At 46.2% G+C, this 72,089-nt stretch overlaps 1 protein-coding gene across 1 annotated transcript; it reads right to left on the reverse strand.

Moving 5' to 3' along the window:
- Positions 1-6,201: 6,201 nt before the first annotated feature.
- LOC137504606 (uncharacterized) lies at positions 6,202-40,391 on the reverse strand. The gene is made up of 3 exons (XM_068233190.1): positions 40,263-40,391; positions 35,930-36,054; positions 6,202-9,117 (listed from the first exon to the last, which is right to left on the reverse strand). The coding sequence occupies exons 1-3, from the start codon at positions 40,389-40,391 to the stop codon at positions 8,550-8,552; spliced, it is 822 nt and encodes a 273-aa protein (XP_068089291.1). The 3' UTR covers positions 6,202-8,549.
- Between the last annotated feature and the right edge of the window lie 31,698 nt (positions 40,392-72,089).

The raw sequence follows: 72,089 nt of genomic DNA on the forward strand, positions 1-72,089 counted from the left end.
ATACAGATATCCACCTGGGTTACTACCTTTTTTTTACAACTAAGGTTAATAGTATTTGAGCACTATCCCTTATCAATATAAACACGCATAAATACCAAATCATGCCTATTTAACAGTAATAACAATGTGATATTACAAAATTGGTATAGACTTCAGAATAATTATTATATTCTTTTAACAAGGTACTTCCAATACACACCATGTGGATTTCATATATGTCAGCTTCTTCACATATATTTAATATTTTACAAATACCATTTGTAGGATTATTATTATTATTATTTTTTATTTATATAGCGCCAACATATTCCGCAGCGCTTTACAAAGCACAATAAGACGACAAGGGGAACATAGATACAGCTAACAAATATACAGCAGAGTTCCAAGCAGCACAAATATTGTTACAAAGACAGTAAACATTAGGAGGATGACCCTGCCCTTGCGAGCTTACAATCTAATGGATAAAGATATCTTGCCACACACGTTGTTCTGATTATCGCTTTGTATCTCTGTCAATTTCAGTTTTTTGCTGTGGTTATTTATTGCCTGATGAAGCGGGATTTTGCCCGCGAAACGCGTTGCAACTTGTGCTAGAAGTATGTGAAAAAATTGCTTTTTTACCATAATCAACAGTACTTGTGCCTGTTTTGGGGTTGGCTGGTCCACCACCGCATCCCGAATGTTTTAAACATTTTAGAGTGTTTTTTATCCTACTGGCGCCTCTGTACAGCTCTACAAAGCGTAGCCTTGTTCCCCTGTACCTCCTCTTCCATCCTGTGTGCTGGGTTACCGTTGCCAGTCTCATTGGTAGGACTGCTTTTCAGAAATATCTAATTTCTATTATATTTATCAATGCATGGCGACAAAATGCATTGCTTTAAAGGGGTTCTTTTGCGAATGAGAAAAAAAATGGTGGTCTATGCATAGACTATTAAACATCCCTCTAAGATAGTGTGAAAAGTTTTTCAAATAAATGAATGGTTTCCCCAAAGCAACATATAATCCTCAGTGTTTGTAAACAGTGACGGATGACGGCCTGGGAGGCTAATCCAATTGTTAGGGGTGTTTTTTTTTACTTACATTTCACAAACATAACTGCTGCCTACCTCGTTTTCAGTGGTGTGTTTGTAGTCAGGTGACCAGCAGATGCGGCACTTGGAGCGCATCGTGGGAGGCGCCGAGGGACATGCCTAAGAAGACGTTGGACAGGTAAGGTAACTATCCGGATGTCTCCCGGACCAGATTTGAGCAAATCTCATTATAACCGCTGTAACGGTGATTTATGACAGAAGTGGATTACACCACTGAAAACGAGGTAGGCAGCAGTTATGTTTGTGAAATGTAAGTAAAAAAAAAAAACCTAACAAATGGATTAGCCTCCCTAACCGTCATCCGTCACTGTTTACAAACACTGAGGCAGGGAACACACTTGTCTGTTTTCAAGCGTGTTTTCTGCACAGAAAGACTGAGAACTCATGTTAATCAATGGGCTAGTACACACTTAATATGTTGTTCGCGCGCAGAAAAAAAACTGACATTCTGCATGCTGATTCTACACATTTTGTCAGTTTTCTCTATCAACTACATCAGCTGCTGTGGAAAAAACGCGCGCGTTTTCCTACATAAAAACACATTTGTTGTGCAGAAAAAGTATGCAGGAAAACGCGCGCAGAAAACTGAAAGACAAGTGCGTTCCCTGCCTGAGGATTATATGTTGCTTTGAGGAAACCATTCATTTATTTGAAAAACTTTTCACACTATCTTGGAGAAATGTAATAGCAAGCTGTAGGTGCTGCAGTATAGGTAGCTAGGTGCAGGTGGTGCCCTCAGTGATAGGTAGCCAGGTACAGGTGATGTCCTCAGTAATAGGTAGCAAGCTTTAGGTGTTGCAGTATAGATAGCCAAGTACATGTGGAGCCCCAGCATAGGTAGTGAGCAATAGGTGTTGCAGTATACTGTATGTATCCAGGTACATGTGGTGCCCCAGTATAGGTAGCCAGGAATAGGTGTAGCCAGTATAGTTAGAAATAGGTGGTCAGGAATAAATGTAGCAGCCTAGCAGGAGACAGGTGGTCAGGAATAGGGGAAGAAAGGAACTGGTAGTCAGGAAAAGGGGTAGTCAGGAACAGGTAGTCAGGAATAAAAGTAGCAAGGAACAGGTAGTCAGGTATAGGTAGTCAGGAAAAGGTAGTCAGGAATAGGGGTAGTCAGGAAAAGGTAGTCAGGAATAGGGGTAGCAAGGAACTGGTAGTCAGAAATAGGGGTAGCAAGGAACAGGTAGTCAAGAACAGGGGTAGCAAGGAACAGGTAGTCAAGAACAGGGGTAGCAAGGAACATGTAGTCAGGAGCAGGGGTAGCAAGGAACATGTAGTCAGGAGCAGGGGTAGCAAGGAACAGGTAGTCAGGAATAGGGGTAGTTAGGAACAGGAACTAGTCAAGAATAGGGGTAGCAAGGAACAGGTAGTCAGGAATGGGATAGTCAGGAACAGGTAGTCAGGAATGGGGTAGTCAGGAACAGGTAGTTAGGAATAGGGGTAGCAAGGAACAGGTAGTCAGGAACAGGTAGTCACTCAGGAACAGGTAGTCAGGAATGGGGTAGCAGGGAACAGGTAGGTAGGAACAGATAGTCAGTCAGGAACAGGTAGTCAGGAAGAGGGTAGCCAGGAATAGGTAGTCAGTCAGGCACAGGTAGTCAGGAATGGGGTGGCCAGGAACAGGTAGTCAGGAGGAATAGGTAGTCAGGAATAGGGTAGTCAGGAATAGGTGTAGTCAGTCAGGAATGGGGTAGTCAGGAATGGGGTAGCCTATTTCTCCCCCACCCGCCCCATTTACCTATACTGCCACCTGGTCCCCTCCGATCAGATCCCCCTCCTCCCCGGCGGCTCAGCTGTTACACGGCATACCAGTGTTGACATCGTGCAAGTAAGTAGCCAGCAGTGAGGAAATGTCCAATCACAGCGCTGCTCGTATACAGGAAGTAAATGTCACTTCCTGTATACGAGCAGCGCCGTGATTGGACATTTCCTCGCTGCTGGCTACTTACTTGCATGATGTCACCGCTGGTATGCGGTGTGACAGCTGAGCCGCCGGGCAGGAGGGGGATCTGATCAGGCAGCACATTTGAATAGCAGAGGGAAGGGGTTGTGGAGAGCAGACGCCAGAGTGAGGGCCCCCCGCAGTGCGAGGCCCCAAGTGATGGAGTGCCTTGCCTGTATGCTGGCGGTGCCTTTGCGCTATGACACAGTTCACATCTGAGCGGTTCATTTCCGATCCGCTCAGAGAAGCACTGCATGGGACTTTTTTGAGGCAATTCTGCCTCAATGGAAGGTATAGGAAAGACGCAAATGCTCACAAAATCACTTTGTGCAGCGATTGCATTCGCGATTATAAGAATAAATGCATTGTACTTATTCTTTTCCAGGTCAAAGAGTTCCCTTCCTGACTGACGTCTGGAAGTGAGAAACCGAAATCGCTCGTCAAAACCGCTTAGAAAAGCGTAAAAAAAAAGCGTGCAGGTAATCGTCAGGAAAAAAAACTCCACAAAACCCGCCCAAAGCGGGCGGGCCATGCGAACGGAACGCAATGTGAATAAGACCTTAAGGTTCCCTTTAAACTGCAGTACAGTAAAGCATCCACAAAATGTCACTGTGTATGTAAAGTACTGCAATGATCTCTATGGTATTTATTTTTTTAAGTATTTATATAGCACTGACGTATTACACAGCACTGTACAGAGTATATTGTCTTGTCACTAACTGTCCCTTTAGATGGGATCACAATTTAGTCCCTACCATAGTCATGTGTCTATGTACATATCGTGTAGTGCATGTATCATAGTCTAGGGCCAATTTAGGGGGAAGCCAATTAACATATCTGCATGTTTTTGGGATGTGGGAGGAAACCAGAGTACCCGGAGAAAACCCACGTAGACGCAGGGAGAACATACAAACTCCTTGCAGATGTTGACCTGGCTGGGATTCGAACCCAGAAATCCCTTGCCACAAGGCAACCACTACGCCACCATGCTGGTATTGTAGTTTAATCTATTCTCTCTGTGTTCCTCTCTATTCTAAGTAAGCTGCATCACCTGATGGTGGTGTATGATTTATCACTGCATCTTTTTCTTCAGTAAAGAGTTCTAACTTGTTATACTGGGTGCCTATCTGCGTGTACAAACCATTCTGCTCCATCAGGTTGGCAACAAAGTTTTAAAGGGAACCTGAACTGAGTAAAATTATTTAAAATAAACACATGGGGCTTGATTCACAAAAGAGTGCTAACTGTTAGCACGGCCGTTTTCGCGCGAATTTTTGCATTGCGCGTGATTGCGAATTTTCGCGCGAATCGATATCGTTTTCGCGCGCAAACGCGAATTTTCGCGCAAAACGATATCGATTTCGCGTGAATTTTCGCATTGCGCGCGATCGCGAATTTTCGCGCAAAACGATATTGATTTCGCACGAAAATTCGCGTTTGCTCGCGAAAACAATATCGATTTGCGCGAAAATTCGCGCGAAAACGGCCGTGCTAACAGTTAGCACTCTTTTGTGAATCAAGCCCATGATGTAGCTGCAAATGAATATTACATACTTACCGCACTGTCAGTTTCCCTCAGAAGCTCAGCATTTTCTTCTTACAGTGATCCCTTCCAGTTCTGACAAGATTTTGTCAGAACTGAAATATACCAGTTGCTGTCAGTTACAACTGAATGTGCAAGGTAATGTCCATGTTTCCCTATGGCTCAAGTGGATGATATTACAGTGTAACAGTGTGCTGACCAGGAAGCTGTTATGAGGTAATGGCCATTTTCAAAATGGAGGACGGAGAATTCCACTGATCACAGTGGACAAATGGGATGCAGGAGAGGAGAAAGAGATTGATGAGTAGACTACACAGGAGGTAAGTATGACCTGTGTATGTTTATTTTGACTTATTATTTTCAGTTCAGGTTCTCTTTAAAGGTCCACAAAGGTGCTGGGGCCTAACTAGAAATCACTGCGCCTGATGCAAAACTTTGGATGCCCCCCCGCTCTTTCTGCACAGGTAAACTGAGAACGCAAAGTGCCGCGCAGCAGTTCGCATGATAAATGCTGCGGTAGCAATTATCACGCTTTAGTGTATCAAGCCCATGGTGTGCAGAAAACTGACAAACGCGCACAGAAAACTGACAGACGAGTGTGCTCCCAGTACTAGCTTCTTATTACACCCACTCTGTCCATCTCTGATGGAGTAGAACTGGCTCTGTAGACTGCTCCAGTATCACTACAGTACTCAGCACTTGGGGAAGGGTAGAGAGGATGGGGTCTGAGCGCTATACACAAGAGCCAGCTGCACACTGAATAGAGACTGTCTACAAATCTTTGTCTACAAAACTTTGTATGATTCCTTATCAGTGGCTGAGCAGATGCAGAACAATTGTGCAGAGAGCAGAAAGGTTTTTTTTTTCTCTCTGTGCCCTTAGTTTTCAGTCTCTCAAGACAGGGAAAAGAACCTTCTATCCCCATGGGGCCCCTGCGGCTTCTGCTTCCCTCCTCCCCCTGCAGCTGAATCCCTTGCAGGGTCTATTGTTACTCCCCTGCAAAGATGCCATTAACCCTCCCGGCGGTCTATCAAAAACCGCCAGGGGGCAGCGCAGCACTGTAAATTTATTATTTAAAAAAAAAAAAAATCATGTAGCTAGCCTAGCGACATCCCCCCACCCCCTCTGATTGCCTCCGGCGATCTGCGCAACCAGGAAATCCCGTTCAGAACGGGATTTCCTGGAGGGCTTCCCCATCGCTATTGACGACGATCGTGATGACGTCATCAACGTAGTGACGTCATCGGGAGTCCTGATCCACCCCTCGGCGCTGCCTGGCGCCGATTGGCCAGGCTGCGCAAGGAGTCTGGGGGGGGTAGCGGCGAATCGGCGGCGATTGGGCAGTACCCGCAGCTAGCAAAGTGCTAGCTGCGTGTACCAAAAAACAAATTATGCAAATCGGACCACCAGAGCCTGAGAAATCCTCCTGCGCGGCATAGCCCGAGCTCAGCTCGGGCTTACCGCCCAGGAGGTTAATAGGTGAACCCTGTGCAGCAGGACTCTTGGCGGCTCCTAGCCAGTCATGGAGAGCAGGAAGAAGTTTTGTTGGACACATCAAGAAGGTTACATTTAGAACAGAATAAAAAAAAAAGATAGTAACTTTGCAGGAAAAAAATCCTATATTTATTTTGCATGCTGTCATACTGTGACATACTTTGAAATAAATGCAATTTTGAATACCAATCTTGTACAAACAGACAGACCCATAACAGAAAACAATTTGCAAGGCATAAATCATCTGTATTGTAGTAGTACATTTTTTTGTGATTTTGTGTTATATTTGTATAGATTGCAGAAGCTAGCCATAGAGTGATCAGTGCCACAAGAAGATGGACCACTGTTTAGCAATGGGGGAATTCCACTTTTGTTACGAGAATTGTTATGAACTGATATCAGCGCTAGAGAAGTCTTTTTGTAATTAAATTTTTTTTTTTTTTTTAATATGATCTTTCCATTTCAGTTTTGCAGTCTGCTACGGAGAATAGGAGCATCTTAAAAAGTTGTGGTCAAAAATGGACTCAATTGTTATTTATCCAACACATAAGCTATTAAAGAGAATTTGGCGGCCAAATCTCACTTTACAATGGGAGTGCTGGTTATGATGAGGGGATAGAGGAATTGGTACGATTACATTTCAAGCTGTGTTGAAGTTATATGAAGGTATTTTCTGTCCCTGGGATCCCGATGCTGCAGCTATGCTCTGTGCTCCTCTTGCAGAGCACAGAGAGGAGGGCAAGGGGCAAGAGGGGAGGTAGGGAGAGGCAGTGAATAGGCACAGAGATTCAAAGAAGGGGCTGCATGGCGGCTATCATGTAGCTAGCTCTAGGCTAGCGTCATGATTTTTTTTAAAAAAATAATAAATTTACAGTGCTGCGCTGCCCCCCTGCCAGTTTTTAATAGACCGCCAGGAGGGTTAATGGCATCTTTGCAGGGGCGTAACAATAGACCCTGCAAGGGATTCAGCTGCAGGGGGAGGGGGGGAAGCAGTGACATTATGGAAAGGAACAGAGGGATGGCAAGGGAGCAGATAGACTATAGTGTAAAAAAAAATACTTTGTCCATTTGCCTCAGGTACACCTTAACCTTCTGGGCGTTACGGACGAGCTCAGCTCGTCCAGTAACGCCGCAGTGCACCGCTCATGCCCTGGTGGGCCAATTTGCACAATTTTTTTTTTTAAACACGCAGCTAGCACCTTGCTAGGTGTGTGTTTGTTGCGATCACCAATGCTGCAGACCCCTTGCGCAGCCTGGCCAATCACCGCCAGGCTGCGCTATGGGGTGGATCGGGACTCCCCCTGACGTCACGACATTGATGAAGTCATCGCGATCGTCACCAGGGCAACAGGGGAAGCCCATACAAGAAAATCCCGTTCAGAACAGGTATTTGGGTATTTGCGCCGGCGGCGATCGGAGGGGTGGGTGGGAAAACGAAGGGAGGGGTAAGCATGTAGCTAGCGATAGGCTAGCTACGTGTTAAAAAAGAATTAGCTTCAAAAAACCCTCCTGTGGCCGTGCGCCGAAAAAAAATCAGAACGCCAGGGAGGTTACGTTCCCCCACCAGTGGCAGTGAACCCAAATTAACCCTCATAATGTCTCATGATCATTACTTCATCCAGGAGGCAGAATCACTTTAACACTGCTGCTGGTGAATCCATACGTTGCATGACGTTTTGATTGGCTTACCCCAACTACTCCTTTTTGGGAACGAGTTTATTTATTTATTTATTGCATTTATAAAGCGCCAACATATTACGCAGCGCTGGACATTAGTTTAGGTTACAGACAATATTTAGGGGTGACAATTGTTAAATAGACACTGAAGCGAAAAAAAAAATATGCTATATTGAATTGGTTGTGTACTATGAATAATTTCTAGAAGTTTAGCAGCAAAGAAAATATTCTCATATTTTTATTTTCAGATATATAGTGTTTTTTCTAACATTGCATCATTCTATAATATGTGCAGATTACACAACACTCAGCATTCAAAATGATTCTTTCAGAGCAGTCTGTGAACTAATGACCTCTCCTCTGGCAGAGAAAAAGTAAATAGTTCAATAACACTTGAGATAATAAAAGTCAGATAACAGCCCTCTCCAAGACTTTGAAAGTCGCAGAGCTTGATTGCTTTTTTGCATAGAGATAACAACTGGAGTTTCTTAACTCTTCCTGTACTGGAAACAATTAGACTGATGTATCTGATCTTAATGTTTTATTTCTTAGCTGTACTACACATACAAATCATAATATCATAATTTTTTTTTCCGCTTCAGTGTCTCTTTAAATTGTCTCTTTTTCTTTCCTCAACAAGGTGGGAGCGTGATATTATAATGCCATCCTGGTAACTAATATAATGTGTCCTCCTCAGTTATGGGTTCTAATGGGGCGTTACATGATAAACCCTGACTTCCCTAGCACTGACAAATTGTATAACATATTTATTTATTTATTTTGTTATCGGACACTAGTACTAAAGGCATTGTCCTGTAAAAAGACCTTCTTGAAAACAGCGAATGCAATTATTATCTGTGCAACGGTATAAAGTCATCCTATTATTGAGCGCCCCCCAAGCCTGCCAGATTTCAGTAGGGCTTCTGTCTATATCTTCACTATACACATCCCTGAAAACAAAAGCCTTATTGCCTTCGGCTATCCCGTTAAATACATCAAGCTCATTGATAATATTATATGGACGCCGCTCGTTGACACATCTGGTTAAACATGGAGAATAAAGGGAGTAGAACACAACACATCCAGCTCGTGAGCCTCTGTTCAGCAGATTCTGAACCGGAGATGGGGCTCTATTCACACTCTCCAACAGGCGATATTCAGCGTGGTTCCTTGGTGTTTCATTACTGTACGATGCCGCCACAATCCTACGTCCTTCATAAATCCCGTAATTACGCACGGTGTTACGCAAATCATTTAGCTGTCTCTGGTTCAGAGTTAAAGCTTCACGGATGGTATTTTCATTTAGCTGTCTGCATTCAGTGGCTGCCAACTTCACCACAAAGGCATATTGAAAGGTGAAATGCCCGCTGTAAATATAATGACATAAAACATGTAAATTCAGCATGCAAGCTTTGAATTAAACAAGCAACATCAATTTACTAAGAATATTTTTGCTCAGAAAACAGTGGCAGCTCCAGCTTAAAGTTTTTTAGGAGGGCACAAAGGGAGCACATTGGCTTACTGGTGGGGAACATTTGGGTGATCAAAATCAATGTTTGTATGGCGAGCATTAGATATTTTTTGCCTCAGATGATAAAATGAAGGCTAACTAGTTTAGCAATGATAGGAGCCAAAGGAAGGTGCTTACAAGAAGAAGAAAAGATACCTACAGATGTACTTGGCTAGTTTGCTGGCATGCTTTAATCCTTACTTGCTAGCAAGCTGCTCCTGTGTGGACAGATCACAGACAAATCATTCCAGCCCCCAGCCTGTGTCTCACCGCTCTATAAGCAAGGGGAGGTGGAAGAGGCAAGAGGGATAGAAACATGGAGAGCTCTTTTTTATAGACCCTATCCTGTTCACTGTATGCTGCTTGGGCCTGGAAACAGTTAACTGTATGTTACTGAGCAGGGGAAGGGGGGTGTTGGCACTCAAAGGAGCACAGTGATTCCCGTTGGGGAGGGGGGTGCCCCAGCATGCTTCGGTGTAGCACCACCCATGGTGGAAAATAAGCAGGCCGTCTCTAGTGTGGTTGGTGAATGGTTAATTTCTCTCTCTCCCTATTAAAGGAATACTATCAAAGTTTACTTTTTTTTCCTCTAAATACCTTAAACAGGTAGAAGGGAGGACTGATGACTTCTAGTCATAGTAAAAGGGGGAAAAAAATCCTTCCTCTTATCTGATCTCTGGAGAGATAGGGTGTCGGGGGAGGTGACAGGCTGCAGGCGGGCAGCTGTAACACTCTTTCATTCACTCACTGTCCTGCTTGTATAAACAAAGCATCATGCTATGCTGAGAGGAGTGTGTTGTGGGCAGGCGGATTTCATTCAATGATCCACCCAGCCACACCACAGTACCGGCGTCAGCCAGTGGAGGGCCAAAATTAAATTTTGCAAATGCAAAATTTTGCATAAAAATTTGCAGTTTTTCATCGTAATTGTAATGTGCAATTTACGGGAGAATGCGTAATAAATTACGTATGAACCGTAATTATGTATCAAAACTTTACGTAACTTCGTAATTATGCAAAATTACGGTTCATTACGAAATTAGTCATTTAGTAGGTTTTGACATGTATTATGTTGATGTATGCATACAAATTTCCGCACATAAATTATTTTTGTGTAGACGTGCATGCGCAGTTTAATGCGTATGTTTATAAGCATGAATAGACGCATGAATATATTTAGTATGCGCATTGACAAGTTTAACGCGGATATTCACACATAAGTAATGCGTAATTACGTTACGCAATTACGTTTACACGCGAAGTACCGTAGCCGTAATTACGCAATAGCTGTAAAGCGGAAAATACTAAGTGAAGTTTTATTGCAAAGTTTTTCGATGCGAAACGAAGTTTTTGGCCATTACAACCACCACTGCTGTCAGCATAGCATGGTGCTTTGTTTATACAAGCAGGACAATGAGTGAATGAAAGAGCATTCCAGCTGCCCACCCACAGCCCATCACCTCACCGGACAGCTGCCCTGCTCCTCTTTAGAGATGGCCCAAGCGGGTCGCACGTGAACTTATTCGCGCGAACAATGCAAGTTCGCGTTTGCAGTGAAACGCGTACATTAAGCGCGGTCGACTTGCCCTCTATACTAAATCATCGGGCTAAACCTTGACTCTCTACATCACAGTCAGCAGACACATGGCAGCCAATCAGGCTGCACTTCCTCCTGGAGCCCCCCCTTCTTTATATAAGGCAGCAGCGTCGGCCATGTTCTCACTCTGTGTGCTGCTGTATTAGTGAGAGAAGGGAGAGAGGTTGCTGCAGACATAGGTAAAGCTTAGTTAGGTCGCCTTGTTAGCTTGATCCTTGCTGATATTTGTTGCTAAAAACACCACCAAAACAGCTCTTTTGAGAGCTAATGATCTTGTGATGTGTTTTTTTTGTGTGTGTGTGTGGGCCACTGACAGTGCATATACAGCCCTGTGTGTCGCATCTGGCCCTTGCTAATTGCTGTACTGTGCCAGGCCCAGCACATTCAGTGCATACCTTTTCACTGCACCTGAGTGACTGCACATTGTATCATACCACCAGCAGTCACTGCATACCTTTTTAGTGCACCCGTGAGACTGCACCTAGTATCAAACCAACTAGCAGTCACTGCATACCTTTCACTGCACCTGTGTGACTGCACATTGTATTATAGCAGCATTCAGAGCATACATTTCACTGCACCTGTGTGACTGCACATTGTATTATACCAGCAGTCAGAGCATATCTTTCACTGCACCTGTGTGACTGCACGTTGTATTATAGCAGCAGTCACTGCATACCTTTCACTGCACCTGTGTGACTGCACATTGTATTACACCTGGCAGTCAGTGCATACCTTTCACTTGAATGGATGGCAGACTTACCCTACGTAACAGATTCTCATTATAGGATTTCAAGTGTATTCATCTCATCATTATACAGCAGTCAGTGCATACCTTTCACTGCACCTGTGTGACTGCACATTGTATTATACCAGCAGTCAGTGCATACCTTTTCAGTGCACCTGTGTGACTGCACATTATATCATAGCACCAGCAGTCAGTGCATACCTTTCACTGCACCTGTGTGACTGCATATTTTCCTTTCACTTGAATGGATGGCAGACTTGCGCTCCATAACAGATTCTCTTTGAAGGAACTGCACAGAGAGCAGAAAAAGTAATTTAAAAAAATAGATGTAAGCTGTAACAAAAGAGATGTCCCGAACAATTTGCACTCTTATAAACTTATTTGCGCAAACAATGCAGGTTCGTGTTCGCATCGGATTGTAAACTTTATGCTGGTTCGACCCACCCCTATACTACATCATTGAGCTACACTTTGACCCTCTACATCACAGTCAGCAGACACATGGCAGCCAGTCAGGCTGCATTCACTCCTGGACCCACCCTTATATAAGGCAGCAGCGTTGGCCATGTTCTCTCACTCTGTGTGCTGCTGTATTAGTGAGAGAAGGGAGAGAGGTTGCTGCAGACATAGGGAAAGCTTAGTTAGGCTCTTGTTAGCTTGCTCCTTGCTGATATTTGTTGCTGAAAAGCACCACCAAAACAGCAGTTTTGAGAGCTAATGTTCTTGTGATGTGTTGTTGTTTTTGTGTGTGTGTGTGTGTGTGTGTGTGTGTGTGTGTGTGTGCCCCACTGACACTGCATATACAGCCCTGTCTGTCACAGCTGGTTCTTGCTAATTGCTATACTGTGCAGGCCCAGCACATTCAGTGCCTAGTGTGACGCTGCACATTGTATTATAATACCAGTCACTTCATACATTTCACTGCACCTGTGTGACCGCATGCTGTTTTATATAGCAGTCACTGCATACATTTCACTGCATCTGTGTGACCGCACGCTGTTTTATATACCAGCAGTCAGTGCATCCATTTTCACTGCACCTGTGTGACTGCATATTGTTATACCAGCAGTCAGTGCATACCTTTCACTGCATCTGTGTGACTGCACACTGTATTAGTCCAGTCAGTGCATACCTTTCACTGCATCTGTGAATACACATTGTATTATACCTGGCAGTCAGTGCATACCTTTTACTTGAATGGTGTAATGATCGGTGTCAGCACACAGAGAGAATCTGATTATTGGTGATCTGCAGTATTACCAATAATACAGATATATACCTGATTATTGATGATCTGCAGAATCACCAATAAAACAAGTATAACTAACCTCTGGACACCTGATAAAGTGTAAGTGTTTGGTGCAACAGTATATGAGCCAGTGATTCCCTGACTGCTGGGAATCAGACTCTACTGCAGTCAAAGGACTCCTATGAGATAGAGTCCCTGACTGGATTGCAGAGAGGTCCCTTTGAGGGACAGGGAGTCCCTGCAGATACTGGACACCCCACCAGGGGGGGGGGGGTGTCCCCGGTAGTACTGAGGGACTGAACACCCAAGGAGTGAGTGACTGACAGCTAGAGAGGTCGGCCAGGCCGGGTCGGCAACACACGAGCAGATAAGGTACAGAGACAGAAGGCTGATTTAGTAACCAGGGACAGGCAGGGTTGGCAACAGGTAATCAGATATGCGTAGGTATCGAATCAGAGAGCAGAAGGAGGGTCAAGAGGAGAGCAATAGGTCATAACAGATATAAAGCAGAGGCCTAGTCTAGAGTGTGAGGTCTGTGGTCTCAACACCCAGGAACTGGTCTAAAGAATAACACAGCAATGACACAGTATCCCTAATCTTGGGTGTGAGGTCCGTGGTCTCAACACCCTGGAACTAGTCTAAAGTATAACACAGTAATGACACAGTAATAACACAGTAATCTGGCTAAGTGTGGATTCCCAGGTCCACCTGATTCAACCACACTGTTGGATCTGACTATGGTCTGAGTGCTAACACATAAGCATTCGCAACGGCAGACAACCAGCAACTGACAGGGAAGTATATATAGCAGAGCGCTCCTCTGCGCCGCCCAGTCCCATACAGCCAATCACCTGCTGCGCTGGGATCAGCTGATCGTCCAGATCAGCTGATCCCTCTCCTATTGGCATAAAGGGCTTGCCTGTTAGCGCGCGCACGCGTAGCTCTCCATCTGTGTGCACTACTAGGCTTAGACAAACCAGGCGCATGCTGCTGCGGAGAAACCACCGGTCTGAACGCGGCACCAGCCGCCTCGCTGTCAGACCACACGGCGGTGTCTCCGCAATCCATTACAGTGCCCCCCCCCCCCCCCCCGAGGAGTGGACTCCGGACACTTCCCACCAGGCTTCCCAGGATGTTAGTCATGAAACTCCTTCTTTATTTCTTCCGCATGCATGCAAGAATCTGGCACCCAAGATCTTTCCTCTATGCCATATCCTTTCCAGTGGACCAGATACTGCACTGAGTTCTGCACTAAGCGAGAATCCAGGATCTTTTCAATATCATACTCCGGTTGGTAATCCACCAACACGGGGGGGGGGGGGGGGGAGGGAGAGGAATCCACGTGTACTGCTGGCTTTAAAAGAGACACATGGAATGATCTCACACCTCTCATACTGGCTAGGAGATCAATCGCGTAAGTGACATTATTGATTTTCTTGGACACTGGAAATGGTCCTATAAATCTAGGGCCCAGTTTGGGTGACAGTTGTTTCAAGACCAAATGTCGAGTGGATACCCACACCAAATCTCCTGGAGAGAACTTCCACTCTATGGACCGTCTTTTATCTGCCTGTCTTTTCTGGGTTTGGAAAGCTTTCCCCAGATTCCTCTTAACCATTCCCCAAATCTCCTTTAGAGCCCTCTGCCAATCTTCCAGGGCTGGGAATGGTGTAGATGCAACCGGCAAAGGAGCAAACTTAGGTGATCTTCCTGACACTACCTGAAATGGGGAAAACCCAGAAGAGGAGCTTTTCAGGTTGTTGTGCGCAAATTCCGCAAACGGCAAAAATTTTACCCAATCGGATTGCGCATCTGCAACATAGCACCTGAGGAACTGTTCCAGGGATTGGTTAACTCTCTCGGTCTGGCCGTTGGTCTGTGGGTGGTAGCCTGATGAAAATGCGAGATCCATGTCTAACTGATGGCAGAAGGCTTTCCAAAACTTTGAAACAAATTGGACTCCCCGATCTGACACTACATTCTCCGGAATGCCATGTAGCCGGAAAATGTGCTGGTTGAAGAGATCAGCCAATTCCTGGGCCGAGGGGAGTCCTTTCAAAGGGACAAAATGAGCCATCTTACTGAATCTGTCCACTACCACCCAAATAACCGTCTTGCCCTCAGACCGAGGGAGCTCAAAATCCATGGAGACATGGGTCCATGGTTCACTCGGAACTGGCAAGGGCTGTAAGGTGCCAACAGGGGCCTGACAAGAGGGTTTACTCCTTGCACACACTGCACACTCTCTTACAAACTCCTTACAATCTGTTGCTAATATAGGCCACCACGCACATCTGGCCAGTAAATCCTGAGTTCTGGTGGCCCCGGGATGACCAGCATTCTTGTGGGAATGAAACAATTGCAAGAGTTGTAAACGGAAAGGCAGTGGTACAAACATGACCCCATCAGGCTTCCCCTCTGGAACATCCTGTTGGTAAGGACTCAGAGTGACTGTCCAATCCCTCCAGGTCTCCGTGGCTGCCAGAACTACCTTCTGAGGTAGGATGGTCTCAGGGGCTGAGGGCTGTACTGTCTCAGGTTCAAAACACCTGGATAAGGCATCAGCTTTGATGTTTTTACTACCAGGGGTATACGTAATTACAAATCTGAATCTTGCAAAGAACAGGGACCACCGGGCCTGGCGGGGACTAAGTCTCTTAGTACCCTCTATGTACTCCAGATTCTTATGATCTGTATAAACTGTGATAGTGTGTTCTGCACCTTCTAGCCAGTGTCGCCATTCCTCAAAGGCTAACTTGATGGCTAAAAGCTCCCGGTTGCCTGTGTCGTAGTTTTTCTCTGCGGGTGAAAATCTACGGGAAAAGTAGGCACATGGGTGGAGTTTGCCCTGCAAGCCTGACCTCTGAGACAATACAGCTCCCACCCCCACCTCTGAAGCATCAACCTCCACAATAAAGGGAAAGGTGACATCAACATGTCTCAATATAGGTGCGGAACAGAACAGTTTTTTTAGTGTGGAAAAAGCCGCATGAGCCTCTGTTGACCAGTGATGAGTATCAGCCCCTTTTTTGGTGAGACTGGTGGGGGGCGAGATGATGGTAGAGTACCCCTTTATGAACCTTCTGTAGTAGTTGGCAAAGCCCAGAAATCTCTGGAGCGCCTTCAGTCCAACAGGCTGAGGCCACTCCAGGACAGCGGAAACCTTCCCTGGATCCATTGAGAGGCCAGAGGTGAAGATAATGTACCCCAAGAAGGCAACCAAGGTTACTTCGAAGAGGCATTTCTCTAGTTTTGCATAAAGCAGATTCTGTCTTAACTTTTCTAGCACAAACTTAACATGTCTGCGGTGTTCAGAAAGATTGGACGAAAAGATCAGTATATCGTCCAGATAGACTAGGACGAACTTCCCCAACACCTCCCTGAATACCTCGTTAATTAACTCCTGGAAGACGGCCGGCGCGTTACACAACCCGAAGGGCATCACTAGGTACTCGTAATGCCCGTCGGGCGTGTTAAAGGCTGTCTTCCATTCGTCACCATCTCTGATACGCACCAGATTGTATGCACCTCTCAGATCTAGCTTTGAGAAAATCTTGGCGTTGGTCACCTGAGTGAACAATTAAAGGTAAAGGGTAGCGATTTTTCACCGTGATCTTATTTAGGCCTCTATAATCAATGCAAGGACGAAGGCCTCCATATTTTTTCTTTACAAAAAAGAATCCTGCCCCTGCTGGTGAACGGGAGGGGCGGATGAACCCTTTAGCCAAGTTTTCTCTGATGTATTCCTCCATAGCTAGTTTCTCAGGCCCAGACAGATTATAGAGGTGACCCCTGGGAGGCATACAACCAGATCTCAAATCAATGGGACAATCGAAGGTACGGTGGGGGGGAAGTTTATCTGCCGACTTGGGACAGAAGACGTCAGCAACTTCTGCGTATTGATTTGGCACACCTTCTACCTGAATGCTGGTATTACCCACGGTTACTTTCGCTAAACAATGTTGATAACAATGGTTCGACCAGCTCGTTAGCTGACCTGAGACCCAGTCTATCTGAGGAGAGTGAAGTTGTAACCAGGGCATGCCAAGAATGACGGTGGAGGTTGCCATATGCAAGACCAGAAATTGCAGATTCTCCTCATGCAGTACCCCAACACTGAACTTTACATTCGGAGTACGGGACAGAGGATGTCTACTCTGCAGAGGAGAGTCATCTACAGCAGTGACCAAAATCGGTTGGTCCAATGGGAGTATAGGAATTCCCAATTTTTTTTGCAAACTCGTAATCTATAAAGTTAGCTGCTGAACCAGAGTCAACAAAACTTCAGTGGTAACAGTCTGACCCTTCCATGTGACAGAACAAGGAAGGAGTAAACGATTGTTGTCTAGAAGTAAAGACTGCGCACCTAGGGCATTACCTCTGACTACACCTAGGCGGCAGCATTTCCCGACTTCTTGGGGCAATTCTGCACTCTATGGCCCTCCTCTGCACAGTATAAACAGAGCTGTTCTGTTTTCCTGCGATTCCTCTCCATCCGTGTCAACTTGGACTGACCAATTTGCATTGGCTCTGGCGGAGGTGAGACGGGTGGAGGAGAGGCGTAAGAGACATATCTGACCACGCTCTTACCACGGGTTTGCTTCTGATACCATAAACGGCGATCAACCCGTACTGCTAAAGAAATTGCCTCATCGATAGCTTTTGGTTCAGGGTGTCCCAACATCAACTCTGAAACTGCGTCTGACAACCCTGATAAAAAACAATCTAACTGTCACGCTTGGAGGTGTATTCTCCACGGTCAGCTCGTGATGCATAAGCTGACGTGAAGGAGGTACACACACCAGCACAAGGAATCAGGATATCCCCAGTTTAGTGGAGGGGAGGACTGACTCCAACAGGAGATTGTGGCGCACAGAGCCGGTGCAGATCTGACAGCCACAAACAATGCTTTCGCTATAACGTCTCAGCGCAAAGTAGCGCTGAGCGCACAAACCAGAACTGAGGAGATCAGGACAGGTAAACAGAATGAACGCTTGCTAAACTAGCCACTACTTAGTGACAGCAAGCGTCCACAATAACACAGACTGGAATGAGGTAGCCAATGCGTTAGCAGCAATGGCGTGCCTCACAAAGACAGGACAGGATAGTCAGAAAATAGCAGGATCAAGATAGATGAACGTAACACAGATAAATATACAATAAGTATGATTTCCTAGCGTATTACAATTACAGCTATCAATGAAACTATTTGTAACGTCTGACTAACATATGTATATATCGGCAATGAACCGATATATGACATAAGCAGGAACTCTGACTAAGACTAGAGTAATACAGGGAACAGGACTCAGAAGGATTCGCTATCTCTTCGCAGAGATGAACGCAATCCACAAACAGGACCAGGAACAGGATAACTAGCTCAGCGTGCTGGAACGCTGACTAACGGAATACAGGATATAAACAGTTCGTGTACGTATATATCAGCGACACTGATGTATCAACGTAACACGAATACAAGGAAAATAATAAACGTGCAAGTATGCGTATATATTGGCGATGAACCAATATATGACACAAGACAAGCAAAGTAACAACTTCTAGAAACAAGAGCAGAACTAGGAGGACTCGCTGACCCCTTCGCAGGAGTCAGCGCAGTCCACACGGACTAGGAACGAGGTGGGGCACGGGCAGAGTAACAGACAGGATCTGAGACTATGGTAGCCCATGAGACATTGCAGGAAGCAGTTCTTTATACTGAGGTCATCCAATGGGAGCAGACCTGCAGATTCCCACACAAGTGAATGGTAATTAATCACAGGCTGATAGCAGGAAAAGGCAGACAATGATATGCAGCCTGCAGGAAAGGGACTGCCCCTCCACTGCAGCAGACAATGTTTGTTTACACAAGAGCATGTTAAACTGTCATTAATTTCAGAGTGACTGCAGATGGGATCAGCAACTAGTTTAAGTGCAAACCAAACTATGCAAGAAAATGCATGTAATGACATCAGAACTGCTTGGGTTACAATACCACTGCAGCCAGCAGTAAACGCTGCAGACAAGATCATAACACTAACAGTGCGAAAGGCCCCCACCTAGCTGACACAGACCACTTCCTGAATTCAGCTGCATAGACTTCCACTGGATCCCTGCCCTGACGTAAGGTCTTTAGCTTCCGCTCAGCAGTATAGGCAATGTCCGGATCGTCATAAATTATGGCCATGGACTTAAAAAATTCCTCTACTGATGTCAGCGCCTCATGCCCTGTCTTTAGGCTATAGGCCCAAGTTTGAGCATCTCCTGACACCAGGGTCTTAATAAATGTAATTCTCTGTGCCTCAGTTCCTGACAAGTTAGGTCTTAGTTCAAAATACGACATTATACGATTCTTAAAATTCTGAAAGTCAGATCTATGACCAGAAAATCTTTCGGGTACAGACATACGTAAGTCTGTAACTGGAGGAGATTGCACTGAATTTACAGCCGTCTGAAGGACCTGTAAGGACCCAGATAAAGCAGAGATCTGGGCCTGCTGACCGTCCAGCACTCTGATGAAATTTTCCACCGAGGTGGTGAGTGAATCAAGACGGCTGTTAAGTGCGTCCATTTTGTTTTTCATAGAAATACATATATCCAGGCACATCGCCTCTAGTTAGGACATTAAATAAATTATTAGGGAACGGGAGGTACTGAAGGGGGTGTGGCTAGAAAACAGCAAAAATCTATTAACCCTTCGCACACTCACAAGCAAATGTTCAAACAAATGCATTCACAGATTCACTCATCCAGGCACAACTGTTATCCCTACAGCTAAATTAAAAGCCAGGGTTTTAGTTCACAGAAGAATGCATTCTTATGCTTAGTCACCTATACTGCGCAGAAGTACCCAGGTAAACATAGGTGTCCTAACTCTGGCCCTGTAACATGCATAGTGCAGACATGCAAACACATTCATTGCATCAAACCTATCAATGGATTAGGAGCACACACCCTAACTTCCTCTCCTGGGAAAGACGGTGCATCTTACCAATCGCACAAGGGAGCTAACGTTATGTGTCCATGTGCACCATGCGCATACACCAGCATAAGCTGTGTGCATGCTGACAAACACATACAGGGGAAGGAGGGAGTGCACTGAATTAGACCCTAGCCACAGGGGTCAGTAGTAAAAATAGAAATACATATATCCAGGCACATCGCCTCTAGTTAGGACATTAAATAAATTATTAGGGAAAGGGAGGTGCTGAAGGGGGTGTGGCTAGAAAACAGCAAAAATCTATTAACCCTTCGCACACTCACATGCAAATGTTCAAACAAATGCATTCAAAGATTCACTCATCCAGGCACAACTGTTATCCCTACAGCTAAATTAAAAGCCAGGGTTTTAGTTCACAGAAGAATGCATTCTTATGCTTAGTCACCTATACTGCGCAGAAGTACCCAGGTAAACATAGGTGTCCTAACTCTGGCCCTGTCAGCTGTCAGACCGCGCGGTACCGTGATGTTGAAAGGCAAGTGGTGTCACACAGCATTGGATTAAGGGTCCATCTGACCACAGATGCCTGGTCTGCAAAGCACAGTCAGGTACATTACTTATACAGCACATTGGGTCCTTCCTTGGATGTGTGGTGGTAGCCGATTCTCAGGCTCCCACTCCGGACTGGAATCGAACCCTGATTCCCCGGCCGTTACCTGTGGTCACCATGGTACTGAGAAAGTAAAATGGAAACTTTATCATACGGTTGAATGAATGGCAGACTTGCCCTCCATAACAGATTCTCGTTAAAGGAACTGAACACACAGCAGAAAAAGTATTTAAAAAAAAATAGATGTAAGCTTTAACAATGGTAGATAAAGAACCATCGAAAGTTTATAAGGCAGTCAGACATTATCTGACATCACTGAGGAAGAGCAATCACGACATGGTGCGCACCAGTCCAGCATGGCCGTCACTACACAAACAGCTGTTTTTGGTGCGTTACACAGTGAGTTTGGTCTGTCAGTGTGAAGCAGTACACTTATTACACAACCTGATTGATGTCTACACACGCAAGATGTTTTCAAGCACTTTATGCCTCCAATTTAGGAATGCAATGTGATTTCTGCCCTTTAGGGATTATAACCCTGCCGTGCGTCAAATCCGTAATTTTCCCCAGGACTTTTAGCATGTATCCCACTCTGCCATGCCCCCCTCCAGGTGTTAGACCCATTGAAACATCTTTTAAAATCACTTTTGTGGCCAGAAACAGTGTTTGTAGTTTTGAAAGTTCACTTGCCCATTGAAGTCTATTGCGGTTCGGAACGTTCACCGGTTCGCAAACTTTTTCGCAAGTTCGCGTTCGCAATTCGCAAACTAAAATCTGCGGGTTCACGACATCTCTATTTAACAATGGTAGAGAAAGAACCATCAACAGTCTGAGCAGTGATGAACCCCTGTACTACTGGGTGTGCAGGCTTGACCTGTGGCCAGAGCTGTCACAATTTGCCATCCAACTTCTGTCTTGCCCTGCCTCAAGCATCCTGTCAGAAAGGACCCTCAGTGCAGCTGGAGTTATTGTCAGTGAGAAGAGAAGTCGCCTAGGTCAAAAAAGTGTTCATTATCTCACCTTTATCAAAATGAATGAGGCATGGATCCCGGAGGGCTACTGCCTGCCCAAAGACTAAGTCAGTCCCCACATAGCATCTCTGCCTGCCGGCCACTGCTGCCTGTCCCAAAACTAAGTCTGTCCCCTCACAGCATCTCTGCCTGCAGGCCACTTGACTGCCTTCTCCGCCACCACCAACAGGGTACAGGACGCCAGGTGGATTTCTGAATTTTTAACAAAGAGAATATTTTTTCTGGTGCGTGTACATGCCTGCCTAATTTTTCTGGCTGCACTGCGGCTGCAACAACAAAACAAAAGGCATATACATGTGTCAATTCCCCTTCGTGATTGTTACCTTGCTGCGGTGAAGGGGCTTGCATATCACAATGAAGCAATGACCTACAGTATATGAGTGTGTAGCGGGCACACCCAAGAAAATAAGATTGTTGCTTCACTGTGGACAGACCAAATTCGATCAGCTGGACAGTCACTGTTGTTCTGTCATTGAGCTACCTCAGCCCGACCATATGGGCTGGAAAGCCGCCATCACCTGCACTATCGCCAACGTGCGCACCAGCACAGCCATCTGTTTGCAGTGCATTACACAGTGAGTTTGGTCTGTCAGTGTGAAGCAGTACACTAATTACACTACCTGATCCATGTCTACAAACGCGAGATGTTTTCAAGCACTTTAGGCCTCCAATTTAGGTATGCAATGTGATTTCTGCCTTTTAGGTATTATAACCCTGCTGTGCGTCAAATCCGGAATTTTCCCCGGGACTTTTTGCGAACCGAAAATTGGAGTTGTGACACATCTCTACCCCTCTTTTACAGAGCCCCAGATATTATGTACCATGTTGCCTGGTATAGAGGCTGGTATAGCTCAGGGTGCGGAGCCCCATGCGGTCCGTTCTCTGAATTCTGACTATACTAGCCTGCATGGTTAAAAAAATGGGTTAAAGAGACTTGGGAGGGGAACCCCGCACTGTCTGTTTTCTTAAACTTTATATTATATGCAACTCCAAACTTGCTAGCTATTAAAGTGAACCACAGCAAAATGTCATTTTACCAAGTTTAAACATCATTTTTTTCTCTGAATATTTAAAATCAATTTTTCTCAAAAACTAAATTTTTATTTTTTTTTTTTTAGAAATGTTGAGACATGTTGTTAAATTGTGGAAAAATAAATTTCCCACTATTCTCTGTAACATATGTAGCAATTTTGTGCATTGCACGTATGGTGGCTTTGCAATTAACCAGAACTCTGTTGGATTCAGAATTTGATAATTTTGACCATCCCTACTTTAAAGCAGTGATGAGTAGAAATTACGCATATGCATAATTACACATCGAAATTGGCAATTATGCATCGTAATTGAAATGCAAAATTTTGGGAAAAGCATAATTTATTTCATATATAATTGTAAGCATACATAATTATGCATGAATTGACGCGTAATTTACATGTAATTTTGTACCAACAGCTCTTTTGAGAGCTAATCTTGTTCTTGTGATCTATTTTTTTTTTTTTTGTGTGGCCCACTTACATATACAGCCCTGTCAGTCAGTCGCAGCTGGCCTGTGGCCTTTTGGTGGTAATTCATACTGTGCCACTGCCAGGCCCAGCACATTCAGTGACTACCTGTGTGCGTGACAGGTGCACATTGTAAATAATACCCATTACTGCATATTACCTACCTACCTATTGTTCACAGTGCACCCACCTACCTGCGTGAGTTGAGCGCACGCGGAGTCATTGTGCCTGTCCGCTACCTGTCTGTGTGTGACAGGTGCACATTGCAATACCCAGTACTGCATATACCTACCTACCTGTTGTTCACAGTGCACCCACCTACCTATGTGAGCGCACACAATGTCACTGTGCCTGTCCGCTACCTGTCTGGTGCACATTGTAATACCCATCACTGCATATACCTACCTGTTGTGTTCAGTGCACCCACCTCATCACTGCATATACCTACCTGTTGTGTTCAGTGCACCCACCTACTTTCGTGAGTGCACGCAGTGTGATATACCACTCCGTGCATACCTGTTAACTGCACCTGTGTGACTGCACATTGTATTAGTCAAGTCAGTGCATACCTTTGGGAGTGTGGTGTGATGACAGCTTCTGATGGGGTTGTAGAGAGCAGAACTCCTGACTGGTGAGTTTTCCTGCACGCAATCATTGATCACAGACAGGGTCAGGACATATCAGCTCCACTAGTTCACTCTCCCCTCTCCTAAAACTGTAACACTGTTTATTGATTATACTCTGTAAATGTATGGCTTTTTTTATAGAGAATTTTATGACAGCTGCAGTCTCTGCGCTCCAGTTTAACCCCCTCCTGCCTCATTTTAGGGTGAGTTCCTGCACTTAACCACCTGAGGACTGTGTACTTAATCCCCCCCCCCCCTTTCTCCTAGTGACCAGGCCATTTTTATTAAAATAGGCCACTGCAGCTTTAAGGCCTAGCTGAAGGGCCGTACAACTCAGCACACAAGTGATTCCCCCCCTTTTCTGCCCACCAACAGAGCTTTCTGTTAGTGGGGTCTGATCGCTCCCTGAATGTTTTTTTTTTCATAAATATATATTTTTTTATACATTTTCTTAATTTCCATTGTATTTTTTTAATCCACCCTCCCTCCCTCCACCAACTACTCAATGTGATCGGCTATCATAGGCTTCAGCCTATGACAGCGGATTACTTCCCTACCTACAGAGGGGGCAGCTGTGTCACACGGCTATCCCCATTGCAGCACTGCCTTAGAATGCAGTTTCGCCATCTAACAGTCCCTAGTGGCAATCGCCGATGGGAGACTGATGGCGGAGCTCCGTCATTCAAGCAGGGATGCGCGCGCCTAATTGGCGTGGAGTGGTCCTGGGGCTGCCATGCTGCTCACGCCAATCGGCGTGGAACAGTTGTGAAGAAGTTAAATTAACCCCCTAAGTGCAAAATTGTCACTATAGCAGTAGGAGAACAGAGGCGCCAGCAGGATAAAAGTGGATAAAAACTTTAAAATTTGCTGGGAGGAAGTGGTGGACTTACCTCCATAAAGCAGACACGAAAGACTGTCTGAATAGTAGTCACATTTATTAATTAGTACCCCAAAACAGTGCAACGCGTTTCGCAGGCCCAGCCCGCTTCATCAGGCAATAAAAATGGGGACAAGACTGTAGACAAGAGACAGTACATTATGCTATAGTAAATTCTGCAAATTTGCATATTAATATATTGCATATCATAAAGCATACCATATGAAATAAATAGCTTCGTGGAGATGGCATAAAAGAGTTGGGTGTGCAAGTAGACAATAGGGGGTAGAGGCTATGGTGCTCGTGATAGTAATGGGCTATGGGGTGTTATTTTACACAGATTTGCAATGAGTGGTATTGGTAATGGAAAAGGGTATATGTCAGCAAGAGTAATGGGTAATAGAGCATTGAGAAGAGAACAGGGGGCCAGAAATACAGGGTAAAGTGTGCAAATAAAATAACATAAAGAACTCACCAGAATTTCAGCAATAGCAGGTGTAGCGCCTCAGTGAAGTGGTGAGGACGCTCAGCTCCTTATATATACAGGTTCTTGCTAAAAGGGCCAATTAGATGTATGGGAGGTATTTGGTGGGCGGGGTTAGGGTGAGTGTGCGAGCAGCCAATGGGCTCTCGCCACCTGTGTTCAGTGAATTGGGTTTTTGGGAAGGGTGGGTGGGGTTAGGGCGGGCTTGTGAGTAGCCAATGGGCTCTCGCCACCTGTGTTCGGTGTATTGGGTAGTTGGGGGGCGGATACAGGTATCATGGTTACCAAATGTGCAGCTGAATAGTGTACTAGCTGAATAGAGTACTGGTTAAGGGCACTGCCTTTGACATGGGAGACCAGGGTTCAAATCCCGGCCGGGGCATTATCTACTCATTGGTGTTTGGATGCTGTAAATGGGCAAAAGAATAAATTAAGTAAAAAAGAATATGCAAAGGTCTTTTTCAAGATTTAAATAAATATAATGATTCGAACCAGTGGGAATAAAATTAGTATATTTGACAGAGGGATTGATGTGTAAAAGTATTTAGCTGCCATCTAGTGGACCAAAAAGTTATGACCCGGTCCTAAGACACAAGCATCAATAGACATGTAAGAGCAACATAAAAATTAATAGAATAAATAGACATGTAAAAGCACCATAAAAATTAATAGAAACATAAATATAATATAAAAAATAACCAAATATGGATCAACTTAGTAGTCCTGGACAATTGTAGCAACTGGTGAAAAAGCACATAACAATCAAACCAAATTACACTTTTTGACATAAAAATATGTAGAATAATAATCAAGCCAGAGGTGTAGTTGTAAAAATGGACGGTTACACTAAAACTTATTGGGACAAATAAAATAAAATACAATAAATAAAAAGTCATGAAACAAGACAAAAAAAGGGTAAAAGAGAGCGGCCAAGATAAAAGAAAAACGGTACAGGAGGTATTTTAGTAAATTTTTTCCAGAACTTCATTTAGACCCTCAGGGCTGAGGGTTCTTATAGTTTGTATCCAGAACATTTCAAATTTTTTTAGTTTTTCGAATGCGTTTGACGAACTTGCATCAATTGAGTCAATTAGTGTAATGTTGAAGAATTGTGGGTTATTGGCGTGGTGAGTGCAGAAGTGCCGTGATACGCTGTGAAGGGGGAATTTTTTAGTGATGTTTCTTTTGTGTTGTCCGATTCTGCTGCGGGCCAACTGTGTAGTCCTCCCCACGTACTGGAGTCGACAGGGACATGAAATGAGGTAGATGACAAATTTAGATTCGCAGGTGAGGTGTTTTTTTATGGGATATTGAATACCGGTACTGGAGGACACAAAGAATGTGCAGGTGTTGATGAATTGACAGGCTGTGCAACGGTTTTTGTTGCAAGGGAAACAACCAGGCTCCTGTGTTTGAAGGGTGGTGGGTTGGTTTGGTATACGTAATTTGCTTGGCGCTAAGAGATTGCGGAGATTTGGTGCTCTCCTATATGTAATTGATGGTGTTGTGGGTAGTATAGGTCGTAGATAGGGGTCTTGCATAAGGATGTCCCATCGTTTTTTTAGGATATTGCGGATGGACAGATGTTGGGCATTGTAACGAGTGATGAATCTGGGGGGGCATGTAGTATTAGTAGGTTGTTTGGTAGTGGTATGAGGGTTGGGATGTTTGGCTCTGTATCTTGCATCTTTGATCAGTTTTTTGGGGTAATGGCGGTCTGTGAATTTTTTGGTAAGGATCTCTGATTGAATGTCAAATTGTGATTGGTCCGTGCAGTTCCTATGTATTCTTCTGTATTGACTGTAGGGGGTGTTAGTAATCCAAGGGTGGTGGTGAAAGCTATTGAAATGTATGTAGTTGTTGGCATCGACTGGTTTGAAGTATGTTTTTGTCATAATGTGATTCGATTCTATGTATAAAGTGAGATCAAGGAATTCAATGGAGGAAATGTGGTGGTGGTGTGTGAATTGGAGTCCTGCTGTATTAGAGTTGAGGTAACTGACAAAATGTGGAATGCGTGAAGCGTCGCCTTTCCAGATGAAGATTAGGTCGTCAATATACCGCTTGTATAGTACTATGTTGTCGGAAAACGGATGATGTGTGGATAGTTTAAGTACTTCCAGGAGCCCCATTGTAAGATTGGCATACGAGGGGGCGAACGAGCTCCCCATCGCGGTCCCACTCGTCTGATGGTAAATTTTATCATTAAATGTGAATATGTTGTTTTTTAAGATGAATTCTGCACATTGCAGAAGGAAGGTTTGTTGTGTAGGTGGCATGGAAGGGTTGGTGGCTAAATAATATTGTAAGGCTTGAAGACCGAAGGAATGGGGGATATTGGTATAGAGGGAAGTGACATCGCATGTTAGCCAGACATAATCTGGCTGCCAAGCGATGCCACGTAGGAGTAGTATGAGCTGTTGTGAATCCTTGAGGAAGGAGGGCAGGGACTGTACGTGTGGCTGTAGGTGTTGGTCCAGGAATCTGGAAAGGTTGCAGGTGATGGAGTTGATACCTGATATAATGGGTCTACCGGGCGGTTTTTGTAAACTTTTATGTATTTTTGGTAAATAGTAGAAGATGGGGGTAATCGGTTGAGCGTTGATAATAAAATTTCTTTCATTTTTGGTGATGATGTTAGACAGGAAGGCATTATTGATAAGGGTTTTTAATGTAATATTTAGAGAGGGAGTTGGATCTGTAGTCAAGGTTTCGTAATGTTTGGGATTGTCGAGGAGCCTGGCTGCTTCCTCTAGGTAGTCTGCGTGATTGAGTATGACAATGCCCCCCCCTTTATCTGCAGGTTTAATAATCAGGTTATGGTTTTTTTGTAGATTTTTGAGGGCGTGGGATTCACGTGGATTAAGGTTGGATTTGGTGGTGGGTAGGTCATCCTGTAGCGTTTGTAGGTCTTTAAGAACTAAAGAGTAGAAGGTTTCAATGTAGCAGCCCTTAGAGGCTGCTGGGTAAAAGCGGGATCTCCCTTTTAACTGAGTAGTAATGTATTTTTCTGTGCTAATTTCAGGATGAGAAATGGTAACATTGGGTAAGGTGTCATTGTTGGTGATGATAAGCGAGGTTAGGGCATTATCTTCAGTGGGTTTGAGGTTTTTGATGGCAAAATGTCTTTTGAGTGTTAGTTTGCGGATATAACTATTGAGATCTGAGAAAAGTTCGAATGTATTGACTTGATTAGTTGGGCAAAAGGATAGGCCTTTTTCTAAGAGAGTAGACTCAGGTTTCTCTACTCTTTATCTCTCTACAAGCCTTGCTTGGCCGGTTCTACTACAGAACAAGCGAACAAACACGCCGATAGCAGCCTGATCATGAATTTCATCGAGGACAGATCCGTCCACCGAGATGATCTGCTGGCCCAGTTTAAACGAACTCCGGCTATCCCCGCCGAACCAGACACCAGCCAAATCGACAGTACACCTCCAGCCCCATTTGTCGACCTCAAACCCGTCTTCCAGAAACTGGAATCTGCACTCAAAGATGAGTTCTTCCACCTAGCAGACATTGCCATGCAGCAGACATACATTGATGAAAAGATCTCACCCGATGGGATACGAATTAAAACTCTCACGGCCTTCCCTAAGGATCTTACCTTCAGTGCAGATTGGTACATTTACCTTGAAGTCTGCACTGCCGGTATGATGGAGAGGATCATAGCTAAAAGAAAAACCTTAATCAGTGAATTGCAGCCCATCATAAATGAATGTAGGGAATTCCTACTTAACCATAAAAATAGTGACAAATATCACCCTCTTATGTCAAATCTCACTTCTAGAGTTAAACGCTTCGAACTTGACACCATAGAGTCAAAACTTAAAAAACTGAACAGGGACCGTCTAGCGTATGCTGAGCATCGGGAGAGGGAACGCAAGCCACGTCCCATCCCCGCTGCGCAGCCTACGGGCCCCAATCATCCACCTCCCCCACTTATGAGTCTCAATATTCCCCCACCCACATATAGGTTCCCACCCTTCCCACCACCTCCCATTCTACTCCCCACACCAAAGGCACCAACACCATCCTTAGCACTTCCCCCACCACCTTTGCATACACCTCCAGCCTCACACACTGTTCCCCTACCACACCCCAACACCGTACCCAAGCCCACTCCCTTCATGGGCATGGCCCCTCCCCCAAACAGTTTTGATCTCACAAAAAACCCCACAGCAACTCCAAAAACCCAACGCACTAAAACCAACAAGAAAACATCTATCACCTCTACCCCCCGTACTGGGGCCGGCAAAAAAAACAACAAAGACCAGACCTCTATCCAATTCAACTTTATACCCAATGGCCCCCCGGCAACATTGCTCAAAACCACTCAGAACACTAACATCACCAATTCAAATACCACTCCCACTATACCTGTTACAACCACCGTTGATTCACCTGCCCAAGCATCCCAGATTAGCATCTGCCACTCGGACCCCGACTCTTTAGACTTTACAATACACCCCACCCCACTATCCCCTACCAATCAAAACCCCAATCCACCCCAGGTCAATACTACCACCAACTCACACAAACTCCAAACTGATATAAAAACCTTTTTTCAAATGACTAATGACAACCCCACCTCCGGCAGTGAATCAGCTAACCACACCCTTTCCCCCTCTTTTTTAGAACTTCCCTCAGCACTATCACAAAACATTCTCTCTACCCAATTACCAAGCCCGCGATCAGAGATAGTACTTTTCCAACTCACCAACAAATCCAAACGACCACTACCAGACATAGAAAAAGAGGAAGTAGAGGGAAAAGGAAAAAGAAACAAACCATAATCACAACCCCACCCCCCACAAACGCTAGCAGATGCATTTTCAATTTATCAGACCACATTCTTAGCACCCATGAGTCTACTCTCTTAGAAAAAGGCCTATCCTTTTGCCCAACTAATCAAGTCAATACATTCGAACTTTTCTCAGATCTCAATAGTTATATCCGCAAACTAACACTCAAAAGACATTTTGCCATCAAAAACCTCAAACCCACTGAAGATAATGCCCTAACCTCGCTTATCATCACCAACAATGACACCTTACCCAATGCTACCATTTCTCATCCTGAAATTAGCACAGAAAAATACATTACTACTCAGTTAAAAGGGAGATCCCGCTTTTACCCAGCAGCCTCTAAGGGCTGCTACATTGAAACCTTCTACTCTTTAGTTCTTAAAGACCTACAAACGCTACAGGATGACCTACCCACCACCAAATCCAACCTTAATCCACGTGAATCCCACGCCCTCAAAAATCTACAAAAAAACCATAACCTGATTATTAAACCTGCAGATAAAGGGGGGGGCATTGTCATACTCAATCACGCAGACTACCTAGAGGAAGCAGCCAGGCTCCTCGACAATCCCAAACATTACGAAACCTTGACTACAGATCCAACTCCCTCTCTAAATATTACATTAAAAACCCTTATCAATAATGCCTTCCTGTCTAACATCATCACCAAAAATGAAAGAAATTTTATTATCAACGCTCAACCGATTACCCCCATCTTCTACTATTTACCAAAAATACATAAAAGTTTACAAAAACCGCCCGGTAGACCCATTATATCAGGTATCAACTCCATCACCTGCAACCTTTCCAGATTCCTGGACCAACACCTACAGCCACACGTACAGTCCCTGCCCTCCTTCCTCAAGGATTCACAACAGCTCATACTACTCCTACGTGGCATCGCTTGGCAGCCAGATTATGTCTGGCTAACATGCGATGTCACTTCCCTCTATACCAATATCCCCCATTCCTTCGGTCTTCAAGCCTTACAATATTATTTAGCCACCAACCCTTCCATGCCACCTACACAACAAACCTTCCTTCTGCAATGTGCAGAATTCATCTTAAAAAACAACATATTCACATTTAATGATAAAATTTACCATCAGACGAGTGGGACCGCGATGGGGAGCTCGTTCGCCCCCTCGTATGCCAATCTTACAATAGGGCTCCTGGAAGTACTTAAACTATCCACACATCATCCGTTTTCCGACAACATAGTACTATACAAGCGGTATATTGACGACCTAATCTTCATCTGGAAAGGCGACGCTTCACGCATTCCACATTTTGTCAGTTACCTCAACTCTAATACAGCAGGACTCCAATTCACACACCACCACCACATTTCCTCCATTGAATTCCTTGATCTCACTTTATACATAGAATCGAATCACATTATGACAAAAACATACTTCAAACCAGTCGATGCCAACAACTACATACATTTCAATAGCTTTCACCACCACCCTTGGATTACTAACACCCCCTACAGTCAATACAGAAGAATACATAGGAACTGCACGGACCAATCACAATTTGACATTCAATCAGAGATCCTTACCAAAAAATTCACAGACCGCCATTACCCCAAAAAACTGATCAAAGATGCAAGATACAGAGCCAAACATCCCAACCCTCATACCACTACCAAACAACCTACTAATACTACATGCCCCCCCAGATTCATCACTCGTTACAATGCCCAACATCTGTCCATCCGCAATATCCTAAAAAAACGATGGGACATCCTTATGCAAGACCCCTATCTACGACCTATACTACCCATAACACCATCAATTACATATAGGAGAGCACCAAATCTCCGCAATCTCTTAGCGCCAAGCAAATTACGTATACCAAACCAACCCACCACCCTTCAAACACAGGAGCCTGGTTGTTTCCCTTGCAACAAAAACCGTTGCACAGCCTGTCAATTCATCAACACCTGCACATTCTTTGTGTCCTCCAGTACCGGTATTCAATATCCCATAAAAAAACACCTCACCTGCGAATCTAAATTTGTCATCTACCTCATTTCATGTCCCTGTCGACTCCAGTACGTGGGGAGGACTACACAGTTGGCCCGCAGCAGAATCGGACAACACAAAAGAAACATCACTAAAAAATTCCCCCTTCACAGCGTATCACGGCACTTCTGCACTCACCACGCCAATAACCCACAATTCTTCAACATTACACTAATTGACTCAATTGATGCAAGTTCGTCAAACGCATTCGAAAAACTAAAAAAATTTGAAATGTTCTGGATACAAACTATAAGAACCCTCAGCCCTGAGGGTCTAAATGAAGTTCTGGAAAAAATTTACTAAAATACCTCCTGTACCGTTTTTCTTTTATCTTGGCCGCTCTCTTTTACCCTTTTTTTGTCTTGTTTCATGACTTTTTATTTATTGTATTTTATTTTATTTGTCCCAATAAGTTTTAGTGTAACCGTCCATTTTTACAACTACACCTCTGGCTTGATTATTATTCTACATATTTTTATGTCAAAAAGTGTAATTTGGTTTGATTGTTATGTGCTTTTTCACCAGTTGCTACAATTGTCCAGGACTACTAAGTTGATCCATATTTGGTTATTTTTTATATTATATTTATGTTTCTATTAATTTTTATGGTGCTTTTACATGTCTATTTATTCTATTAATTTTTATGTTGCTCTTACATGTCTATTGATGCTTGTGTCTTAGGACCGGGTCATAACTTTTTGGTCCACTAGATGGCAGCTAAATACTTTTACACATCAATCCCTCTGTCAAATATACTAATTTTATTCCCACTGGTTCGAATCATTATATTTATTTAAATCTTGAAAAAGACCTTTGCATATTCTTTTTTACTTAATTTATTCTTTTGCCCATTTACAGCATCCAAACACCAATGAGTAGATAATGCCCCGGCCGGGATTTGAACCCTGGTCTCCCATGTCAAAGGCAGTGCCCTTAACCAGTACTCTATTCAGCTAGTACACTATTCAGCTGCACATTTGGTAACCATGATACCTGTATCCGCCCCCCAACTACCCAATACACCGAACACAGGTGGCGAGAGCCCATTGGCTACTCACAAGCCCGCCCTAACCCCACCCACCCTTCCCAAAAACCCAATTCACTGAACACAGGTGGCGAGAGCCCATTGGCTGCTCGCACACTCACCCTAACCCCGCCCACCAAATACCTCCCATACATCTAACTGGCCCTTTTAGCAAGAACCTGTATATATAAGGAGCTGAGCGTCCTCACCACTTCACTGAGGCGCTACACCTGCTATTGCTGAAATTCTGGTGAGTTCTTTATGTTATTTTATTTGCACACTTTACCCTGTATTTCTGGCCCCCTGTTCTCTTCTCAATGCTCTATTACCCATTACTCTTGCTGACATATACCCTTTTCCATTACCAATACCACTCATTGCAAATCTGTGTAAAATAACACCCCATAGCCCATTACTATCACGAGCACCATAGCCTCTACCCCCTATTGTCTACTTGCACACCCAACTCTTTTATGCCATCTCCACGAAGCTATTTATTTCATATGGTATGCTTTATGATATGCAATATATTAATATGCAAATTTGCAGAATTTACTATAGCATAATGTACTGTCTCTTGTCTACAGTCTTGTCCCCATTTTTATTGCCTGATGAAGCGGGCTGGGCCTGCGAAACGCGTTGCACTGTTTTGGGGTACTAATTAATAAATGTGACTACTATTCAGACAGTCTTTCGTGTCTGCTTTATGGAGGTAAGTCCACCACTTCCTCCCAGCAAATTTTAAAGTTTTTATCCACTTTTATCCTGCTGGCGCCTCTGTTCTCCTACTGCTATACCGTGTCCACCCCTGGTGGAGGGGTGATCTACCCCCTTTCGCATCTACAGAGAGCGACTTCTTATCCCTGAGTGAGGACAGGTCTAATCTCCTCACCTGCCTATACAGTGGTTGCCTGTGTGGTAACCTATGTTTGTGAGTATAATTTTCTCACGATAACCTTTACTTCATTTATGCTTAACATACTACACTATATTGGGCTCTCGGTTTCTCTACTCTTTAAAATTGTCACTATGTTTAACCACTTCAGGACCTCAGGCTTACACCCCCCTAGTGACCAGGCCATTTTTCACTATAGAGGGCTGTGCAGCTTTGTCAGTGTGCTGCACAGCCCTACAACGAAGCACACAAATGGGTCTTTCCTCCTTTTAATGTCCTTAATAGGAGGAGGTCCTTAGCTGGAGGTCTCTGATCGCTCCTGCAATCTTTTTCTTTTTTTATTCACAAAAGGGAGGCTTTTCCCTCCCTCCTTCCTCTCCCTCCCTCCCTCCTTCCTCTCCCTCCCTCCCCCCTGTGCCGTCCTTAATTGCCATAGGACGGCGAACGGCACTGTTCCCCGCCTCTCACAGGCATCAGCCTATGAGAGGCCACGCATAACGAGCCACTCTGAGGGACAGCCCAGTGTCCCTCGTACAATGCTGCAGGATATAGAGCGCTGTACAAATGTAAACAAAGGGAATTCTTTCCCCTATCAGCTCTAAATAGTCTGCTAGCCGTGATCGCAGCTAGCAGGCTGATCATGGAGTTGAGCTCTGTGAACCAGCAGGGAACAGTCGCACATGCACACGCGTGTTTCCTGCTAAACTGAAGCTCCAGGACTTGACGCCAATCGGCGTTAGGCGTTCCTGGGGCTGCTGCCGCGGTGACGCCAGTCAGCGTGACGCAGTCATTAGGTAGTTAAAGGACACCTGAACTGATGCTACATCTATGCCAAAGGTTGTAACTAGAGGGGAGCAATTCATGCAATTGTAGGGGAACCAAAACAGGGTGCTATACTTTCAACCAGGTGCTTTTGTGGCTACGCTTGTTATGGAAGTTAAGATCATGATGTCCACAATTGATTTATTGGGCCCCAAGGCCTTAAAGGGCACCAAGGGGGGGGCAAAGGAAGGGGTGTGAACATTGGGGGGGTAACCAATGTTTTGCGGGGGGGGGGGGGCATGAATTGTAGTTACGCCACTGATACCAATGTATGTAGTAGGGGAGCCTTCTACTTACCTGTTCTCTGTTTTGGATGGGCTTCTCTCCATTGCTCTGCCCTGCCACCTGTTTGTGGCTCTGACTGCAGCCAGTCGCACAGAGGACAAACAAGCAGTGCATGCTCTGGCCACTCATGCTCCCTGTAATTTCACACTCCTGCCCATATGTGCACAGCAGCAGCCACATACTTGACAAGTGTCGCTCATACACAAGCTTCATTTCTCAAGTATGCATACCCAGAATGCTCTTTGCTGCTGTGCACATCTGGTCAGGAGCATGAGATTGCAGGGAGAGCGAGTGGACAAGCATGCATTGCTTCTTTGTCAAACCGAGTGGGGGGGCGCAGAGCAGCACATAGTTACATAGTTATTTGGGTTGAAAAAAGACATACGTCCATCGAGTTCAACCAGAGAACAAAGTACAACACCAGCCTGCTCCCTCACATATCCCTGTTGATCCAGAGGAAGGCGAAGAACCCTTACAAGGCATGGTCCAATTAGCCCCAAAAGGGAAAAAATTCCTTCCCGACTCTAGATAGCAATCAGATAAAATCCCTGGATCAACATCATTGGGCATTACCTAGTAATTGTAGCCATGGATGTCTTTCAACGCAAGGAAAGCATCTAAGCCCCCTTTAAATGCAGGTATAGAATTTGCCATAACTACTTCCTGTGGCAATGCATTCTACATCTTAATCACTCTTACTGTAAAGAACAATTGAGGGGAATCCATTCAAGCTAGTGATTGATAGTCGGGATGTAGGACAGAATGCTGTTGAGTAGAGGGTTGGGGGGTGGTTGTGACAGCAGGCCGTGGGTGCTGAGAAGCACAAATCTGCCTCGAGGCACTGCAGTTAATCAGATTAAGAAGCTCCTAATGCTAGGTAGGTACACATGATGCGGTTTTTACGGTCGCTTTTCCGTTTGATCAATTATTGATTAGTTTTTTCCGCTCAATTTCCTTATCTTTTCTTGTCAGTTTCCATTCACTTCTATGAGAAATCGAGCAGTAAAACGATTGACAATAAAATCGGACATCACAGAAATTATCTATCAAACCCGTCTATCGAACCCAAAAACGCATTGTGTACCTAGCAAAAAAAATAAAACTCAATTTTATCTTCATCATCACAAGGAAAGATAAATCTTACGCAATCAGTTCATTGTTGACAAATCGTGTTACTCTTGCCCACTCTTCTCCAGTTATTGGCTCCACACTCGGGAGGCAAGCCAGCAGGCAAAGTACCGTTACCAAGGCAGGCCCCATCATCTTCACCTGAAATATCAATTAGGCAAATATTACTACCCTCTACAACAGCAAAATACTAAGCAAGGAGAAAATAGCCTAGAGAAACCTAGGCTTGTACAGAACGGACAAGGGAACATGATCTGCCTATGGAGGGAAAAAGGTTCTTCCATCGATTTAGATCCAGCACCTGCCTAGCTCCATCGAAAAATAAATAAATACATTAAAAAAACCTGGTGTTGCCCATGTACTGTACATACTGGCGATGGCAGAGATTAACCTCACTGCAGCTAGTTTACTATGCGCTCAGACACATAATTATTATAATTATTAAATGAAGAACAATTGTACATACTGGAAGTGGCAGGGATTAGCACACACTGCAGCTAGTTTTCTATCAGCTCAGGCATAGAGTAACCGCTTATACTGTACATACTGGAGGCAGCAGAGATCAGCACACACTGCAGCTAGTTCGCTATCAGCTCAAGCACATTATTATTATATATACCTGAATATAAGTCATATATACCCAAATATAAATTGACCTTGTGTATAAATCGACCCTCATAAGGTGGATTTTTTTTAATTATTTAAGTATAAGTCTATATGTAAGCTAGCCTGGTATGTACCTCCAGTATAAGTAGCCAGTATAGCTGCCTCCAGTTATAGGCTAGCCAGGTAGGTGCGTCCAGTATAGGTAGCAAGGTATAGTTGTCCCCAGTAAGGGTAGGTAGCAAATATAGTTGCCCCCAGCATAGGTAGGCAGCCAAGTATAGTTGCCCCCAGCATAGGTAGGCAGCCAAGTATAGTTGCCCCCAGTATAGGAAGGTAGCCAGTTTAGTTGCCCCCTGTATAGGAAGGTAGCCAGTATGGTTGCCCCCAGTATACTAGGTAGGTAGCCAGTATACTTGTCCCCAATATAGGTTGATAGCCAGTATGGTTGCCCCCAGTATACTAGGTAGGTAGCCAGTATAGTTGCCCCCAGTATAGTTTGGTAACCAGTATAGTTGGCCCCCAGTAGAGGCTGCAGCGGCGGGGAGAGCGGGCATGGAAGCGAACAACTCACCTTCTGGGATCCCTGCAGCCTCCATGCCTGCTCTCTCCCAGGGATGGATCTGGAGGGGGGGGGGGGTGTCAGGCAGGTCTCTTGCCCCAGGCGCAGTTTGTTGAATTCTTAAAAAGGCGGCAAAATTTGGATTGGGAATTGCAGTTTAGGTGCCAAAACCTGACCTTTAGGTGCCAAAACCTGACCTTGCCCCAGGCGCAACTTGGTCTAGATCCGTCCTCCGCTGCTGCAGCCTACTGTTACCATCCACCACCGGGTGCAGTGTCCTCTCTTCTCCTCCACTTGCGCTGTAACTTCTGCTCCTAAAGTCATGTGACATTGGGAGCCTCTAAGGGAGGTAGACCGCACAAGTGAGGGAGAAGAGAGGAAAAGAGAGGACACTGCACTCGGCAATGGATGGTGAGTAACCCCCCCCACACACACACTCACACACACCCCACAACCATACCCCCCCCCCCCCCCCACACACACACACACAGGCTGTAAGTCGCAAAATTTAGGACTACGTGAGTATAAGTCGAAAAATTGTAAAATTTAAAATATGTGCAAACATAGAAAAATAAGAAGTAGGTTTTTTTCCAGAGTAAAATGAGCCATGAATTACTTTTCTACTATGTTGCTGTCACTTACAGTAGGTAGTAGAAATCTGACAGTAGTGACAGATTTTGGACTAGTCCATCTCTTCATAGGGGATTCTCAGAAAGGCTTTTATTCTTTATAAAGATATTCCCTAAAAATGATTTAAACAATGATGCTGGCCAGCCTCCCTGCTCGCTACATAGTTTTTTGGCAGTTGGACAGAGCAACTGCCATTCACTAAGTGCTTTTGAAAATAAATAAATCCTTGAGAATCCCCCATGAAGAGATGGGCTAGTCCAAAACCTATTTAGATCCAGCACCTGCATAGCTCTGTCAAAAAAATAAATAAATAACTAAAACAAATTTAAAAAATCCTGGTACCGACCCTGTACCGAACATACTGGAGATGGCAGGGAATAACCTCACTGCAGCTAGTTTACTATCCGCTCAGACAAATAATTATTATTATTCAATGAAGAACAACTGTACATACTGGAAGTGGCAGGGATTAGCACACACTGCAGCTAGTTTACTATCAGCTCAGCCACAGAGTAACTGCTTATACTGTACATACTGGAGGCAGCAGAGATCAGCACACACACTACAGCTAGTTTACTATCAGCTCAGGCACATTATTATTATATATACCTGAATATAAGTCGTATATATACCCAAATATAAGTCGACCTCGTGTATAAATCGACCCTCATAAGGTGGATTTTTTTTAATTATTTAAGTATAAGTCTATATGTAAGCTAGCCAGGTATGTGCCTCCAGTATAAGTAGCCAGTATAGTTGCCACCAGTATAGGCTAGCCAGGTAGGTGCCTCCAGTATAGGTAGCAAGGTATTGTTGCCCCCAGCATAGGTAGATAGCCAGAATAGTTTCCCCAGCATAGGTAGGTAGCCAGTATAGTTGCCCCAGCATAGGTAGGCAGCTAAGTATAGTTGCCCCCAGCATAGGTAGGCAGCCAAGTATAGTTGCCCCCAGCATAGGTAGGCAGCCAAGTATAGTTGCCCCCTGTATAGGAAGGTAGCCAGTTTAGTTGCCCCCAGTATAGGTAGGTAGCCAGTATAGTTGCCCCAATATAGGTTGGTAGCCAGCATAGTTGCCCCCAGTATACTAGGTAGGTAGCCAGTATAGTTGCCACCAGTATACTAGGTAGGTAGCCAGTATAGTTGCCCCCAGTATAGTTTGGTAGCCAGCATAGTTGGCCCCCAGTAGAGGCTGCAGCGGCGGGGAGAGCGCTCTCTCCACTGCTGCAGCCTACTGTTACCATCCACCACCGGGCGCAGTGTCCTCTCTTCTCCTCCACTTGTGCTGTAACCTCCGCTCCCGAAGTTATGTGAAATTGGGAGCCTCTAAAGGAGGTAGACCGCGCGAGTAAGGGAGAAGTGAGGAAAAGAGAGGACACTGCACTCGGCAATGGATGGTGAGTAACCCCCCCCCCCACACACACACACACACACACCACAACCATACCCCCCCCCCACACACACACACACACACCCCACAACCATACCCCACACCCCCACCCCACACAGGCTGTAAGTCGCAAAATTTAGGACTACGTGAGTGTAAGTCGAAAAATTGTAAAATTTAAAATAAGTGCAAACATAGACAAATAAGAAGTAGTTTTTTTTCCAGAGTAAAATGAGCCATAAATTACTTTTCTGCTATGTTGCTGTCACTTACAGTAGGTAGACAAAAGTGACAGGTTTTGGACTAGTCCATCCTTCATAGGGGATTCTCAGACAAGCTTTTATTTTTTATAAAGATATTACCTAAAAAGGATTTAAACAATGATGCTGGCCCACAGTTTTGGCAGTTGGACTGAGCAACTGCCATTCAATTAGTGCTTTTGAAAATAAATAAATCCCTGAGAATCCCCCATGAAGAGATGGACTAGTCCAAAACCTGTCGCTTCTGTCAGAATTCTACTACCTACTGTAAGTGACAGCAATATAGGAGAAAAGTAATTTATGGCTCATTTTACTCTGGAAGAAACATACTAATCTTATTTGTTTATGTTTGCACATATTTTAAATTTGTATAATTTTTTGCCATAGTGCCCCTTTAACTTTTTCAGGCAGAGAAAGGAAAAAAAGGAAGACAGCATAGTTATTTGTGTGCTAGGCACTGTACCCATGTCTATCTTATCATATCACTTGTCACCTTAATGCTTCTTCTTACCTTCACAGTGTGACCCTCATTGATAAGACATTACAACTATAAAACACTTTCCTAGCAGAAAATGGCTTCTGAGAGCAGGATAGAGATAAAAAGGGTCAATAGTTCATAGATTTTAGCTCTGGCATACTTCAATGAATGTGTGCAAAAACAGCAAAACAGTAAAAACATAAAAAGTAGTTTTAAATATAAAAGAAAACTGTGGAATATCTTAAAAAGTTATTTTTTAGGTGAAGGAGGAAAGATACAATTGTTTATTCCATTAGTTTATTTTCTCCCTTGGTGTCCTTGAAGTTTAAATAATGTAGTTAAATATGTCTTTCCATTTGTCTTCTGTTAATTAGACAACTATTAAAAAACACTATAAAAAAAAGGATTGAAAGGTTTGAAAATATTACCATACCTTGACTTTCAGAGTTCTGCTTTCTTCTTCTGTGGTAAATGGCTCTTGTTCTGGACTTATATAATGGGCTTGGTGAGTAAGGAGCTTGATATGTGGATGGAATGCAGTGATATGGTGTTCTTGCAACATCTCTTTCCAGCAAAATTGTCTAAAAATATGTTTCCAAAGAAGTTAACATTCCTTACACAAGCACAATCTAGGCTGAGTCAATTTAGGCTGAAATCTATTTTAAGAGACACTGAAGCAAAAAAATAAAATAAAAAATGATATAATGAATTGCTTGTGTAGTACGGATAATGGCTAGAATAGTAGTAGCAAAGAAAATATTCTCATATTTTTATTTTCAGTTAGTTTTTTTTTGTTTTTTTGTTTTTTTAATAACACTACTCACACTACTCAGCATTCTAAATGATTTTACAGAGTAGGCTGGTGAACTTTTGAACTTTCCTCTGCAGAAAACAAAACAAAATACAGTGCCAGACACTTGAGATAATAAGCTTCAGAAGACAGAGCTCTCTGCGACTTTGAAAGTGGTGGAGCTCAATGGCTCTTTTGCATAGATAACAACTGGAGTTTCTTAAAGAGAATCTGTATTGTTAAAATCGCACAAAAGTAAACATACCACTGCGTTAGGGGACATCTCCTATTACCCTCTGTCACAATTTGGCCGCTCCCCGCCGCATTAAAAGTAGTCAAAAACAGTTTTAAATCGTTTGTTTATAAACAAACAAAATGGCCACCAAAACAGGAAGTAGGTTGATGTACAGTATGTCCACACATAGAAAATACATCCATACACAAGCAGGCTGTATACAGCCTTCCTTTTGAATCTCAAGAGATCCATTTGTGTGTATACCTTCTGTCCCCCTGCAGCTCTCATCCACTGAATACTAGTGACAGGCTGTGAGGCTGATCGTTTCTTCCTGTCTGTAATTCCTCAGTATGTGTCAGCCAGCACGTTTCACAGCCTAACAGAGGAGGATTTTTATCCAGCTCTCTTCTCTCACTGATATCAGAGAGCAGAGACGCTGCTGGCTTATGTAAATAACACACACACTGGAGTGTGCATAGAGGGGCCTGGAGAGGGACTTGCATAACAGATCAGCACGGAAGAGTTGGCAGCCTTCCAGACACAGGGCGACAAGTCTGACAAGGGAAAGATACATTGATTTATTACAGAGACAGTGATAGTAGAAAGTGCTGCAGTAAGCCAGAGCACATTAGAACAGGTTTAGGAACTTGTAGGATAGTAGAAAACACGTTGTAATTTTTGTTACAGACTCTCTTTAACTCTTCCTGTACTGGAAACAATATCTGTGCTGCTAATGTTTTATTTCTTAGCTGTACTACACATACAAATCATTATATGATAATTTATTTTATTTTTTTCACTTCAGTGTCTCTTTAAGGCTACTTGCACACCAAGACGTTGCGTTAGGTGCTACGTTAAGGTCGCATAACGTGCACCTAAAGCAACGTATGGTGGTGCGGGAGAGGACGGTAGAGTGAGCCGCGTTAGGCGGCTCTATCCGTATAAGGTCTCCCAGAGTGGCGCTGATTGGCCGGCGGGACCACGTGATGCGGAGCGAGACACTCCGCATCACATGGTCCCGCCGGCCAATCAGCGGCCGCCAGTGCAGTGAATATTAAGTAGCCATGTGCGCGGCTACTGTAGCTGCATCTCCCCGCCTCCTCTCCGCCCCCCACTGAGCATGTGCAAACAGTCTAACGCGGCTATAGCCGCTCTAACGCCGTAGCATGCTGCACTTTCGGCAGAACGTGCAGCGTTACACGTAACGCAACGTGGGCTGTGTGAACAGCCCACTTGTGCTACATTGCTGTGCGTTAGGGGAGCGTTACAGGCGCACTAACGTGCGCCTGTAACGTCTTAGTGTGTAAGCAGCCTAAAAGATACCAGAGCCCAAAAACAGTTCAGAAAGGGGTGTAGCAGGCATGTATGGTGAGCTGTCCTGATGCTCACTGCTCCCCCCTTTCTTCTTTCTGTTTAGCAGCAATTGCCACACGGCCCTGTCTTCTGGACGGCCGGGTCCAGAGCATTGCGGCTTTCTAGCCTGGCTGAACGCATGCTATAGCACGCAACCTCTGCCCGCGCTCGTACATCAGTACTGATGGAGCAGATAATAATGGCGCACAGCTTCGCAGGTATAATAATGGCGTCTCATTCAGTTACATTATAAAACGCCATGTAGCATTTTAACTGTTAAAAAATGACGCAGGTTATTTAAAACGCTATTTAGCGCTTTATTCAATCCGTGCTGCAGCTTACCCCTCCTGCCTGTAGTGAACCCACCATAGAGCCTGCAGGCTTTGCAGGATGATCGGCTCAGGTGAGTGCCTGCAGCCGCGATGATGACAGAGGCAAGACTGTGCGCTGAGAGCCCCACAGTTCCGGTGCTGTTACCGCTCCTCTATGCCTGACCAAAAGGGAAGCTGGTGAGGCAGAGGGGCGGTAACAGCACCGGAACTATGGGGCTCTCAGCGCACAGTCCTGCCTCTGTAATCATCGCGGCTGCAGGCACTTGCTGAGCCGATCATCCTGCCAAGTCTGCGGGCTCTATGGCGGGGCTTCACTACAAGCAGGAGGGGTAAGCTGCAGTGCGGATTTAATAAAATGCTAAATAGTGTTTTAAGTAACTTTATCAGCATCTCCGTGCTTCATTATTTATCCCGCGCCATTTTTCACTGAACCCAGTACGGAACCCCCGGCTGGGAGCTCTCTGCGCTTGCATGCGACGTGTATTGGGAAAAACTCTGAAGGCTTCTAACTTCTGTCAGGTTCATCCCCTGATGACGGCGACAGCCGAAACTAGTCGGGACAAGTGCGAGCAGCACTGAACAAGGGTCGATTATTGAGGTTCTTAGTACCACATTATTATTATTATTATTATTATTAATTGTATTTATAAAGCACCAACATATTACGCAGCGCTGAACATTAATTTAGGTTACAGACAATATTTAGGGGTGACATACAGCAATATGACAATACAGGATACAAGAAAACCAGATCACACACCATAGTATGAGTACCAGGTAATGCTTAGTCAGTCACTGGATGGAGCATGGAGATTAGGCAAGTTAGGTTCACTCAGATGCATATCATGGGTTCACAGTAATGGAGGTGCATGATCAGGTAGGACACAAAAGGAGGAGGACCCTGCCCAAAGGCTTACAATCTAGAAGGAGAGGTAGGGACACGAATGGTAGGGGACCAGAGTTCAGCTGTAGGTTTAGAGCACTTGTGAGGGGTAGTAGGCCAGAGTAAAAAGGTGAGTTGGGTGGGAAGCGCTACATGCCAAGGGAGGGTCCTGAGTGGATTGGGACCCTCTGGAAGTAAGTGTTCACCTATCACCTGTACTGCCCTTTTTTATCCAGAAATAAATGAATTGATACTTTTCCACTAAAAGCATCCCTGTCTGCTTTGTCTGCACTTTGAGTGCACACAGGTGGTGGAGTGGAAAAACCTACGTTAAAGGAGGAGTATACCTGCGCTGTGATCTACTGCTAAAATATTGACTCATTGGATATAAGGATTTATCCCAACACAGCTGCAATCCTATTCTTCACGGCAAAGTGGGGCGCCACAGTATTTACTGACATTAATGTTAGAAACACCTGATCTGCTGCATGCTTGTTCAGGGGCTATGGCTAATAGTATTAGAGGCAGGGGATCAACAGGAGGGCCTGGCAACTGGCATTGCTTAGATGGAAATAAATATGGCAGCCTCCATATCCCTCTCACTTCACTTGTCCTTTAATCTCCTTGCCGGTTACCCCGAGCTCAGCTGTGTGCTATGTGTTTTAAAATGCAGCTATGCTATGATCTATGTATCTTCTTAAAGGGACAGTGTATCTTTGTGTCTTTTAATATTGTGGTGATCATCGTCAGGGGCATAGCAATAGGTTGTGATGAGGTAGTGTCTCCCTCATGGCCCTTGTCCCTGAAAGGCTCCAAGGGTCCCCACTATTAACCTGATTATCAGCTCTTTATTGATCTTATGCTGGTAATACTGATTTGTATGATTGTGTTTATTATTATTATTCATGACCAAACTGTTCACCATCACCTCCTTGCACTTCTGATAGTGTGTTTGTGTATAGAGCGTTTGGGGGGCTCATTCTATTGATCATGTGTTATAGTAAAACATAAACTGACATGCATAATGTTGACTTTTAATAACCTAAAAATGTCTAACATGCTGATATTGTCATGTGTGTACTCCACAGAAGCAAAAGACAAAAGACGGAGAAGGGGTAGCAGAGGAGGACACCCCACAAGAATTGGAGGAGGAAGTTGCTGTTGAAGGTACTTATAATGTAAACTCCTTGTTTTGTGATATAAGTATTGTCTTTGCAGTACATTCATTAATTCTCTGTAAATATGTTTCCTTCCTCAGACTCACATATGGTCGCTGCACAGGAGGAGGAAGTGTGCGCAACAGATGATGTTGCACTTGGTAAGTAATACAAATAGAAATGTATGTCGAAAAGGTGTACAGAGGCGCCAATAGAGTAAAAAATGCTTAAAACTTTTAAAATGTTCGGGTGGCGGTGGTGGACCTGCCACTCAGGAACAGACACGACGCCGTCGCTTTATGTTTCACAAACTTTATTCACATACTCCTATACAATACTGCTACGCGTTTCACGGGCACAATCCCGCTTCATCAGGCAATCAATAAAAACGGAGTATCACAGCTTTAGGTCCAATATCAGCTTGGCACCTCTGTGTACTAACAACATATTGGCCTCAATTCACTAAGCTTATCTCCTGTCTTGAATAACTCTTCTAGAGTTGTTACCATGGTGATAAGGCATGTAGTATTCAGGAAACATTTTACCTCAGGCAAACCTAAAATAAACTCTTCTGTCTTTAAATTAACTCTTTAATCCTTAAAATAACTCCAGAGTTAAAGACAGGCTGTTCATTAACTGCGTGTGAAAATAACTACAGAGGAGGTAACTTAACTACAGAGGAGGTAAATTAACTACAGAAGAGGTAACGTAAGGAATGAAGAGATAAGATAACTCTCTTACCAGTGGAGGTAAGTTTTCTCTTGCCTTATTATCTCCAGCATGATCTTAGTGAATTGAGGCCATTGTATTATGTGTATACAGATTATGAACATAGTGTCAGCAGCCTTGCAAACCCTGCTGAGGATGTGTCAGCCGAGGAAGAACCTCAGGAGGCTGATGAATGGATCACTTTAGGTTAGAAACACATCTATGCACTTTGTTACACATATTGTTGTATGCTCTGAAACACGACTGCTCAATGTATTACAATAAATGTTATTGTATTTTATGCTTTCAACCACATGAATACCTTTTGTCAGCATTGCTGACATGGATAATGAATCAACCCTGGTAAGTGTAATGCATGACTGTTTGTAAGAACATTCTAATTTGGGACCTAACTGTACAAACATGCATGTTTCCATTCACAACCAGTACGTAAAATCCTCAATCCATTCAAAAACACTATAGATAGTTACTGTGTGTTGTACTATGCATGTTAGTGAATACATCACAATAACTGGTCTTTCTGTTCTGTGTGTGGTACTATGGGCCTTTCTGTTTTTTAATCCTTGGTGTGTGTTTATTCCCTGGCTATAATCACATAAATGTGTGGCTGAATAGACTACTGGTTAAGGGCACCGCCTTTGACATGGGAGACCAGGGTTCAAATCCTAGGGTCAGTACCTATTCAGTAAGGAGTTCAAGGCAAGACTCCCTAACACTGCAGGGTGGCCTCCTGAGCCAGTTTGAGTGGCTGCAGCTCTTGAGTGCTTTGAGTCCGACAGGAGAAAAGCGCTATATAAATGTTTGGATTATTATTATATAATGAATAAAATGAAATACTGTAATCATGTTAGTCACATACTTTTTAGCCTTTACTTATTTTTTGTTGCTTTTTGGGTTTTTTTTTGACACCTTCCACAGATGTTGTAAAGACCACCAGCAGCCAGGCCCTTCCTCTGGCCCTGTACCCTCTGGTTCCATCACCATCCGTAAGTTACATTCAACAATACAACGTTTACAGCAATAGTGTAAATGATTGCAATTAATGTGTTTTTTCCTGTCAACATTTACAATGTTTAGTCTCAACAACAACATGCTGCACTATGTGTATGTTTTGTCAGATTAGGAACTTTTTTCAACCTTTCTGACTGCCGCTGGCTGTAAACCCCCGTCACCAGTCATACGTGTCCTTCTTGTCCTCCACAATTTCATTGTGAATTTGTGATATTTCTCAACTATTATAGGCATGTATACTTAATGTAATGATTGGTGTAGCAACACAGACGTCTGATTATGTGTGATCTGCAGAATCACCAATAATACAAGTATAGCTGGCAGAATACAAAGTATGTAGTGCTTGGTGCAACAGTAACAGAATAGTTTAGCTAGACCTCACCAGAGGAGCTGGTGGGCACTATTGGTACACAGTAACTGAATAGTTTGACAAAACCTCACCAGAGGAGCTGGTGGGTACTATTAGAACACAGTAACTGATTAGTTTGGCTAAACCTCACCAGAGGAGCTGCAGGGTACTATTAGTGTTGGGCGAACAGTGTTCGCCACTGTTCGGGTTCTGCAGAACATCACCCTGTTCGGGTGATGTTCGGGTTCGGCCGAACACCTGATGGTGTTCGGCCAAACTGTTCGGCCATATGGCCGAACTAAGAGCGCATGGCCGAACGTTACCCGAACGTTCGGCTAGCGCTGTGATTGGCCGAACGGGTCACGTGTAGTGTTGGGCGAACATCTAGATGTTCGGGTTCGGGCCGAACATGGCCGAACTCCGAACATAATGGAAGTCAATGGGGACCCGAACTTTCATGCTTTGTAAAGCCTCCTTACATGCTACATACCCCAAATTTACAGGGTATGTGCACCTTGGGAGTGGGTACAAGAGGAAAAAAAAATTAGCAAAAAGAGCTTATCGTTTTTGAGAAAATCGATTTTAAAGTTTCAAAGGGAAAACTGTCTTTTAAATGCGGGAAATGTCTGTTTTCTTTGCACAGGTAACATGCTTTTTGTCGGCATGCAGTCATAAATGTAATACATATAAGAGGTTCCAGGAAAAGGGACCGGTAATGCTAACCCAGCAGCAGCACACGTGATGGAACAGGAGGAGGGTGGCGCAGGAGGAGAAGGCCATGCTTTGAGACACAACAACCCAGGCCTTGCATGAGGACAAGAAGCGTGCGGATAGCAATTTGCATTTTGTCGCCATGCAGTCATAAATGTAATACAGATGAGAGGTTCAATAAACAGGGACCGGAAACGCTAACCCATCACAGATGTTCATTGTTCATGTTACTTGGTTGGGGTCCGGGAGTGTTGCGTAGTCGTTTCCAATCCAGGATTGATTCATTTTAATTTGAGTCAGACGGTCTGCATTTTCTGTGGAGAGGCGGATACGCCGCCGATCTGTGACGATGCCTCCGGCAGCACTGAAACAGCGTTCCGACATAACGCTGGCTGCCGGGCAAGCCAGCACCTCTATTGCGTACATTGCCAGTTTGTGCCAGGTGTCTAGCTTCGATACCCAATAGTTGAAGGGTGCAGATGGATTGTTCAACACAGCTACGCCATCTGACATGTAGTCCTTGACCATCTTCTCCAGGCGATCGGTGTTGGAGGTGGATCTGCACGCTTGCTGTTCTGTGTGCTGCTGCATGGGTGTCAGAAAATTTTCCCACTCCAAGGACACTGCCGATACCATTCCCTTTTGGGCACTAGCTGCGGCTTGTGTTGTTTGCTGCCCTCCTGGTCGTCCTGGGTTTGCGGAAGTCAGTCTGTCGGTGTACAACTGGCTAGAGGAGGGGGAGGATGTCAATCTCCTCTCTAAAGTCTCCACAAGGGCCTGCTGGTATTCTTCCATTTTGACCTGTCTGGCTCTTTCTTCAAGCAGTTTTGGAACATTGTGTTTGTACCGTGGATCCAGAAGGGTATAAACCCAGTAATTGGTGTTGTCCAGAATGCGCACAATGCGTGGGTCGCGTTCAATGCAGTCCTAGGCCGAAGAGGTCATAGCCTAGGGTCACAAAACCTGTTTATTGGGCAATTTCAATGGTGGCGAGTCTGACGTACATAAATCGCAGCAATGGCCGTTAGCAACGTCTGAATCTCACGAAATGTCTCATGCAGGTAGAAGACATATTGTTAGACTTGGGCTCCAAAGATGGGTTCCCTACATCTCTGCAAACCAGAGTTACAGGGCTCCAAATTTGGTAAAATCCCCCATAGGCTTTCATTGGGCCTCCTATTTACAGTTCCAAAATCTCACATCTTTTCAAAGGGCAATTACTCAGCAGTGGCAAATTTTCTAGCATTGTAGGGACCCTTAGGGGGAACATGACTGGTGAGTTTCGGGCCCCTAGGCCGAAGAGGTCATAGCCTAGGGTCACAAAAACCTGTTTATTTGGGCTATTTCAATGGTAGTGATGGTGACGTACATAAATCGCAGCAATGGCCGTTAGCAAAGTCTGAATCTCACGAAATGTCTCATGCAGGTAGAAGACATATTGTTAGATTCGGATTCCAAAGATGGGGTCCCTACATCTCTGCAAACCAGAGTTACAGGGGTCCAAAATTGGTAAAATCCCCCATAGGATTTCATTGCCTCCCTATTTCACTTTCCAAAATCTCACATCTTTTCAAAGGGCAATGGCTCAGCAGTACCAAATTTTCTAGCATTGTAGGGACCCTTAGGGGGATCATGACTGGTGAGTTTTGCCACTGCTGAGCCATTGCCCTTTGAAATGATGTGAGATTTTGGAACGGTAAATAGGAGGCCCAATGAAAGCCTATGGGGGATTTTACCAATTTTGGACCCCTGTAACTCTGGTTTGCAGAGATGTAGGGACCCCATCTTTGGAATCCAAGTCTAACAATATGTCTTCTACCTGCATGAGACATTTCGTGAGATTCAGACGTTGCTAACGGCCATGGCTGAGATTTATGTACGCCACCATCACTACCATTGAAATAGCCCAAATAAACAGGTTTTTGTGACCCTAGGCTATGACCTCTTCGGCCTAGGGGCCCGAAACTCACCAGTCATGTTCCCCCTAAGGGTCCCTACAATGCTAGAAAATTTGGTACTGCTGAGCCATTGCCCTTTGAAAAGATGTGAGATTTTGGAAAGTGAAATAGGAAGGCAATGAAATCCTATGGGGGATTTTACCAATTTTGGACCCCTGTAATTCTGGTTTGCAGAGATGTAGGGACCCCATCTTTGGAATCCAAGTCTAACAATATGTCTTCTACCTGCATGAGACATTTCGTGAGATTCAGACGTTGCTAACGGCCATGGCTGAGATTTATGTACGCCACCATCACTACCATTGAAATAGCCCAAATAAACAGGTTTTTGTGACCCTAGGCTATGACCTCTTTGGCCTAGGGGCCCGAAACTCACCAGTCATGTTCCCCCTAAGGGTCCCTACAATGCTAGAAAATTTGCCACTGCTGAGTAATTGCCCTTTGAAAAGATGTGAGATTTTGGAACTGTAAATAGGAGGCCCAATGAAAGCCTATGGGGGATTTTACCAAATTTGGAGCCCTATAACTCTGGTTTGCAGAGATGTAGGGAACCCATCTTTGGAGCCCAAGTCTAACAATATGTCTTCTACCTGCATGAGACATTTCGTGAGATTCAGACGTTGCTAACGGCCATTGCTGCGATTTATGTACGTCAGACTCGCCACCATTGAAATTGCCCAATAAACAGGTTTTGTGACCCTAGGCTATGACCTCTTCGGCCTAGGACTGCATTGAACGCGACCCACGCATTGTGCGCATTCTGGACAACACCAATTACTGGGTTTATACCCTTCTGGATCCACGGTACAAACACAATGTTCCAAAACTGCTTGAAGAAAGAGCCAGACAGGTCAAAATGGAAGAATACCAGCAGGCCCTTGTGGAGACTTTAGAGAGGAGATTGACATCCTCCCCCTCCTCTAGCCAGTTGTACGCCGACAGACTGACTTCCGCAAACCCAGGACGACCAGGAGGGCAGCAAACAACACAAGCCGCAGCTAGTGCCCAAAAGGGAATGGTATCGGCAGTGTCCTTGGAGTGGGAAAATTTTCTGACACCCATGCAGCAGCACACAGAACAGCAAGCGTGCAGATCCACCTCCAACACCGATCGCCTGGAGAAGATGGTCAAGGACTACATGTCAGATGGCGTAGCTGTGTTGAACAATCCATCTGCACCCTTCAACTATTGGGTATCGAAGCTAGACACCTGGCACAAACTGGCAATGTACGCAATAGAGGTGCTGGCTTGCCCGGCAGCCAGCGTTATGTCGGAACGCTGTTTCAGTGCTGCCGGAGGCATCGTCACAGATCGGCGGCGTATCCGCCTCTCCACAGAAAATGCAGACCGTCTGACTCAAATTAAAAAGAATCAATCCTGGATTGGAAACGACTACGCAACACTCCCGGACCCCAACCAAGTAACATGAACAATGAACATCTGTGATGGGTTAGCGTTTCCGGTCCCTGTTTATTGAACCTCTCATCTGTATTACATTTATGACTGCATGGCGACAAAATGCAAATTGCTATCCGCACGCTTCTTGTCCTCATGCAAGGCCTGGGTTGTTGTGTCTCAAAGCGTGGCCTTCTCCTCCTGCGCCACCCTCCTCCTGTTCCATCACGTGTGCTGCTGCTGGGTTAGCATTACCAGTCCCTTTTCCTGGAACCTCTTATATGTATTACATTTATGACTGCATGCCGACAAAAAGCATGTTACCTGTGCAAAGAAAACAGACATTTCCCGCATTTAAAAGACAGTTTTCCCTTTGAAACTTTAAAATCGATTTTCTCAAAAACGATAAGCTCTTTTTGCTAAATTTTTTTTTCCGCTTGTACCCACTCCCGAGGTGCACATACCCTGTAAATTTGGGGTATGTAGCATGTAAGGAGGCTTTACAAAGCACAAAAGTTCGGGTCCCCATTGACTTCCATTATGTTCGGAGTTCGGGTCGAACACCCGAACATCGCGGCCATGTTCGGCCTGTTAGGCCCGAACCCGAACATCTAGATGTTCGCCCAACACTAGGTACTATTAGAACACAGTAACTGATTAGTTTGGCTTAACCTCACCAGAGGAGCTAGTGTGTACCATTAGAAGAGCACCTCACCAGTGACAAGGGCTCACTGGTGAGTAGAAAGGTCAGACAGGCTAGGATCAGTAACAGGCGGGCAGGTACAGTACAGAATCGCAGGCAAGAGAGTAGTAAGATATCAGGCAGGGTTCAGCAACAGAGTCAGATGGGCAGAAGTACAGAAACGATAAGCAAGAGCAGAGTCAGAGGGTAGCCAGAGTCATACACAGAATATCAAAATACAGTAATACAATAATCCTAGTCTTGTGTGAAATCCCTGGTTTCCTCCCAGATCAAAGCACACCGGATACTATCTAAGGTCTGAGCGCTAACACGTGAGTATTCGCAACAGCAGAGTGAACAGTGAAGGCTTATGAAGCAGAGGAGACCTCACGGCCGCGCCCACAACAATCAGCCAATACGGAGTGCTGTGAGTCTCCTCTGACGTCAGCCGACCGGCTGGTAAGCTGACACGCCTCCTCCCCGCATAAAGGTCCTGTCTCTGCGCACGCCCACGCGATATGGCAACCCTATGTGCAAAAGACAAACCCGTCCTCGGCGTACTAGACGCCAGAGGCACGGGCGAAGTCCCTGAACAATATAATCAAAAAAACAATATCAGCGCAGCCAAGCAAATCTTAACATGTGGAACACTACATATGTCGCAGCCAAAGTCCAACGTCTCAGCAAAACGTCTTCAATTAACATAAATAGTACACTTTAGCGCGAATTCACTTGTGTCCACCACCGAAAACACCATAAAAATAATACGCTTACCAGATTATCACAGACCTTAACTACAGGGTCTGCAATATGGCTTAATGAGGTCAGCAGCAGGTATCTTCGCAGCCGGCCTCCTCTCCAGACAAGCCGAGCAATCTAATCCTCAATTGCAGTATTTCACCAAAAATGAGGCATGCAAAGAGACAAACGCACATCTAAGCGTATCTACAGCGATTTTAATATCTCATTTAAAAAAACATAAAAGTTTTTTAAAAGTCACTCACATCTGGGCCCTTATGACAGGGACCCACAAGGAAAAACAGCACTTAAAACATAGGACGCCGTCCAGCCACACGTCCGCCTCGTCCGACCGGTTTCACTGTCAAAGTTTCATCAGGGACTCCCAGATGTGAGTGACTTTTAAAAAACTTTTATGTTTTTTTAAATGAGATATTAAAATCGCTGTAGATACGCTTAGATGTGCGTTTGTCTCTTTGCATGCCTCATTTTTGGTGAAATACTGCAATTGAGGATTAGATTGCTCGGCTTGTCTGGAGAGGAGGCCGGCTGCGAAGATACCTGCTGCTGACCTCATTAAGCCATATTGCAGACCCTGTAGTTAAGGTCTGTGATAATCTGGTAAGCGTATTATTTTTATGGTGTTTTCGGTGGTGGACACAAGTGAATTCGCGCTAAAGTGTACTATTTATGAAGTCCCTGAACAGGAAGGCAAGGCAGCTGCGGAGACACCCTGCGTGCCCGCAGCCGCCATTACTGTGGATGTTACACTTAACTTTCTGTGACATCCTGCCTGTGAGAAGGGTAAGTTCTAGCAGTAGAGCAGACTGTACTGTTTAAACGTACCCTTCTCACAGGCCATGACCGGAAGTAGATGTAATGTTACATAAGACACAGGTACCTGGCCGCAACTTCGGTGTGAACCACTGGTAAAGTATTGCTGTGGTTCCACATCATAAAGCACACATCAATGAAAACGCTCACAACACGTGTGCAATCCTAAACGTTTTACCGCCTGTGCAGAGCAAATTCCTTTAGTGGTTTCCCTCCAAAACATTTATCTGCCTCAGCATTTTTGTTTGGATGTTGCAAGTGGGTCCTACAATTGTGTACAACCTGCTGTATATTTGTGCAACATTGTGTAGCTGTAATAGTTGATGTTTATTGAGAAACACACACACACACACACACGTGAAATGTGTTTTGAATGTTTATGTTCTTATATGTTTCTCCTATACAGAGGTTGAAGAGGCAACGGCGTTACTGAACAAACTGGATACAGCCATCTTTAACCTGGAGGTGGTGAGGGCCAATGCCTATGAGGCAATTAGTCGGAGTCAGAGAGAGGTCCAAGCAGTAAGGGACAGAGTGGCTGCATTGTTCAGGCTGCAGTAGTTTTTTATTATGTTTAAATGTTGTTGTTTTTTGTTTATGTTATAACTAAACAATGTTTAGTAACAAGTTGGCCATGATGGCTTTGTAAATAGATGTGATGAATAATTAAACAATTTCCAAAACAAAAACAGGGCTGTTGTGTGTTTAATCGTTATAATAGAGTACATCCTTCAACATTACACAAGAAATAGATAGACAAATAGAGAGGGAGGGAGAGAGAGACAGAGTGAGAGAGGGGGAAAGAGAGGGAGGAGAGAGAGAGAGTGCGAGAGAAAGAGGGGGGAGAGAGAGTGGGGAGAGAGAGGGGGGGGGGGGGGAGAGATAGAGGGGGGAGAGAGAGAGGGGGAGAGACATATCGAGAGCGAGCAGGCTACAGTGACGTACTAAAAGTCAGTGATTGTAATTGTGCATACATATATGTAGAGCCATACAAATATTATGTGTTTTTGTTAGCTATATGCTTGTTTATGTTGTGAATTAGACTGTACTGAACACATCCATCAGTGTTGTTGCCTGGGTATTGTTATTGCTGTAAAGTAAATACATATTTTAAAGTGAAGGCTTGCAATACACTTGTCCTTTAAGAACTGTGTTATGTGGAACGCTCGTTTTCCGAAGTTACGTCACAAGGCAAAGGATTGTGGGATCGTAGGCGTGGTGGGTGTAGCATTCGTTTAAATGTGCTTCAGAAAGAACGTTACAACAATCAGAGATGCAATCGTTCTGGTTTTGACGAGGATGTTTAAAGGGACTCCGAGCAGTGCAGTAACTATGGAAAGATGCATACCATTTTGAAGCTCTCTTTCTCCTCTTTCCAACAATATATAAACCGCCGCCCTACGCCTTTCAGTTTTCGCTATTTTCGTGATCAAAAATATCGAAAACTAAAAGGCGTAGGGTGGCGGTTTATGTGTCGTTGGAAATAGGAGTAAGAGAGCTTCAAAATGGCATGCATCTTTCCATAGTTACTAGTATTACACAGGACGACTTTTCCCCAAAGACGGCAGCTCAATTCAGCTGCCAACTTTGGGAAAAGTTGTCCTGTGTAATACAAGCAACTATGGAAAGATGCATACCATTTTGAAGCTCTCTTTCTCCTCTTTCCAACGGCACATAAACCGCCACCCTACGCCTTTTAGTTTTCGATATTTTTGCGATTGAAATTGCGGCAGCCGCGATTTCGATTGCGAAAATAGCGAAAACTAAAAGGCGTAGGGTGGTGGTTTATATATCATTGGAAAGAGGAGAATGAGAGCTTCAAAATGGTGTGCATCTTTCCATAGTTGCTTGTATTACACTTAAAGTCCCTTTAAAGGCAATCTGTGCGGAATATTAAGTAAGTACTTTCCTGGTCGAAACGTACGTTTCCATTGAACTATTTGACTTCTTTGCCACAAGTATCCTCAACTGTTTATTTACTTAAGTTAAAAACAAACATTCAGCAGTGTGTTTATTATTGTGACTGCTGAACTAATTAACCACCTCATATTTTGAAAGGTCTAACATGGACTTTTGGCGGTAGTAGTGCCACAGTACATTATCCCTGTCCTACTGCATATCTTAATTTTTAAAATCACATTCTATGTGATATGATGTATCTTAGGTAGATGTACTATTTACATATAATGTATTTTCAGTATGTGTATTGCATGCTAAGCCTGGTATTCACTTTCAAATGTGGTTGTGAATACTGACGAATGGTATGACATCTATGTATGTTGTTTTCTGTCACATACTGTGTGTGAACAGACTTTGACATCTTTGATGAAAATCATAATACATGAAGGTCTAAACATTGGTCAGTGTTTGTAGAAGCATTATTGAAACTGTGTACCAGTGGTGCTCACCGCCAGGGCGTGATCACGCTTACGCGTGGATTCACGACCATTTTGACGCATTCCGCCTCGGACACGCTAAGCCGTGAATAGATTTTCAACCACGAAAATCTGCTTCGGCTACGCGTGAATGCGGACAGAAATCCGCATTCACGCTCGTGAAACCCGGCGCTGAAGTCGTGGTTAGCGGAAATGCGTCAAACTATGCGGAAGTGACACATTGCAGGCCAATCAGAGTGCCCCAGCCAGGCCCTAGCAACCAATCACAGGAGGGGAGCTATGCCCTCCCCTCCTGAATATAAAGCGGCGGCCATGATGAAAAGCTCTGTCCTTGCTAGACTGTGGTGCTGAGAGGATTATCCCCAGGCCATTGTTGATTGAGCGAGTGCATTTATTGTGTTAAAAACAAAGCATTTTTTTTGCTAACACTGCTCTTATACTGTACACAGTTAGCTAGTCAGTGAGTGCTTGCTGTAGTTAGTTGTAGTCAGTGTAGTGTAGTGGGAGTGTGGGAGTCTAGTGATTATTTAACTGTGTGTAGTGCAGGCAGGTTCAGTGCTGCAGTGTAGTCAGTGTAGTGGGAGTGGGGATTATCTGTGTGTAGTGCAGGCAGGCAGGTTAGTGCAGCTGCAGTGTTCACTTGTATATTCCAGTGACAGTTATACACTTGTACTATTTGCAGGCAGCCAGTCACACCGCCGGCGCCGCCACTCTCTGCCAGCGCTTTTCATTCATTCTGTCAGTAACCTTGTGCCGTGCCCAGTGCCCACTGCGCGCTCGCTGGCATATAAGCATCTCATTACACAGTGTGACATCCTTGTGTGCCCACTGCATCCTTCAGTGACCTAGTTGTATATCCAGTGCCCACTGCTGTGCCCACTGCATCCTTCAGTGACCTTGTACTGTGCCCACTGCATCCTTCAGTGACCTAGTTGTATATCCAGTGCCCACTGCTGTGCCCACTGCATCCTTCAGTGACCTTGTACTGTGCCCACTGCATCCTTCAGTGACCTAGTTGTATATCCAGTGCCCACTGCTGTGCCCACTGCATCCTTCAGTGACCTTGTACTGTGCCCACTGCATCCTTCAGTGACCTAGTTGTATATCCAGTGCCCACTGCTGTGCCCACTGCATCCTTCAGTGACCTAGTTGTATATCCAGTGCCCACTGCTGTGCCCACTGCATCCTTCAGTGACCTTGTACTGTGCCCACTGCATCCTTCAGTGACCTAGTTGTATATCCAGTGCCCACTGCTGTGCCCACTGCATCCTTCAGTGACCTTGTACTGTGCCCACTGCATCCTTCAGTGACCTTGTACTGTGCCCACTGCATCCTTCAGTGACCTAGTTGTATATCCAGTGCCCACTGCTGTGCCCACTGCATCCTTCAGTGACCTTGTACTGTGCCCACTGCATCCTTCAGTGACCTAGTTGTATATCCAGTGCCCACTGCTGTGCCCACTGCATCCTTCAGTGACCTAGTTGTATATCCAGTGCCCACTGCTGTGCCCACTGCATCCTTCAGTGACCTTGCACTGTGCCCACTGCATCCTTCAGTGACCTAGTTGTATATCCAGTGCCCACTGCTGTGCCCACTGATCCTTCAGTGACCTAGTTGTATATCCAGTGCCCACTGCATCCTTCAGTGACCTAGTTGTATATCCAGTACCCACTGCTGTGCCTGGTGCATCCTTCAGTGACCTTGTACTGTGCCCACTGCATCCTTCAGTGACCTAGTTGTATATCCAGTGCCCACTGCTGTGCCCACTGCATCCTTCAGTGACCTTGTACTGTGCCCACTGCATCCTTTAGTGACCTAGTTGTATATCCAGTGCCCACTGCTGTGCCCACTGCATCCTTCAGTGACCTTGTACTGTGCCCACTGCATCCTTCAGTGCCATTGTACTGTGCCTGGTGCATCCTTCAGTGACCTTGTACTGTGCCCACTGCATCCTTCAGTGACCTAGTTGTATATCCAGTGCCCACTGCTGTGCCCACTGCATCCTTCAGTGACCTTGTACTGTGCCCACTGCATCCTTCAGTGACCTAGTTTTATATCCAGTGCCCACTGCTGTGCCCACTGCATCCTTCAGTGACCTTGTACTGTGCCCACTGCATCCTTCAGTGACCTAGTTGTATATCCAGTGCCCACTGCTGTGCCTGGTGCATCCTTCAGTGACCTTGTACTGTGCCCACTGCATCCTTCAGTGCCGTTGTACTGTGCCTGGTGCATCCTTCAGTGACCTTGTACTGTGCCCACTGCATCCAGTGATTCATTACTAGCAACATGTCTGGCAGGGTTTCGCGGGGTGAGAGGAAAGGGAGTTCAATTGCCTCAGCCACTTCTGGGACTGCTCCACGTCCAGGGAGAGGACGCCCAGCTGTACGTGGTCGTGATGCAGCAGAAAGGGGGGCAGCAAAGCCTGGGCCGAGTCAGCGGACGCCATTGTCCAAATATTTTAAAGTTTCTGGTCCCCGTGTGGTGGTTGAGCAAATGGAACCTGACGTACTCATGGACATCATGACTTCCTCCCAGACCTCTACTGTGAGCACCACTCCAAGCAGCAGCAGCCAACGTCCCACGCTTGTTGTGACATCCACCCCAGCACCCACTGGTCAGCAGCCCTCCCAGGATGACAGCGTTCTGTCCCTCAGTCTGGCATCTGGGAACCTGAAGCTCAGGACTTACTGGGGACTGATGTGGCAGAGATTGAGATCGGGCCACAATCACAAGCGTTGTTGAGTTCTGGTGATGAAGAAGAGGGGTCTGTGTCTGGGGATGTAGGGACAGAAGAGGAGGCGGGGGAGTCAGAGGAAGAGCTGGATTATGATGATGCTGCTGATGATGACGACGTTGTGGACCCTAACTATGTGCAGCCTGCTGAGTCCGTGGAAGAATGGTCAGAGCAGGATGACGAGTCACCTCGGCCTAGGCAAGGATATCGCCATATGTCAGGCAGGGGCAGGGGCATCGGCAGCAGTGGGCGTGGAGGAAGTAGACAGGACACTGCTTCAGCCGGCACCACCACCATGCAACCCCTGGCAACTACTACCACACATTGTTCCGCTGCACCCTCTGCTAGTGGGGGCCGCAGTAAATTAAAGTCACCAGTGTGGGATTGCTTTGAGGAATGTACTGATGACAAAAGGTATGCGGTGTGCAGGTTATGCAGCAAAAGATTGAGCCGTGGGAAAAGTCTGAGCAAGATGGGTACCTCATCCCTCCAGGGCCACCTGAGAAGCCGCCACTGCCGCGAGTATGCAGAGTTTAGGAGGAAGCAGGCACTGCTGGCAGGGGTTCCTGAGAGCAGAAGGCCCACCAGCGCAGCAGCATCATCCCTCCCTCAGTGTCGTGAATCCCCCACAGCAGCAGCAGTAGTAGCACGCAAGCGCTCTTCCACCTCGGCTACTCAGGACACAGACATTGAGGCTGGCAGCCAGTGGTCGTCTCTCTCCTCTGTCTCCCCTGCATCCCAGCGTCGTCAGACCCTGCTGAGCGACACCTTTCAGGGTCTGACCAAGCCTAGGCCTCCAAGCCACAGGCGGATCCGCAAACTAAATGGCTTGCTGGCCCGGGCCATGGCATCACAGCTGCTTCCCTACTTCCTGGTGCAGGAGGGGAGCGCCATGCGGACGCTGCTCCAATTTGGCATCCCCGAGTGGCAAGTCCCCAGTCACCACTATTTCAGCAGGAGCGCGATCCCAGCACTCCACAAGTTTGCGGTGGAAAACGTGGCCCGTTCCCTGGACTACTCTGTGGGCAAGCGGGTCCACGTGACCATGGATTCGTGGAGTAGCAGATTTGGGACAGGTCGTTACCTGTCCTTTACGGCCCACTGGGTGACACTGATGGGAGGGAGGACAAGAGCGCATCAGCCCAGCTAGTGGTGCCACCACACGGGATCAGGGGGGATGCAGAAGGGTCCTGTCACGACACTCCCTCTGCACCCGGAAAGCAAGCCCGCCTCGGCAGCAGCAGCGCCAAGCCTCGGCACTGCCAAGCCCTTTTAAAATTGGTGACCCTGGGGAAGGAGAGGCTTACGGCCACCAACGTCCTGGCCGCCCTCAGGAAGCAGGAGCGGAGGTGGCTGACCCCCAGAGGCCTGGAAGTCGGGTATGTGGCAGCCGATAACGGGGCCAACCTGGTGGCAGCAGTGCAGCAGGGAAACCTCCAGCACATCCCCTGCTTGGCCCACGTGCTCAATCTTGTGGTGCAGCGCTTCTTGCGCACCTACCAGGGGATGAGCGAGCTGCTGCAGGATGCCCGGGCGGTGGTACGCTTTTTCCGCCTGTCAGCCACTGCCTCTGCACTCTTGTCCACCTTACAGCAGCATTATTGAAGGCCACAACACCGGCTGATCATCGACATGCCAGTTCGCTGGAATTCGACTCTGGCCATGTTGGAGCGGCTGTGTCAGCACAGGCTGGCTCTTAGGGCCTACATGCTAGACCCAAGTGTCCCCAGCAACCAGCAAGTCCCCATGATTACTGCCACTCAGTGGACACTGATGCAGCAAGTATGCCTGGTGCTGAGTCCCTTCCTGGAGGCAACCAAGATGGTCAGTGAGGAGCGGGCCTCTGTGTGCCAGTGGGTGCCCTTGGTTTGTCTACTGGAGCAGGCAATGGACAATTTAATTGAGCGTGGGGATAAAGCCCTGAGGCAGTTGGAAGAACAGGAGCAGATGGCAGCACAGTCCAGCTCAGAGGAGGGCTCACAGCAGGTAGTGGAAGAGTTTAAGGTCCCTAACCTGAATGAGGAGGAGGAGGAGGAGCAGAGTGCAGCAGGCGTTGTACGTGGATGGCGGTTTGAGGAGGACAACGACATGGCACAGGAAGAGGACCGGCATGCGTTATGGGACAATGGAAGATCTTGCTGGTAGGGCCCACTTGTTTCCCATGGCTGTGCACATGTTGCGCTGCCTTCGCAGGGACCCCCGGGTGATCCAGATGCGTTCAAGGGAGGACATCTGGATTACCTTGATGCTTGATCCCCGTCTGAAGGGGAAGCTGGGAGACTTAATGACGCCATCCACCACCGAGCAACGCACAAGGGAGTTGAAGGAGGCCCTTGTGCGCAGACTACTGGAAGCATTCCCCCAGCCTTCCACCCCCACTGTAACTGCTCTGCCAAGCCAGCAAGAGGTGCCTGCCATTGCCACTAGCAGCACAACAACAACCACCAGCACCAGCAGCAGCAGCAGCAACTGGCGCCCCGGAGACCTGAAGAGCCTAAGCAAGAGCCTGTATGCAGTGCAGCAGCCCAGAACAGAGGTGCCCACCACAGCATCCACCACCAACCAGCACAAGCAACGACTGACCACCATGGTGTCTGACTATATGGGGTCATCCAGCGGGCTCAATGACACCGACAGCCCCGTGGACCCCTTGGAGTACTGGGTCAAGAGACTGGACATCTGGAGCGAGCTTTCCCAGTACGCCCTGGAACTCCTATCCTGCCCTCCTTCCAGTGTCCTCTCAGAGAGATGCTTTAGTGCGGCCGGTGGCGTGGTCACAGAGAAGCGCTCTCGGCTCTTCCATGCCTCTGTGGACAAACTCACCTTCCTGAAAATCAACCAGGCTTGGGTGGAAGGTGAGTTCCTGGCCCCTATTGTGGGACACAGGGGGACAGGAAGTGGCTGCTGCATGTGCTGTTGTTAACTATGCCTGCCTTTATAAAGACAGTTACTACCTGCCTAGTGCCTACCTTGGTTAATTTTTGGGTGTTATGGTACTACTACTAGTAAGTTGCCATGGTCCTCCTTCTGAGCTGCTGAACTGACCGCCCGCTTTGTCCTCCTGACTCAGTCGCTACTACACTCTGCGTTCACACTGCCCGGGTCACTGGGTGCATTTAATTTTTTGGTCAGCGCTATGACGCTGTGCTACTATTACTACCACCAGTATGTTGCCATGGTCCTTCTGTGCTGCTGAACTGACCGCCCGCATTGTCCTCCTCCTCCTGACTCAGTCGCTTCCACCAATGTACTCTGTCTGCGTTATCACTGCCCGGGTCACCGGGTGCATTTAATTTTTTGGCCAGCACTATGACGCTGTGCTACTACTACTACCACCAGTATGTTGCCATGGTCCTTCTGTGCTGCTGAACTGACCGCCCACATTGTCCTCCTCCTCCTGACTCAGTCGCTTCCACCAATGTACTCTGTCTGCGTTATCACTGCCCGGGTCACCGGGTGCATTTAATTTTTTGGCCAGTACTATGACGCTGTGCTGCTACTACTACCACCAGTATGTTGCCATGGTCCTTCTGTGCTGCTGCTGCTGAACTGAACGCCCGCTTTGTCCTCCTCCTCCTCCTGACTCAGTCGCTACCACGGTACCACCAATGCACTCTGTCTGCGTTATCACTGCCCGGGTCACCGGGTGCATTTAATTTTTTGGCCAGCACTATGACGCTGTGCTGCTACTACTAACACCAGTATGTTGCCATGGTCCTTCTGTGCTGCTGCTGCTGCTGAACTGAACGCCCGCTTTGTCCTCCTCCTCCTCCTCCTGACTCAGTCGTCTACCACGGTACCACCAATGCACTCTGTCTGCGTTATCACTGCCCGGGTCACCGGGTGCATTTAATTTTTTGGCCAGCGCTATGACGCTGTGCTGCTACTACTACCACCAGTATGTTGTCATGGTCCTTCTGTGCTGCTGCTGCTGCTGAACTGAACGCCCGCTTTGTTCTCCTCCTCCTCCTGACTCAGTCGCTACCACGGTACCACCAATGCACTCAGTCTGCGTTATCACTGCCCGGGTCACCGGGTGCATTTAATTTTTTGGCCAGCACTATGACGCTGTGCTACTACTACTACCACCAGTATGTTGCCATGGTCCTTCTGTGCTGCTGAACTGACCGCCCACATTGTCCTCCTCCTCCTGACTCAGTCGCTTCCACCAATGTACTCTGTCTGCGTTATCACTGCCCGGGTCACCGGGTGCATTTAATTTTTTGGCCAGCACTATGACGCTGTGCTGCTACTACTACCACTAGTATGTTGCCATGGTCCTTCTGTGCTGCTGCTGCTGCTGAACTGAACGCCCGCTTTGTCCTCCTGACTCAGTCGCTACCACGGTACCACCAATGTACTCTGTCTGCGTTCACACTGCCCGGGTCACAGGGTGCATTTTATTTTTTGGCCAGCACTATGACGCTGTGCTGCTACTACTACTACCAGTATGTTGCCGTGGTCCCTCTGTGCTGCTGAACTGACCGCCCGCATAGTCCTTCTCCTGACTCAGTCGCTACCACCACTGCACTCTGCGTTCACACTGCCCGTGTCCACTGACAACTCTGCTGCGATGTCATTGCTAATTGCTGAAAAAAAAAAAAAAATTACAAAAACCTCTCTGGGGCCTTTTTGGCGTCAGCCACTCATCCTCCTCCAGCGGTACCTTCGCCGCCAAGTGCCATTGGAACTCGCCTTCACCTCTTTGATTGCTTAACGCGTATATCCCTTTTTAAAACCATGTATTACCAATTAATAGCCCTATTTACAGTGATGATTTGTCTTTAAAAGCCATAAAAAAAAAAAAAGAAATTCCGCCTCCGGGCGGGAATCCACGCGTGATTACGCCATTCATGGCAGAAAATCCGTGTGGTTGCGTGGACGCGGACGAAAATCCGCATGCGGCGGGGCCGAATGCGGATTTTTTTTTGCAACCACGCGGATTGCCGAATTCGTGGATGAGGCACATCCGAGCACCACTGCTGTGTACTAAGCATAAAGAAGCTAGTGATATATTGTAAGGTGTGAAATCTTCTTTCACAGGAACTTTCTTCTGAAGATGGCGGTGGACATTTTTGCAGACACAAACTTCACACGCAAATTTATAGAACTGTATCGTGCACATCCAAGTCTATGGCAAACAAAAACAAAAGCATATACAGTAGTAATAGAAGATTAAAGGACAAAGGGCATAATAAACTGCTTAAACTCTGTCAGAGTGTGTTGCCACAGGCAGACATTCAATTTGTTAAGAACAAAATCCAAAATTTACGTACAGTTTTCAAAAAAGAATTAAATAAAATAGATGATTCAAAAAGATCTGGAGCAGCAGCAGAGGCTGTGTACTGTACACACCCAGACTTTGGTACTTTGATTTACTAAAATTTACTATCCCACACATGAAAGGGAGAGAGTCAGTATCAAGTATAGAGAGTGAACACACTGACCTATCAACCACTACACCTGTTGTGAATGAAGAAAATGATGTGCAAACCATGGATGAGGTGGTGCAAGTAAAACTTAACACTATTGCAAACATTTGAAACATGACTAATGTTTGTGATAGTGTTGTAAATTATTCGATACAGTTAAGTTAAATAATCACATGCTTAACATCAAACCACATTTAGGTACTTAATTATCTGTTAGGCGGGCGCAGGTGGCGCTGTTGTTGCTAATTTCATTCATACTTACTTCACGTAGTAGTGTGTGAATGGAACCACCGCAGGTGGCGCTAATTACATTTCTAGTGAATGTAACAATACATTGTTAATGTAAACTAATACATTGTGTTTGAAGTGGCCGGAAACTGTCACTTAATGGAATTAAAATGAAGGCGGCGGCGATGTATCAGATGAAGCCGCCGGCTTCGTCTGTTGTTCTTCTCCCCCTTTGCCCTCTCGCTTCTCCTATAGAACACTGCCAGCTGGGGGGGGGGGGGGGGGTCGTTCGTCGCAAGCAAACAAGCAGGATTCCCTGCCGCGACAAACGACTCTGGGGGGACACGCATGTCCCTGCCGGCTGCCAGCATTGTATAGAAGAAAGAGGGCAAAGGGGAGAAGAGCAACAGATGAAGCCGGCGGCTTCATCTGCTACATTACCGCCGCCTTCATTTTAATTCCATTACGTGACACTTTCCGGCCACTTCAAACACAATGTATTAGTTTACATTAACACTGTATTGTTACATTCACTAGAAATGTAATTAGCGCCACCTGCGGCGGTTCCATTCACACACTACTACGTGAAGTAAGTATGAATGAAATTAGCAACAACAGCGCCACCTGCCGGATGCGCCCTGCTGATGGATAAGTACCCACATTTATATTGACCTTTCAAGGGTCATTGTGAAAATGTATTTTGTTGGCTTATCTTGTTAAATTATTTTGCTGCAGTAGTGTGTTACACACAACCCTTACAGGACAACTCAAGTGAAGTTTTTTTTTAAATCTAACCAATGCCTGTTTCCAGGCCCTCCTGCTTATCCTATGCCTCTAATTCTATTACCCATAGCCCCTGAACAAGCATGCAGCAGATCAGGTGTTGCTGACATGAATGTCTGATCTGACAAGACTAGCTGCATGCTTCTTTCTGGTGTAAATTAGATACTACTGCAGAGAAACAAACCAGCAGGTCTGCCAGGCAACAGTTATTGATTAAAAGTACATCAATGTAGCACCCGCCATAGACCTCATACTTCAGTTCCCCTTTAATCAGCCATGCATGTTTCACAGACAAAACTCACTTCGCAAACTGGTTATTCCTGGTTTCTGAAGGACTGTGCATAAAATCTTTCAAAAACATGGGATTGTATGTGTCACACGAGTATGATTGTGGCATAATGCTATTGTGTCTTTGTCTGTTTATAGTATTGTAAAATATTTCTTTATTTCTTTATACTTAATAGCTTGAGCAAGCAACACAACCAGCAATGTGTCTGGAAACCAATAAGTGACGATTTCCACTTAAAAAAACAAAAAAGGAAGAATGTCCTTGAAGAAAAATGTGAGGAAGTGTAAAGGATTGCGGAGATGCCGCCACGCGATCTGGCGGCGGGGCGGCTGTCTCCGCGTTCAGACCGGCGGTTTCCGCACAGCAGCATGCGTCTGGTGTATCTGAGCCCTCTAGTGCACTCAGATGGAGAGCTACGCATGCGCGCGCTGGGAGGCAGGACCTTTATGCCAAGAGGAGAGGGATCAGCTGATCAGGTTGGTCAGCTGATCCCAGCGCATATTGTCATTGGCTGAGTAGCGCTGGGTGGCGCTGAGGAGCGCTGCACTATATATAGATCTCGCTAGTCAGTCTCAGGTTGTCTGCCGTTGTGAATACATACGTGTTAGCACTCAGACCATAGTCAGATCCCACAGTGTGTTAGAACCAGGTGGACCTGGGAATTCACACTTAGCCAGATTACGCTTGTGTTATACTTTAGACCAGTTCCAGGGTGTTGTGATCAAGGACCTCACACCCAAGCTTAGGGATACTGTGTCATTGCTGTGTTATACTTTAGACCAGTTCCAGGGTGTTTTGACCAAGGACCACACACCCAAGCTTAGGAATACTGTGTTATTGCTGTGTTATACTTTATACCAGTTCCAGGGTGTAGTGACCAAGGACCTCACACCCAAGCTTAGGGAAACTGTGTCAGTGTTGTTATTCTTTAGACCAGTTCCTGGGTGTTGAGACCACGGACCTCACACTCTAGACTAGGCCTCTGCTTGATACCTGTTATGACCTTTTGCTCTCTTGACCTCTCTCCTGCTTTCTGATTCGGTACCTATGCATATCTGACTACCTGTTGCCAACCCTGCCTGTACCTGGTTACCGAATCAGCCTTCTGTCTCTGTACCTTATCTGTTCGTGTGTTGCCGACCTGGCCTTGTCGACCCTTCTGGCTGTCACTCATTCCTTGGGTGTTCAGCCTGTCTGTACTACCTGTGACACCACCCTGTTAGGTGCCAGGTAGCTGCAGAGACTCCCTGTTCCTCAGAGGGGCCTCTCTGCAGTCCAGTTAGGGACTCTATCCCTTAGGAGTCCTTTGACTGCAGCATTACAGGGAATCACTGGCTCTCAGGTTATCTCCAGCCCTTTACTAAGAGATACTCCTCATACAGTCAAGGGCCACCTGCTCCTCAGGTGGTCCATGCTCATCGTTAATTGTGTCCAGTGGTGCTCAAATACCCCTTTTAAAAATTCGAATTTGGTCGAATTCGAATAGTAAATTATTCGAGGTCAGTCGAATATTCGAGTCGAATATTTTTTACTATTCGATTCGACCTCGGACTTCGAGCTCACTATTCGAGTCGGTATTCGAGCTCACTATTCGAGCTGACTATTCGAATTGGCCCAAAATAGCTTCCAACACTTGTTTTGAGGGTGAATGATGCAAGAAACATCTTTTTTTCCAAGTAACAACAGCAAGTGATTATGTGGGGATGTTCCTTTAAAAAAAAATGTGGAAAGAGAAGTTGTGTCCTTAATTTGGTTCAGTAGTGTAGTGTTACTGTATATACTTGTTCTTCTTCTTCTTTATCTTTCTTAATCTTCTTCTAGATCTTCTTCTTCTTCTTCTTCTTCTTCTTCATCATCTTCTTCTTCTTCTTCATCTTCATCTTCTTCATCTTCTTCTTCATCTTCTTCTTCTTCTTCTTCATCTTCTTCTTCTTCTTCATCTTCTTCATCTTCTTCATCTTCATCTTCTTCATCTTCATCTTCTTCATCTTCATCTTCTTCTTCATCTTCTTCATCTTCTTCATCTTCTTCATCTTCTTCTTCTTCTTCTTCATCTTCTTCTTCTTCTTCTTCATCTTCTTCTTCTTCTTCTTCATCTTCTTCATCATCTTCTTCTTCTTCTTCATCTTCATCTTCTTCATCTTCTTCTTCATCTTCTTCATCTTCTTCTTCATCTTCTTCTTCTTCATCTTCTTCTTCTTCATCTTCTTCTTCTTCTTCTTCATCTTCTTCATCATCTTCTTCTTCTTCTTCATCTTCATCTTCTTCATCTTCTTCTTCATCTTCTTCTTCTTCATCTTCTTCTTCTTCTTCATCTTCATCTTCTTCATCTTCATCTTCTTCTTCTTCATCTTCATCTTCTTCTTCTTCATCTTCTTCTTCTTCATCTTCTTCTTCATCTTCTTCTTCATCTTCTCCTTCTCCTTCTTTTTCAATATCGTCTTCTTCTTCTTCTTCACGTATTTCTCTTTTCAAATTTTTTTTTAAAGAAATGCAGCTATTTTTGAGCGTAACAAATAGCTGGTGGGCGCACGCATGTTGGAAGCGCCATTGTATGTGCTCCCTGGCAGTGGAAACACAAAGACAGCAGGAGGTAAATTCAGCAGCAGGAGGAGGAGGATGAGTGTGTGGCAGCAGGCAGTCAATGAGGCAGGCAGCTCGCCGTGACATAATAGCCCTGGTACCTAGCGGTGATACCAGGGCTGTAAATAAACACAACAGGAGGTCCCAGACAGCGGTCGTGCAGCCCACATTGTGTCCAATACACAACTGGGACAACACAGTTTTCAACCCGGGCACCTCAGAAAAATTAAACCTTTTTTTTTTTTTATTGGTTTTTTTTGGTTTTGGTTTTACAACCAATATAGCTATTGTTTTGACGTAATAGCTGGTGGCAGAGTGGCAGCAGAAGGTAATTCTGTGTACCCTGGCAGTGGGAAACACAGACAGACAGCAGCAGCAGGAGGAATGGAGGAGCAGTGTGAGCAGCTATTGTTGTGACGTAATAGCTGGTGGCAGAGTGGCAGCAGACGGTAATTCTGTGTACCCTGGCAGTGGGAAACACAGACAGACAGCAGCAGCAGGAGGAATGGAGGAGCAGTGTGAGTGTGGCAGCAGGTAGGCAGCGTGACATAATAGCCCTGGTACCTAGCGGTGATACCAGGGCTGTAAATAAACACAACAGGAGGTCCCAGACAGCGGTCGTGCAGCCCACATTGTGTCCAATACACAACTGGGACAACACAGTTTTCAACCCGGGCACCTCAGAAAAATTAAACCTTTTTTTTTTTTTATTGGTTTTTTTTGGTTTTGGTTTTACAACCAATATAGCTATTGTTTTGACGTAATAGCTGGTGGCAGAGTGGCAGCAGAAGGTAATTCTGTGTACCCTGGCAGTGGGAAACACAGACAGACAGCAGCAGCAGGAGGAATGGAGGAGCAGTGTGAGCAGCTATTGTTGTGACGTAATAGCTGGTGGCAGAGTGGCAGCAGACGGTAATTCTGTGTACCCTGGCAGTGGGAAACACAGACAGACAGCAGCAGCAGGAGGAATGGAGGAGCAGTGTGAGTGTGGCAGCAGGTAGGCAGCGTGACATAATAGCCCTGGTACCTAGCGGTGATACCAGGGCTGTAAATAAACACAACAGGAGGTCCCAGACAGCGGTCGTGCAGCCCACATTGTGTCCAATACACAACTGGGACAACACAGTTTTCAACCCGGGCACCTCAGAAAAATTAAACCTTTTTTTTTTTTTATTGGTTTTTTTTGGTTTTGGTTTTACAACCAATATAGCTATTGTTTTGACGTAATAGCTGGTGGCAGAGTGGCAGCAGAAGGTAATTCTGTGTACCCTGGCAGTGGGAAACACAGACAGACAGCAGCAGCAGGAGGAATGGAGGAGCAGTGTGAGCAGCTATTGTTGTGACGTAATAGCTGGTGGCAGAGTGGCAGCAGACGGTAATTCTGTGTACCCTGGCAGTGGGAAACACAGACAGACAGCAGAAGGGCAGTACACAGCAGCAGCCCACTGTAGGTGTGAAATGTGTGGCTGCAGGCGACGTAATAGTCAAAGTGAACCAGGCTGGCTTAGTGAGCAGGAGCCAGGAGGTGGTAAAGGGTGGTAAGGCACATTAACGATGGTACTAAGTTCCGGCAGCCAGTTCATGTCCCCCTCTCGCCGACAACAGGGGCCAGGAACTCGCCTTCCACCCACGCCTGGTTCATCTTGAGAAACGTCAGTCTGTCCACAGACTTGTGAGACAGACGTGAGCGTTTCTCGGTGACCACGCCACCAGCTGCACTGAAGCAGCGCTCGGACAGCACGCTGGAAGGGGGGCAGGACAGCACTTCCAGGGCGTACTGCGCCAGCTCGCTCCAGATCTCCATGCGCTTGACCCAATACTCCATGGGATCAACAGGGGCATCGCTGTCAAGCCCGCTGTAGGACCCCATGTAGTCAGCCACCATGCGGGTCAGGCGCTGGCTGTGACCGGAGGAGGATGCTGCTGCATGCATCTCCTCTCTAGTCACTGCTGCCGGAGCCTCTACAGTCCTGTAGAGCTCGTGGCTGAGAGACAGCAGGTCTGTGGGGCGCTTGCTGCTGCTGGATGCAGGCACCTGCTGCTGCCTCTGTGCTGGCTGCTGGACAGTGGGGGTGGAAGGCTGGGGGAAGGCTTCCTCCAAGCGCTCAACAAGGGCCTGCTGCAAGCTCCTTATTTGTTGCGCTGGGTCTCCTCCTGCAGGCGGCAGGAACTGGCTCAACTTCCCCTTGAGGCGTGGGTCCAACATCATGCTGATCCAGATGTCCTCCCTCTGCTTCATCTGGATCACCCTGGGGTCCCTGCGCAGGCACGTCAGCATGTGCGCTGCCATTGGGAAGAGGCGGGCCACGTCTGCTGGCACATCGACGTCAGTGCTGTCCTCCTCATCCTCCTCCTCTGCTGCCTCATCCTCTCTCCACCCCCGCACCAACTCAGCTGCACTGCGCTGATCCCCCTCATCAGCAGCCAGGTCAGGGACCTCCACCAAGTCCTCCTCCTCCTCCCCCTCAGAGGTGGACTGTGCAGCTGCTTGCCGCTCCTGCTGGTCCAAGGCTGCCGCTCCCTGTGCCAGCAAAGCATCGAGTGCCCTGTTCAGCAGAGAAACCAGGGGCACCCACTCGCAGACCATAGCATGGTCCCTGCTCACCATGTTTGTGGCCTGCAGGAAGGGAGCCAGCACTAAGCACACCTGCTGCATGTGCCTCCAGTCATCATCGGGGACGATGGACGGGATGTTGCTGGTCTTGTCCCTTCTCTGAGCTGCGGAAACAGTGGCCAGGGCAAGGTAGTGGTTGACAGCGTGCTTCTGTTCAACCAGACGCTCCAACATCGCCAGGGTGGAGTTCCAGCGAGTCGGAACGTCAATGATCAGCCGATGGCGTGGCAGATCCAGCTCCTTTTGCACGTCTTCCAGGCTCGCACAGGCTGCAGCCGAGCGCCGGAAGTGACGCACAACGTTCCTTGCCGTTTCCAGCAGCTCGTCCATCCCCTGGTAGGTGCGCAGGAACTTCTGCACCACCAGGTTCAGCACGTGGGCAAGACAGGGGATGTGGGTCAGGTTTCCCCTGTCTATGGCAGCAACCAGATTGGCCCCATTGTCGGACACCACCTCTCCGACTCTGAGGCCTCTGGGGGTCAGCCAAATCCGCTCCTGCTCCTGGAGTTTGGCCAACACGTGGGCTGCCGTCAGCTTGGTCTTGCCAAGGCTGACCAAGTGCAGCAGCGCTTGGCAGTGGCGGGCCTTCACACTGCTGCTGAGGCGGGGGGTTTGGCCAGGTGTGGCGGAGGATGGCAGAGGATCGGAGGAACCCGCTGCAGTTCCCCTGACCCTGCGGGGTGGCACCACCCACTGTGTTGCTGCTGCTGCTGTGCCCGCTGCTGCTCTCCCATCCTCACCCCCTTCCACCAAGCTGACCCAGTGGACAGTGAAGGACAGGTAGCGGCCTGTCCCGAAGCGGCTGCTCCAGGAGTCCATGGTGACGTGGACCCTTTCACCAACCGCGTGCTCCAGCCCTCGCTCCACATTGGCCATCACAAAGCGGTGCAGTGCAGGAATGGCCTTGCGGGCGAAGAAGTGTCTGCTGGGGAGCTGCCAGTCTGGGGCTGCACAAGCAAGCAGCGCCCGCATGTCGCTCCCCTCCTGCACGAGCGTGTACGGCAGGAGTTGGGAGCACATGGCCCGTGCCAGCAAGCCGTTCAGCTGCCGCACGCGACGGCTGCTGGGAGGCAGAGCCCTAACCACCCCCTGGAAGGACTCGCTCAAAAGGCTCTGGCGTGCCTTTTTGCTGGCACGGGAATCAGCAGACGGAGCAGAGGAGGCCACTGAGGACTGGCTGCCAGAACAGGCCTCAGTGTCGGCGGCAGGAGTTGCAGAGGGGGGAGGAGCAGGGCGTTTCCGCACTCCTGCTGGTGCTGCTGGAGGAGCAGGAGGGCGGGTGGCTGCTGTTGCTGCTGCTGCTGCTGAAGGCTGTGCAGTGATGGGATTGGTGCCACTGCCAGCACCAGATGCCTTCAGCCTCTGGAACTCCTCATGCTGGTGGAAGTGTTTCGCAGAAAGGTGGTTGATCAGCGAGCTGGTGCTGAACTTCAAGGGGTCTGCACCTCTGCTCAACTTCCGCTGACAGTGGTTGCAAGTGGCGTACTTGCTGTACACTGTGGGCATGGTGAAAAACCGCCAGATTGGTGACAAAAACATCCCCCTACGGCATGGAAGCGCTGCTGCCTGTTTCCCTGTGGTGGTTGGGGGGGGGGGGGGGGTCTTGGGTGCGGCTGGTGGTGGTACTGGCTGATGCTGCTGCTGCTGCTGCTGAGCCTGAGACACCAGCAGGCTGTGGGACGCTGCCAATGCTTGCAATGATGCGCCTCCTTGCAAGGCCCACAACCGCATCCTCCTCCTCCTCCTCAGAGCTGCTGAGGACGACATCCTCTGGATGTGTTGGCACCCAGTCTCTGTCTGTCACCGGGTCATCATCATCATGCCCCTCCTGAAACATGTCCTGCTCTGATGATGACCCCCCAAACTCCTCTGCTGATGCATGGATGGGACGCTTGACTGTCGCCACAGTCTTGCTGTCCAATCCCTCCTCCCCCAAAGTGCCCATCAGCATCTCCTCCTCCAAATCGCCAACAACAGCATTCAATTGACTCATCATGCCTGGGGTCAAAAGAGTGCTGAATGAGAGGTCGGCGACTGACGGTGA

This window comes from Hyperolius riggenbachi, chromosome 4 (assembly GCF_040937935.1).
Source record: "Hyperolius riggenbachi isolate aHypRig1 chromosome 4, aHypRig1.pri, whole genome shotgun sequence".
In the NCBI taxonomy this organism is placed as follows: Eukaryota; Metazoa; Chordata; class Amphibia; order Anura; family Hyperoliidae; genus Hyperolius; species Hyperolius riggenbachi.

Excerpts from the sequence above, each read along its gene's own strand:
- LOC137504606 (XM_068233190.1), bottom strand. The coding sequence starts at position 40,391 with ATGTTGCAAGAACACCATATCACTGCATTCCATCCACATATCAAGCTC. Across the intron at positions 36,055-40,262 it reads GCAGAACTCTGAAAGTCAAG|GTGAAGATGATGGGGCCTGC; the intron begins GTATGGTAATAT and ends TTGATATTTCAG. Across the intron at positions 9,118-35,929 it reads GTCAACAATGAACTGATTGC|CGGGCATTTCACCTTTCAAT; the intron begins GTAAGATTTATC and ends TTATATTTACAG.